Source organism: Piliocolobus tephrosceles, chromosome 9, assembly GCF_002776525.5.
Source record: "Piliocolobus tephrosceles isolate RC106 chromosome 9, ASM277652v3, whole genome shotgun sequence".
NCBI lineage: Eukaryota > Metazoa > Chordata > Mammalia > Primates > Cercopithecidae > Piliocolobus > Piliocolobus tephrosceles.
In genome coordinates, this window is record NC_045442.1 from 59,162,572 (window position 1) to 59,234,240 (window position 71,669).

Sequence of the window (71,669 nt, forward strand, 5' to 3'; positions counted from 1 at the left end):
TACAGGTGTGTGCCACCATGCATGGCTAATTTTTTTTTGTATTTTTAGCAGAGACGGGGTTTCACCATGTTGGCCAGGCTGGTCTCGAACTCCTGACTTCAGGTGATCCACCCACCTCGGCCTCCCAAAGTGCTAGGATTACAGGCGTGAGCCACCTTGCCCAGACACTTTTTTGTATTTTTAGTAGAGACAGGGTTTCCCATGTTGGCCAGGCTGGTCTTGCACTCTTGACCTCAGGTGATCCACCCGCCTCAGCCTCCCAAAGTGCTGGCATTACAGGAATGAGCCACCGCACCCAGCCCAATTATTGATTTAAAAAAAATGAAGTGGGTACAACAAACCGACATGGCACATGTATACCTATGTATCAAACCTGCAAGTTGTGCACATGTACCCTAGAACTTAAAGTATAATTAAAACAAAAAGAAGAAGAAAGAAAAAAAGAAAAAAAAAATGAAGCATGAAGTAAAATTATTAACTGAGAACAGAGGGGATAGAGTTTATCTAAAAACGTTAAAAGGAAAACTTAAGACAAATTAACACAATTTAATTGAGCAAAGAATGATTCTTGAATCAGGCAGACCCCCTGATCCAGAATAAATTCAATAAATTCAGAGAGACTGTACTACTGCTGTGTGGTGGGAGAAAATTTATGGACAGAAAAAGGAAAGTGATGTACAGAAAATAGGAAGGAGGTACAGAAACAGGTGGATTGGTTAAATTTTGGGTGTTTACCTTACTTGAACACAGTTCGAACGGTTGGCTACCTGTGAATGGTTGAAGTATGGCTGCGGTGATTGGCTGAGACTCAGCTCCTTGTTACAAGAGTGGGTTACAGTTTGTTTACACATCCAGTGAGGTTACAGTTCACTACGGAGAAACTTAGGCCAAACTTAAAGTATGTAAGAGGCAGCTTTACACTAAACTTAACAAAAGAAAGCCTCAGAGTGGGAAAGTCAACCTAAGAGAGAAACCATTTATTTTGTGGGTAATGCTGAGTACCCATTTGAGGTATGAAATTATAAATAAGGCAAAAAGTAATGTTGAAGGGAAGTAAAGGTAGTGCCAAGGGAGCAGAGGTTTCTTTTAGATGTTGGGCCACAGAAGACCATGGAGGCAGTGTCATTTTGAGCTGGGCCTCAGGTCTGGTGGAGGTAGGGTTAGTACTAAACTACTACCACCGAGGAGACTCGGGGAGAGTGAATGACAGTTTGTGGGAGACCTATATGTCCAGAATTCACCGACTACGTCTTCTGATTCTTTCAGTGGAGACCTAAAAACCAGACTCTGAGCAGTAGCATAAGCCAAATGTTATCCTAGACCTGCAGTTTGGCCATATCCCACTGTAAGCATTGACATCACCACCTACCTCTCAGACACAGTTAACAGGCCTGAGGTGTGATGAAAAAAGAGGTGAGAAAAATAAAATCCTGAGGCCCCCCAACCAACTGATCAGACTCCCTCTTGGTTAGGACGAATCCTGGGCCCTTAGCCGTGCAGGAACAATGGTGAGCCTCTAGCCCAATCAGGAGTGGCAGTGGGCACCTCACTGGATCAGCAGCACAGTGAACACCCTGCTGGATCTGGAGGGGTGGAAGTCAGCGGCAGGTTTGCCATGGCAGCAAACAGCAGTGATGGACAGCGAGCGAAAGCTCAGCTCAAGCTGTAACAAACATGGACCAGAAGAGTGTGCAGTTGCAAGATTTAATAGAGTGAAAACAAAGCTCTCATACAATGGGAGGGGACCCAAAGGGGGTTGCCACTCCCTGCTCAAATGCCTGGGTTTATATCCCCGATCATTGTCCCTCCCCCTGTGCTCTCAGGCAATATATGATTTGACTATTTCTTTATCTCCTGCTTTAGCCTAATTTGTATTTTAGTGAGCCCTCTTTACTACCTGATTGGTCAGGTGTGAGCTGAGTTACAAGCCCTGTGTTTAAAGGTGGGTACAGTCACCTTCCCCAGCTAGGCTTAGGAATTCTTAGTTGGCCTAGGAAATCCAGCTAGTCCTATCTCTCACTATCTTGTCCACTTGGTTGTTTACTTTTTTAATTTAATTTTTTTATTTTTGGAGACAGAGTCTCTCTGTGTCGCCCAGGCTAGAATGCAGTGGTGTGATTGATCTCAGCTCACTGCAACCTCTGCCTCCCGGGTTCAAGCAATTCTCCTGCCTCAGCCACCCCAGTAGCTGGGATTACAGGCATGCACCACCACATTCTGCTAAATTTTAGTGCTTTTAGTAGAGATGACGTTTCACCATGTTGGCCAGGGTGGTCTTGAAGTCCTGGCCTCAAGTGATCTGCTGTCCTCGACCTCCCAAAGTGCTGGGATTACATGTGTGGGCCAGTGTACCAGGCCACTTGGTTGTTTAAATACAAGATTTGATTCTTCCATTTTCTATATGCTTTACTTCCAGTCCCTCACCAACTCTGCTCAACTTGATGCCCAAAAATATATCTTGAATATATCTACTTCTCTTCCAAAGTTTCTGATACATGGTAGAAACACAATAACTATGTAAAGAGTGGATGCATGACCGAATCTTCCCTACCTCCATTCCAGTCTAAGCTCCCATAATTAGTCAATCAACTAGCTTGTCTTGGTTCTTTTCCCTTAGACCTTCCACAATCTATTCTTCACATTACAGGGAAATTAATTTTTTCAAAACTGTAAATTAAAGCAGATTATTCTCTAGCTTAATATCCTTTACTTATTTCCCAATGCACTTTGAGTAAAATTCAAATGTTTCATTGTGCACTACAAGGCCACCTATATTTTGGAAGTTTTCTATCTCTCTGGTATCTTCTTTTGCCTCTCTCTTACATCCTAACAATGCTGTAGCTCCCCCAGCCCCACCTCCCCGCCTTTAAAGTTGAGGCATAAGACATTTCCTTTGTCGAGAAGTGTCTTTGTTTAACTGGCATTTTAAGGTTTCATCTTAAAGATTACACCCCTAGCCAGGTGCGGTAGCTCATGCCTATAATCCCATCAGTTTGTGAGGTCCAGGAGGGCGGATCATTCGCGTTCACTTGAGCTCAAGAATTCAAGACCAGCATAGGCAACACGGCGAAATCCCATCTCTACAAAAAATAAAAAAATTAACCTGGCCTGGGCACTTGTAGTTCCTAGCTACTTAAGAGGCTGAGGTGGGAGGATCGCCTGGGGCAGGGGGCGGGCAGAGGGAGGTCACAGTGAGTGGAGATTGCATCAGCAAGACCCCTTCTCAAAAAAAAGTCTCACGCCCTCCCCAGAGGCTTTCCTTTACCACCCAACTCCACCTCGGTTACTGTAAAACAGCTCCCTATGTGTTCCCTTTCCAGCATAAATCACAACTATTTGTCAGTGAATTCCATGACAGACTTAGCTTTGGTTTGGCACATACTTGTTAAATGAATCAAGTGTTGTATTTGGCTAGACCAAAATCATTTTCCCTATCAGTTTGTGAGCAACTTGAGGGCAGAACCCTAAATCTTTCAAGCTTGCTGACCTCTAGGGGGGTTAATCCAGTGCATGGTCTGGAATTGCTCCAATCAGCCTTTTGAAAAAGTGAATCCTGTACAAGGATAAAGGTGTGGATGGGAGTACAAGTAAGGGTGTAACGATGAGCAGATTTAAGGAAAAGTCAGTCTAAAAAGAAAAGTGAGAAGCCAATTGCAGAAGACAGCCATTTCAATTCTTACGTGACGTCAGAGTAGACTTTAAGAACATGAACTAACGCTTCTCGTGAGAGGAAAGATTGACTGCTCGCAGGCGTACGCTAGCTGGTGCCCCGCCCTCCCTGGGCCCCACCCACTGCCTGTCCTCACTCCCACCTTGAACCAGCCTTTTGCGCGTGTGACGTCATGGCGCCGTGCGTGGCCGCGGCGGTGGCGCAGGGGGCGGGCCCGCGGCGCGGCGCCGGAGGAGGAAGTGGTGAGGTTGTTGCTCACTCAGCGCCTACCGCTGGCTCTTGGGGCGCAGAGAGGGGCCGCAGTCTCTGCGGCTGCGTCGCGCTCCCCTGCAGTCCCCTCCATGTTCCCCGGCGCCACCACTCCCCTTCCTAAGGCCGCCGCTTACCCCGGGGTCTATGGAAGTAATGGAAGGACCCCTCAACCTGGTGAGTGTCCCACAGAATATAGCGTCCGTCTTGGGTGCCTTTGCCTCAGGAGCCCGGCGCCGGCCCGGGCGAGTCGGCTAGCCCTTGAGGCTGGGAGGTTGGTTTGGCAGGGGTGGTCGCAGAGGCTGTGAGGGGGTGCTAGGCAGGCCCTGGCCCAGCTGCGGCTCCAGGCCAGTCACTTCAGACTTTGCCCTCTTGGGGGATCCCCGGGAAGCTCCTGGCGCCCCCTGCCGCGGGGCCCCGGGCGAGGGGATGCCACCAGCTGGGGCTGCCACCTCCTCTCTGGCTGGGGGAAGTCCTCCTAGCGCCACGTAGCCACCTCCCTACAGCCTGGAGAGGCACTGAAGCCGTCCAAGGCAGAAATGGTGTGTGATACTGGTTTTGAGTTCTAGCAGGAGGGTCTGAGTCTAAGTCGCCACGCTTTGGAGAGATGGAGGAATGAATAGCCTCCTCACCCGCCACTACCCCCTCATTTCTCACATACTTTCACATGCATAAACTGAGTCTACCGTCTTCCAAATATATTAGAGACAGCTGGGAAAAAGACAGCCGTTCCTGTTTTTAGCTCAGATTCATCAATTTAGGCATCATGAAAGTGTAATAGGTGTTTGCTGTTCTCAGGAAAATGGCTGATAGCTTGTTTACTTGTGTTTTAAGGCGTTTCAGGTGTTGCAATAAAAAAAACAACAACAAAACAATCCCACTAACGGGAAACATGAGTTCTTTTCAGACTGGCCATTACATCTTTTAGTTTTCCAGAGAGGTTACCCATTTTGGATGCAAAAGTCAGATTACTTAAGGATGCACGCAGGAAGAACTTCTAAGTCACAGGTTTGCAATTCTTTGCGATGGTGGGATTGAAAAAAAAAAGCACTATAGAGGATTCGTTTCTCACATTAGAACTCTGAGCCCTAGTAGAACAGTAGAGTCTGATGGTTTAAGACTGTGGGTTCTGAAACTTTGCTGCTTGGATTTGAATTCTAACCTTGTCACTTGGTAGCTGTGTTACGTGTTATCTTGGGCAAACTACTTGACTTCACTCTGCTTCAGGTTCGTTGGGAGGATTAAAGGAGTAAATAGATGTAAAGCACTTATAACTGTACTGAGTACATAGTACAGTGCAAGAATTAGCGATTATTACCAGACCATAAGCCCTTACTTTAAAATCTGTTTGTAGAATAAAGGTTTGGACTTGAGCTTTAAAAGCCTAAGATTCTCAGACGAAATCACCGGTAGTAGGTTAACTGTTGAGAGGCGCCCCTCCCAGTTTTAAGTTGGGTCTTGCCCCAGGTGGTAGGTAAGAGTTATTTACACTTAAGACTAATTGGACTACATTTGTGAGTTTTTTTAAACCAGGGAACTGGCCATGTGCGGTGGCTCATGCCTGTAATCCTAGCACTTTGAGAGGCAGAGGCAGGTGAATCACTTGAGCTCAGGAGTTCGAGACCAGCCTGGGCAACATGGCGAAACCCGGTCTCTACCAAAAATACAAAAATAGCCAGGCGTGGTGGCGCCAGCCTGTGGTCCCAGCTACTGGGGAGGCTGAGGTGGCAGGATCGCTTGAGTCCGGGAGGTGGAGGTTGCAGTGAGCTGAGATTGTGCACTCCCACCTGGGCGACAGAGCGCGACTCTGACTCAGCCAGGGAACTGTCTTGCCCTTTTCTTGTTTTTAAGGCGACAAATAGTTTGCAATGAAATATAATGGATGGCTCAGTACTGAAACTTCATAGGAGTATTACTAGAAATAATCAGCTGTTTACAAAGTGCTTCAGAGTTCAGATGTCCTTGCCAAATGACCATTGGTTCAGTTCTAGGTAGCTTCACTTTATTTGGCTGCAGCATAACCCCTGCCAACTGTCCCACAAATGTGTGGTGTTTTATGAGGAGACTGGAACTGGGTGACAATTGCAGATGGAACTGCAGAATCACTACCAGTTTAGGAAAAATTAGTTAAATGGTGACAATACTATTTAAATCCTTCTCTTTATAAAACGGAGTGAATGTCGACAGTCATTTTAAGCAGGCTAGTGTAACTCCATATTCCAGCCATAAAATTTATGTGGGCAAGTGTCAGAAATTTGGCATCTTGAATTCTTTTTTTTTTTTTTCTTGAGACGGAGTCTCTCTCTGTCACCAGACTAGAGTGCAGTGGAGCGGTCTCAGGTCACTGCAACCTCCTATTCCCTGGTTTAAGCGATTCTTCTGCCTCAGCCTTCCGAGTAACTGGTATTTCAGGCACGCACCACTAGTAGATACGGGGTTTCACCATGTTGGCCAGGATGTTCTCGATATCCTGACCTCGTGATCTACCCGCCTTGGCCTCCCAAAGTGCTGGGATTACAGGTGTGAGCCACCATGCCCGGCCAACACCTTGAATTCTTAAACCATTTGAGTCTTGAAAGATTTGATTTCCAGCATAGTTGTTTATTGGAAGGTAACAATAGGACAGACATTGACAGTTACTTGAATCAGTACCAATTACAGGCCTCTGGCACTCAGAATTGTCACTCACAGTTTTATAAGATGGGGTTTTTGAAAATTCTGACATTCCTTTTTTTTTTTTTTTGAGACAGAGTCTCGTTCTTTCGCCCAGGCTGGAGTGCAGTGATGCGATCTGGGTTCACTGCAACCTCCGCCTCCCGGGTTCAAGCACTTGTCTGCCTCAGCCTCCTGAGTAGCTGGGATTACAGGCATGTGCCACCACGCCTGGCTATGAAAATTCTGACATTCTTTTATGTGAGAACACCTAACTTAGTATCTAGTTGACTCAAGATGAGAGATAGTTCTCAATGCTATAATTTGAATGTCTTTGAAAATTCCGCTAGTATTATACAAGCTTTTTCTTTTTCTATACTCAGAGTTAGTAATGCAGTAAGCTGTGTCTAATGACATCATAGTGTCATCCAAATTCATTGTATAAGGACTCATCACAGTACATGGATTTGTAATCATGTGTCCTCAGAACATCCTCGGAACTTAGTAAGATGAGTTTTCCAGTTTTACAGATAAATAAGCCTAAGCTGAGATAATTAGGTAATTACTTAGGTCAGTGACTTAAATACCTTATGAATCACTAGTTATTTTGATATCAAGACTTCTTTCTACCAATGCTGCCATATTGTACTCATCATGTTCATTTCAATGTGGTTCTCATTTATATTGAACTGTAGATTCTGTGTTAGCATTTATTACCTCTGCTCCAGTATTGATTCTTTTATGTTAGGCTTGGCAGTAAGGGCCTTAGAAATTCCTCACAGTGAATTTTTAAGATCTGGAAGAGACTAGTTTGAAATAAATTCATTTTAATATGTATCATAGAGGTAATGGATTCTAATTGTCTGGTTATTGAAGTTTGTCAAAAGAAAAATTGTACTTCCACTAAAAAAAAAACAATAGCTAGTCTTTGAACTCTGAGTAAGTTTGTTTCATCAGGGTTTTTTGGTCAATTTTTCTTTAAGAGACAGAGTCTTATTCTGTTGCTCACACTCAAGGGATCCTCCTGCCTGAGCCCTCCACAGTAGCTGGGACTACAGGTTTGCACCACCATGCCCAGCTAATTTTTTCAAAAACTTTTTGTAGAGTTGGGGTCTTGCTGTGTTGCCCAAGCTGGTCTTGAACTCCTGGCCTCAAGCAATCTTCCTGTCTCAGCCTCCCAAAGTGTTGGGATTGCAGGCGTGTGCCACTGTGCCCAGCCTGTCAGTTTTAAATATGGAAAAATTATAACTTAATAAAATTAGTGTATATTTAGATACTTCTTTCCATACACTTAATTTTGTCAATGTAACTACTGGTAACAAATGTCAAAACTTATGTGAGATAATTTCTAGTTCTTTGGTTTGTTTGCTGCTGATTTGGAAAGTGATGTCAGATCTTTATACATGACTATTGCTCATGTTTTGCTTACCTCCGCTGCAAAGGACAGGGTCCATGTGACTGCCTGGCCACAATCGTTTTCTATGTGTTTAGCCCTTAAGAGTGCTGAGAATGTTTGTTGAGTAACAGCTTCCCTCCAGAGTGGTCAGTTCTCACATCACATGAGGTAGTTAATGAAGCCTCTTACTTTCCAGCTTCTGTAAGAAAAGTTATCAGATATCATGATCCAAGGAATGGCCTTGTGCATACCTGGAGTCCTTATAACTATCCCATTTTAATTATATTGGCCTTAAAATCTTCAAGGTAAAAAGATTTGAATCTCTTCTTTGTACCCTGAAAAATTCCAAGGAAAATTTATTTCTTTGTTACAAGCTGAGCTAGGCATAATGAAAGCACTCTGGAAAAAGGAGGTAGAGAATACTAAGAGATACCCAGCAGTTATTGCTAAGTGGTGGGATTGGCATCGGACATGTTATGTATATATTTTATCTTCTTCTTAGTAGCTAAATATGAGATATTCCCCCCTATTTAAAGATGAAGTGATCATGGTAGGATATGAAAGCAAGATTGGGCTGGGCACAGTGGCTCACCCGTGTAATCCCAGCACTTTGGGAGGCTGAGGTGGGTGGATCACCTAAGGTCAGGAGTTCAAGACCAGCCTGGCCGACAAGGTGAAACCAGGTCTCTACAGAAAATAAAAATTAGCTAGGTGTGGTGGCGGGTGCCTGTAATCCCAGCTACTTGGGAGGCTGAGACAGGAGAATTGCTTGAACCCAGGAGGCAGAGGTTGCAGTGAGCCAAGATCGTGCCCTTGCACTTCAGCCTGGGTGACAGAGTGAAACTCCATATCAAAAAACAAAACAAAACAAAAATTAGCCAGGTGTGGTGGCACATGCCTGTAATCCCAGCTACTTGGGAAGCTGAAACAGGAGAATCACTTGAACTCAGGAGGTGAAGATTGTGGTGAGCTGAGCTCACACCACTGCACTGCACTGCACTGCAGCCTGAGCTACTGAGTGAGACCTTGTCTCGGGGGGAAAAAAAAAGTCTTTTCTGGAATTCTCCAACACTTGAGCTCTTAAGTATAATTGCATTATATTAGACAGTCAATTCAGTGCTTATTGATTTGAGATAACTGTTTGCTACTTGTTTGTAGGAGACACACATTGATTGGGAAAGGGCGAGTGAGTGAGGTTTCTCTTTCAACTGAAGACCCTACCATAAGGTCAGGTGAATATTAGATTTTCCTCTGCTGCCTTTTCAGTACAGTGTTCATATGGTGTTCCTTTTCTTTTTTTCTTTTTCTTTTTCTTTTTTTTTTGAGACAGAGTCTCGCTCTGTTGCCCAGGCTGGAGTGCAATGGCACAATCTCAGCTCACCACAACCTCTGCCTCCCGGGTTCAGGAGATTCTCCTGCTTCAGCCTTCTGCGTAGCTGGGACCAGCGGCGCGTGCCATCATGCCTGGCTAATTTTTGTATTTTTAGTATGGATGGGGTTTCTCCATGTTGGCCAGGCTGGTCTTGAACTCTTGCCCTTGTGATCTCCCCGCCTCAGCCTCCCAAACCAAAGTGCCTGGATTACAGGCGTGAGCCACCACGCCTGGCCTAGTGTTCCTTTTCATCTTTACTTAACAGCTTTCCCCAAGGACACAGAAAAAAATAAATTGAAAGTTATAGAAAGGAATACTGTTTTCTTTTGGGAAAGAAGGTAGTATTGAACATGTATTTTTGGGGCAGTTAGCATGTGGAAGTAAAAGGTACTTTCAGTGATGGCAGTCACTTAGTAACCTAGTTGTTGTAGCTAGGATTTTTGTTGGTTGTAGTTGATGAAAACCCACTTAAAATTAGCTTAAGCCAAAAGAGATAATTTATTGGACTGCAAAGAAGGGTGCAGGAAGGGCAGGGGTATAATGTAGCTTGGTTTATGAACATATGGAGCCTGTCAGACTTAATCAGACTCTCCCTCTCTCTTTTGCCTTTTCAGGCTTGTCTGCTTCACTCCTGCTTTCTGCAAATCTATATTTCTACCTGGCTAGCCTCTGAATGTCACATTAATTAGACTTTCTTGATATTTGCTGCTCCTAAGTTTGAAAATCTGGAGAAGGGATACTTTAGGTATCCAGACGACAAGGTAATACAAGAATGTGGGCCCAGTATGGTAGCTCACACCTGTAATTCTAGCACTTGAGAGGCCAAGGCAGGTGGATCGCTTGAGCCCAGGAGTTCAAGACCAGCCTGGGCAACATAGTGAAACCTGGTCTCTACCAAAAGAAAAAAAAAATAGCTGAGCATGGTGGCACATGCCTGTGGTTCCAGCTACTTGAGAGACTGAGATAGGAGGATCACTTGAGCCCAGGAGGTTGAGGCTGCAGTGAGCCGTTATCATACCACTACATTCCAGCCTCTGGGTGACAGAATGAGACCCCATCTCAAAAAAAAAAGCAAGGGAATCATAAGAGAAAATATATTTACAGTTCTGTCTATAGTTATCAGTACCATAAGTTTATGTCAGCTGTTTACAAAATGAATCATCTGTCAGAAATAATGGGCAACCACAGCTGTAGACCTCAATCTAACGTAACCCATCAAACAATTAAAAAAAAAAAAAGAATGCGAGGAGTCCCACAGAATCCATATGGATTGCCTAGGAAGTACAGAGAGGTGGGACTGTTTTATTGTGAATGTCATAACTTGTTTTGAATTACCAGAGAAACATATTTATGGACTTATTACCCTTTTCTTTTTGAGGTAGTATCTTCCTCTGTCCCACAGACTAGAGTGCAGTGGCGTAATCACGGCTCACTGTAACTTCAACCTCCTGAGCTCCTGATCCTCCTACCAGTCCCTCCTGTAGCTGGGACTACAGGTGCTCACCACCACACCCAGCTAATTTTTCTAATTTTTTGTAGAGATGGGGTCTCACTGTGTTGCCTATGGTGGTCTCAAGCAACCCTCCCACCTCAGCCTCCCAGAGTGCTGGGATTATAGGCATGAGCCACCGTGCCCAGCCTTTTTTTTTTTTTTTTTTTTTTTTGAGATGGAGCCTCACTCTGTTGCCCAGGCTGGAGTGCAGTGGCGCAGTCTTGGCTCACCACAACCTCTGCCTCCCAGGTTCAAGCGATTCTCCTGCCTCAGCCTCCCGAGTAGCTGGGACTACAGGTGGGCGCCACCATGTCTGGCTAATTTTTGTATTTTTTGTTGAGACGGGGTTTCACTATGTTGGCCAGGCTGGTCTCAAACTCCTGACCTCGTTATCTGCCTGCCTCGGCCTCCCAAAGTGCTGGGATTACAAATGTGAGCCACTGCTCCCGGACTCAGCCTATTACTTTTAATGGCTGTGATTCTGCCAAGAACAGTATTTAAAGAGAGACCAGTTTTAATATGTGTAAACTGTAAAAGTTGTTTTAAAAATAACCACCACCAAGATCGGTTTTCTGTAAAATCTTCAGTTTATAAAAAATGCAATTTAGCTGGGCATAGTGGCTCATGCCTATAATTCCAGCACTTTGGGTGAGTGAGGGAGGAAGATTGCTTGAGCCCAGGAGTTTGAAACCAGCCTGGGCAAGATATCAAGACCCCACCTCTACAAAAAATAAAACTTAGCTGGGTGTGGTGCCATGTGACTGTATTCCTAGCTACTCAGGAGGCTGAGGTGGCAGGATTGCTGGAGCCCAGGATATTGAGGCTGCAGTGAGCTATGATTGCACCACTCTGCTCCAGCCTGGGCAACAGAGCATGACCCTGTCTCAAAAATGATTAAGATGAAAATTTTTTTAAAAATGCAATTTAGGCCGGGCGTGGTGGCTCACGCCTGTAATCCCAGCACTTTGGGAGTCCGAGGCGGGCGGATCACGAGGTCAGGAGATCAAGACCATCCTGGCTAACACGGTGAAACCCCGTCTCTACTAAAAATACAAAAAACTAGCCGGGCGAGGTGGTAGGCGCCTGTAGTCCCAGCTACTCGGGAGGCTGAGGCAGGAGAATGGCGTGAACCCCGGGAGGCGGAGCTTGCAGTGAGCCGAGATCGCGCCACTGCACTCCAGCCTGGGCGACAGAGCAAGACTCCATCTCAAAAAAAAAAAAAATGCAATTTAGTCTAGACCCAACTATATTGTCAACTTCTTGATGGCAGGTACTTCCGTCACTTCTATTGTCTTGTAGTACTTAACGAGGGATATATCGAGTATGTACCAGTACCAGGCACCATTCTAAGCACTGTGATGTTTCATCTAGTTTAATTTTCACAAACTCTTTTGTTTTTGGTGCCATCAAATTTACATAAGCAGACAATAACTCTCATTTTAGAGATGAGAAAACTGAGGCAGATAATTGGGAAAGCCAGGCTCCTGTGTCTCATATGTGGTCAAACTGAGATTAGAATGTTGGCAGTTGAGCTCTATCGAGTCTGTGTTTGCTGTGTATCTAGTAAGAACATAGTAGGAACTGTACTTAAAATATGAAATTTGATTGCTCTGGTGCTAAAACACCAGAGGAGATGGTGTGTTTTTGTTGAGCTCAGCAATAATCTGAAACTATAATGAGATTTAACTCCTAAATTGGCAGACTGATTAGAGATTGGACTCTACATGGGGATGTTTTAAGGGAGTTGGGAGAGCCATGAAGACCTGCTCTCACTGTTTGAGAACTTTTTATTTTTTTGGTGTTCAATTAACAGTTTATTCTGTCATCACAGAGTTTGAAGTTTAATTATGGAGCTACGTAAATATCCATAGTATAAGATAGAAAGTGATTGAAGTCATCAGTGACACACAGATAGAAAAAAGGTGTTAGAATGAAGTAACCTGAAATAACATCTCATCCCTGCTTCTTAGAGTGTTATCCATAAGCCAGAAACTTTGACTTTTCCTGGGTGGAGTCTCAAGCCGTGCTCCAAACCTCCTGAATCGGAATCTTTTTTTTTTTTTTTTGAAATGGAGTTTCACTCTTGTTGCCCAGGCTGGAGTGCAGTGGCATGATCTTGGCTCACTGCAACCTCTGCCTCCCTGGTTCCAGCGATTCTCCCTCCTCGTCCTCTCAAAGTGCTGGGATTATAGGTGTGAGCCACCGCGCCTGGCCTTTTAGAATCTGTATTTTAACCAGGTGATTTGTATTTTTGTTAAAACCTAGAGCCTTTTGATTTAATACCACTTGCTTTAATAGTATCAAAACATGTTCATTAGAGAAATTAGGTTAATCATAACTGCTTGTACATACTAGCTTTCTTCATCATGTACATTCTGTTCCCAAAAGATCTGTGTAATTTGTGGGTACTAGAAAATGCTCATGTGTTCAGAATGTATTTTTTGCTCAGTCCGAGTCTCCAGGTTAAAATTCATTCATTTTAAGCCCCGAGTCTTTTTTTTTTTTGAGACTGTCTTGCTCTGTTGCCCAGGCTGGAGTGCAGTGGCATGATCTCAGCTCACTGCAACCTCCGCCTCCCAGGTTGTTCAAGCAATTCTTGTGCCTCAGCCACCTGAGTAGCTGGGATTACAGGCATGTGCCACCACGCCAGGCTAATTTTTGTACTTTTAGTTGAGATGGGGTTTCGCCATATTGGCCCCGCTGGTCTTGAACTCCTGGCCTTGAGTGATCTGCCTGCCTCAGCCTCCCAAAGTGCTAGGATTACAGGTGTGAGCCACTGCGCCCACCCTACCCAGTCATTTCTTGTGACCTATTGTTCCCAGGCATATGTTAAGACTTAGAGGAAAATGTGATTACTACTTAAAGAATAAAAAGTATCTGAAATCCTCTAATTGAAAGGCACCAATCTTGTCTTTAAGATTGTTGCTTGTTTGTTTCTTACAAAAATAGAAGCGGGGGGGGGGGGGGGGGAAGGCAAACAGCAATGCATTTGCTGGAAGTGCTGTTTTCTACTTTTGTCTTCACCGGTATTTTATACTGAGTATGATTTGTAAACATGCCCAGAATATTTATAATCTCAATTGCAAACGTGATTCTGTGAAGTATTTTATGCAGCATCAAAGGGACATGTCTTTTAAAAGCATCCAAGACAAATCATTTTTCAGCTGACAGATTTGTTTTTTTTTTTTACTTTTTTTTTTTTTTTTCTTGAGACCAAGTCTCACTGTTGCCCAAGCTGAAGTGTAATGGTGCGATTTCAGCTCACCGCAACCACTGTCTCCCGGGTTGAAGTGATTCTCCCGCCTCAGCCTCTGGAGTAGCTGGGATTACGGGCACCCACCACCATGCCCGACTAATTTTTGTAGAGACGGAGTTTCACCATGTTAGCCAGGCTGGTCTCAAACTCCTGACCTCAGGTGATCCACCTGCCTTGGCCTCCTCAAGTGCTGGGATTACAGACATGAGCCACTGTGCCCGACCTTTTTTTTTTTTTTTTTTGAGACAGAGTCTTGCTCTGTCACCCAGGCTGGGGCACGGTGGCACGATCTCTGCTCACTGCAAGCTCCGCCTCCCGGGTTCACGTCATTCTCCTGCCTCAGCCTCCCGAGTAGCTGGGACTACCAGCGCCCGCCACCACGCCTGGCTGATTTTTTTTTTTTGTATTTTTAGTAGAGACGGGGTTTCACCGTGTTAGCCAGGATGGTCTTGATCTCCTGACCTCGTGATCCGCCCACCTCGGCCTCCCAAAGTGCTGGGATTACAGGCGTGAGCCACCGCGCCCGGCCCTTTTTTTTTTTTTTTGAGACAGGATCTCACTCTGTTGCCCAGGCTGGAGTGCAGTGGTGCGATCACAGGTCACTGCAGCCTCCATTTCCCAGGCTCAAAGTGATCATCCTACCTCAGCCTCCTGAGTAGCTGGGACGCGAGTGCCACACCCGGCTAATTTTTGTAGTTTTTGTAGAGATGGGTTTTCACCATATTGCCCAGGCTGGTCTCAAACTCTTGAGCTCAAGTGATCTGCCTGCCTTGGCCTCCTAAAGTGCTGGGATTATAGGCAGGAGCCACAGCACCCGGCCACTTTTCACCTTTTTTAAGTGATGTAAAAAACACGTAAAGTTTATTCTCTTAATTATTTTTCAGTGTACAGTTCAGTAGTGTTAAGTATATTCGCATGGTTGTGCAACAAATCTCCAGAATTTTTTCATCTTGCAAAACTGAAACTATGCTGTTTGAATACCTACTCCCCGTTTCCCCCTCCCCCATTCAATGACGATTTTTTCCACCATTCAACTTTCCTATTTTTATGAGTTTGACTACTTTAGATAACCAGTAAGTTGGTTTGTATAGTATTTGTCCTTTTATGACTGGCTTATTTTATTCAGTCTAATGCCCTCACAGTTCATCCATGTTGTAGTATGTGTCAGAAGTACCTTCCTTTTAAAGACAGTACCTTTCCTTTGTGTGTATATACTGCATTTATCCATCTCCATCTGTTGATGGACATCTGTATTGCTTTCATCTTTTGGCTGTTGTGAATAATGCTGTTATGAACATGGGTGTACAATGCTTTTCGCTTTTTTGTGAAGCTGTGAAGCTTTGCTAAATCATGTGTGAGTTTGTTACTGAGGAAAACCGTTACATGAGGTAGAAAACTTTAGCTGATGATCTCTGCCTTTCTCCTTGCTAGTTAAATGTATAATCTTATGTAAATTACACGACCCCCACCAGTCTTTTGGGCCTCCTTATGTAAGAGAGGAAAATGCATTCACAAAGTCATAATTAAAGCAGCTGAAATAATGTATATTAAAGCATTTTTTTTTTTTTTTTTTTTGAGGTAGAGTTTCATTCTCTTCACCCAGGCTGGAGAGCAGTGGCGTGATGTGGCCTCATTGCAACCTCTGCCTCAGCCTTCTCTGTAGCTGGGATTACAGGCGCCCGCCATCACGCCTGGCTAATTTTTGTTTTTGTTTTTGGTTTTGTTTTTTTGAGACGGAGTCTTACTCTGTCGCCCAGGCTGGAGTGCAGTGGCGCGAACTCAGCTCAATGCAAGCTCCGCCTCTGGGGTTCACGCCATTCTCCTGGCTCAGCCTCAGCGCCTGTAGCCTGGGACTACAGGCGCTCGCCACCATGCCCGGCTAATTTTTAATTTTTGTATTTTTAGTAGAGACCGGGTTTCACCCTGTTAGCCAGGATGGTCTTGATCTCCTGACCTCGTGATCCGCCCGCTTCAGCCTCCCAAAGTGCTGGGATTACAGGCGTGAGCCACCGCACCCAGCTAATTTTTGTATTTTTAGTAGAGATGGGGTTTCACCATGTTGGCCAGGCTGGTCAAAGTATTGGGATTACAGGCGTGAGCCACCACGCCCAGCTAATTTTTGTATTTTTAGTAGAGATGGGGTTTCACCATGTTGGCCAGGCTGGTCTTGAACTCCTGACCTCAGATGATCCGCCTGCCTCAGCCTCCCAAAGTGCTGGGATTACAGCCGTGAGCCACTGCACCTGGCCTTGAAGCTCTTTTTGAGATTCTTAAAGTGTAAGGAGGCCAGTGACTGCTTATTTATCAGTTTTCCTTTGCAATTCAAGAGCAGTTACAATATTTGCTGTTAGAACTTCTGATTTTTTTGACTTTGTTCTTTTGATGAGATATCTTTAGAACAATCTTTGTAATATTAGATGTTGGTATCATGAATTCATCAACTGCGCAATGTCCAAATTTTTTATTTTAAAAACATAGTAACTTTAATGTTGAAAGAATGACATGATAGAAGAGAAGCTTGGGTTTTACTACGTGATGAGTGATTTCCTGATTATAGTTTTTAGACTGTACAGATTAGTGAAAGTATCTACAAAATAGCTCTTGTTTTGAAAGGAGCTTGTTAAAAATCAAGAAACTAGACATTTTGAATAACAATCTATGATTGTAACTCTTGGTTAATCTCCAAAGAGTGGAAGAATGTGAGTCAATTAAGGAGTTAAGTGCCTGGTGTTAACCTTGAGAGGGCTTATGGTAGAAGTGAAAGAAGTTGCCAGTTCCTTTCAGATGCTGTAGTTCTAGGCTCTACCCATTACATTTCCCCAGCTACAGATAGAGCTGTAATAGTGATTTGATATGTGGCAACAAACAGTATTATTTATCTTCTTAAAAGGTAGTTGCTTTTTAAGAGAAATCGTGTTTTATTTTATGATCCGGAGCAACTTAGGGATGTTTGTCTTCTAGGCTCATCAACAGAGCAGACGAGCAGATCGTTTATTAGCTGCAGGGAAATACGAAGAGGCTATTTCTTGTCACAAAAAGGCTGCAGGTGAGTGTTATTAAGTACTCTGTAAAACTGAAGAGCAGAAAGTCACAATAGTAATAATGTGTGTTGCTTTTCATATGCAAGACTGATACTGCTGACTCACCAGAATATCAGCTTTGATTATTTTTCAAGTAAGTGTGTTGGATTTCCCAGCTCCTGCTAATCCAATCTTCTTTCTAAACCATGAAGATGGCATAAATGCAGTAAACAATTCCTGGACACAGCCTTCTGAGCCCAAGATCCCTAAAAACAGGAGCTGATTGTAACAAGTCTGCCATTTTATCTTAGTTATTATAAAAAAGGAGTTTGGGTTTCAAGTAATTTACCATTTCAGGTTCTCAAAATAGTAATTCAATTCAGTTCCAACCAATTCATTTTCACTGAGTTTCTGTTTTCTAACATGCTGATAATGCAAAACTTGCTGAAGACTTTTGTTACCTAAAATGTGGGAGATTTTTCCTGTGGTCTTTTTTTAGCTTCCCTTCTGAATATCTCATCTCTACATGCATGCCTATAGTAACATGCTGATGATAGCTTTCATTTCAGAATTGTTGGCTTCTTATCAAAGACCTAATTTTACCCTAGTCAGTCAAGCAACCTAGCATATGTTGAACTCAGAAATAGATCTTGGGGGCCTGTTTTGCTTAGACCAGTTTCTGTTGGCTGAGTAACAAACCGAAAAACTTTGGGTCCTCGTTAGTGTAGTGGTAAGTATAAAAATAGAAATAAAAAAATTTAAAAATCTTTGGGGAAAGGATGTTTTACTCATGCCACATCCAAAATGAGTGCAGGTCATCTTTCTCAGGGCAGACCCTGAAGTCTTCTGCTGGCAGGCACGTTCCTTTCCCTCTGGGCCAGTATGATGATCAGAGCCATATTCTTTCCTGACAGAGGCTGCCCCTTCCTTGATATTTTACTTGTGAAATACAGACTGCAAGGTGGGCAGTAGATTGGATAAGTCTTCTCACTACAGTGTTTTTTGCTTAGAAGTTAGTAATTTTCAGAGAAAATTTTAAGTTTTTTTGTTTGTTTGTTTTTCTTTTTGGAGATGGAGTCTTGCTGTGTTGCCCAGGCTGGAGTGCAGTGGCATGGTCTTGGCTCACTGCAACCTCCGCCTCCTGGGTTTGAGTGGTTCTCCTGCCTCAGCCTCCTGATTAGCTGGGAATACAGGTGTGTGCCACCACACCTGGCTTGTATTTTCAGTAGAGACGGGGTTTCTCCATGTTGGCCAGGCTGGTCTCGAACTTCTGACCTCATGATTGACCCACCTTGGCCTCCCAAAGTGCTGGGATTACGGGCGTCAGCCACTGCGCCAAGCCCTTTTTTTTTTTTAGTTCTGGGGTACGTGTGCAGAACGTGCAAGTTTGTTGCAGAGGTATACGCGTGCCATGGTGGCTTGCTGCACCCATCAACCCCTCGTCTACATTAGGTATTTCTCCTAATGCTATCCGTCCCCCAGCCTCCCACCCCCACTTTTTTAAAAAAAGAAATAGTTTTGCCACTGAAGTGTACTGGAGGTATCTGCTGTAGGTCCGAGCATACAGTAGATATCCCATAAATCTTTGGGTGTTTTTATGGTGAGAGGGCTTTGTACAGTGTTAAAGATGTCAACTAGTGCTCTTTAAATCTTTCCTAAACCATATTTTGTTATGAATCAGATTGTTAAATCTGTAGTCACTACAAAGATGTACCATGTTTAACTATTTAAGAAAACCATGTTTTATATGGATGCCCCAGTGAAACAATACCTTATGTAACCCAAAATGGTCATGGTTACATATATATAACATATGTTAAGTGGAGTGATTCAGCATATGTTATGCACTGAGCTATGGGATGTTACGAATATATAAGAAGAAGGAAGTTTTAGTCGTAACCTAATCCTTGTCTTTGAAGATTTAAAACTGATGTTGGGCTTCAGTTAACCACTTCCCACCCCCAGTCTAAATTCTGTGACATTCTCAGGAGTAGAAAAAGAAGACAATCTGTTAGATCACATTAGCTTAAATTATAGAGATAGAACTTAATGTGATTAGTAAATCCCACTGGGTTGATTGGGGGTTTCAACTTGTGTTTTAGAATGGAGTTGAAAATTGACGTGGTTGAAATGAGCTCACTTTTTGAAATTGACTTGCATCTCTAGGGCTTATAACTGGTCTTGGAAGGTATGGATGTAGGTGTATTCTGTAAGGAAGCAACTTATTTGGAAATCATTTTAGAGATGAGGCAAGAAAAGATCAACATCTAAGAAAGACTAATAGGAAGGAAAGGCTGAAATGAGAGAATTTAAGGGCAAACAGAGGGGGCCTGGGTGTCCAGCTGTCAAAGATCAGAGGAGATTCTGAGACTAAAAACATACCCTGAGATTACCTAGCTAAGGACTTTATAGCCTCTTTGTGGTGTTTGTATTGTAAATGTGCTGAAATAAGAAGTTGCTTGATGTCTCTTTCCTTTTGAGGAAAGGTAGGATCTCTTGAGGTGGACAATGAATGGCCAAATTAAATGAAACTGAGCATGTGAGCATTCATTTGCCAGATAAGCACATCCCTAAGTGAATTTCTCTTCTTTCATACACAACAGAAGAACAAAACCTTAAATAAGTTAATAGCCATTAACAGTGCTTAGAACTCAAAATGAGCATTTCAGAAGATGAGCGGGCCCCAGAGTACACAGTATTTGTATGGATTTGATCAATATTTTGTTTGAAAACAAATCTTGACCTAAGCCTTTTGAAACTGTGATAACATGAAAATGATTCTATCCTTATTCAGAGGCAGTATATTGCTGCACCTTCTATGCTTTGGGACCAGTTTAACAGATTCCTGATAGAAGAGTAATAGATGTTATTATTTTTTGTTTTTTGGCTTTTGTTTGAGACGGAGTCTTGCTCTGTCACCCAGAGTGGAGTGCCATGGCATGATCTTAGCTCACTGCAAGCTCCACCTCCAGGCTCAAGTGATTCTTCTACCTCAGCCTCCTGAGTAGCTGGAACTACAGGCGTACGCCATCACACTCGGCAAATTTTTGTATTTTTTGGTAGAGACAGGGTTTCACCATGTTGGCCAGGCTGATCTCAAACTAACTCCTAACCCAAGTGATCCGCCCACCTCGGCCTCCCAAAGTGTTGGGATTACAGGCGTGAGCCACTGCGCCCGGCCAGATGTTATTATTTTAAGACATTCTTCAGATTTCCTTAGTTCCTTTATTGTATCATTTACTTAATATCTACTTTACATTTTAGGCTCGTATCATAATTAAAGGAAGTAGTTTAACCAGAATTGTTAGCAGTTTTTGAGATAGGTACTCTTTTTCTACTTTTCTGTGTTGCTATACTTTTGTATCTATTGTGAGTCTGTGGAAGAAATCCATAAACATGGAATCAGATTTAAAATAATTTTTCTTCTTTAAAAATAACTTTAAAATGCCCCATTTATAAGATCTAAATGTGGGGAATACTTTAAATGACAGTGTGATTCTTGTTGTATTCTTTGTGCTTTGGGATATCCTTTGGTAGCCTCCTATGTCATACAATTTCAAGGTTCTACAAAGAGGGGAGGCATTTCAGTTGGTTAAAGCTTGGTTTTGTGAAAACTATTCGTTTGTTAAGAAAGTGGATTTAAAGCAAACTGTAGTTCAAACAGGGAGACAAATACACGCAGGCAAGATGGAAGGGATGTCTAAGAAAATTTGTCTACAGTGTATCAGAGCAATAGCAGAGCAGACAGAATGTCTCTGCAGATTTTTGGAGTCTCGCTCCATTACCCAGGCTGGAGTGCAATGGCATGATCTTGGCTCAGTGCAACCTCCACCTCCTGGGTTCAAGCTATTCTCCTGCGTCAGCTTCCCTAGTAGCTGGGATTACAGGCGCCTGCCACCACGCCCAGCTAATTTTTTTTTTTCTTTTCTTTTTTTTTTTTTTTTAGTAGAGCTGGGGTTTCACCATGCTGGCCAGGCTGGTCTTGAACTCCCGACCTCAGGCGATCCACCAGCCTCGGCCTCACTAAGTGCTGGGATTACAGGTGTAAACCACCGCACCCATTCATCTCCACAGATTTAAACATGAACAAAAGGAAAAGAAACTAGTATGCAGCTGTACAGACTTACTACAGGAAAAAAGACAAAGTGTTGTTGGAAGGATGTAATTATGGTAAGCATGGCTGGAGCAAAGACTATATAACCAACTCTGTTTTTTCTTTTAATTCTTTTCAAATTGATACAGGGTCTCGCTATGTTGCCCAGTCTAGTCTGGAACTCCTGGGCTCAGGCAATCCTCCTGTTTGGCCTCCCAAAGTGCTAGCCACTGCACCTGGCCCTGGCTCTCCTTTTTCCTGGAGAGGGAGCATCTAATTCAGCAGTCCCAACCTTTTTGCTGCCAGGGACCAGTTTTGTGGAAGTCAGTTTTCCACAGACCTGAGGTGGGGAAAATGGTTTTAGGATGATTCAAGCACATTACATTTATTGTGCACTTTATATTTTACAATGTAATAATAGAAATAATGAAATAATTATACAACTCTAATGTAGAATCAGTGGGAACCCTGAGCTTGTTTTCCTACAGCTAGACAGTCTCATTTAGGGGTGATGGGAGACAGTGACAGATCATTAGGCATTAGATTATCATAAGGAGAGTGCAGCCTAGATCCCTTGGATGTGCAGTTCACAGTAGGGTTTGTGCTGTGAGAAGCTAATGCCGCTGCTGATCTGATGGGAGGCAGAACTCAGGTGGTAATGCAAGCAGTGGGGAGTGGCTGTAAATACAGATGAAGCTTCACTGGCTTGCGTGCTGCTCACTTCCTGCTGTGTGTGTGGCCCAGGTCCTAACAAGACATAGACCAATACCAGCCTGGGGGGGACCACTGATATAATTGTATCTTAAGGACTACAGTAGAACCTAGCAGGCAGGAACTCTTAAGTTATGACATCAAATCATTAAATTATTTGGATTAAGACTGGACAGAAAGCAATGCCTTGTATCTGCAAAAAGGCAAAAGAGGGACTTAATATAGGTATGAGAGATGCAAGATAAAAATGGAGATTCATTATGGGCAATTCATTGATAATACAGAACTTGTTATTTATACCTAACCTTGTTCCCAAAAGGTTATAAAATGTCTTACCGATGAATGTATAATAAAATATCAAATGTAACTAAAGATACATAGATAAGGACATCCATAGAGAGAGAAAGTGGGAAAGGACTAGTAGTATAGTTCACAAAATGTACCATTAGTTCTTGGATTTTTTTTTTTAAGAACTTGCCAGCAGGGCGCGGTGGCTCAAGCCTGTAATCCCGGCACTTTGGGAGGCCAAGACGGGCAGATCACGAGGTCAGGAGATAGAGACCATCCTGGCTAACACGGTGAAACTCCGTCTCTACTAAAAAAATATAAAAAACTAGCCAGGCGAGGCGGCGGGCGCCTGTAGTCCCAGCTACTCGGGAGGCTGAGGCAGGAGAATGGCGTGAACCCGGGAGGCGGAGCTTGCAGTGAGCTGAGATCCGGCCACTGCACTCCAGCCTGGGCGACAGAGCAAGACTCTGTCTCAAAAAAAAAAAAAAAAAAAAAGAACTTGCCTTAAGTTTTCTAGCAGTCATCCTAAAGAGGAAAGAATAATTTTTACATTGGCTATTAAAATTCAAACAAATAGTCACCAAGGATCTAAGAGAAGTTTTTTGAAGGTCTTCATAAATGACATTATACTGTCCTCAGTAACTTCCTCACAGTAAATATGTCAACAGGTTCTTAGGGCTTTTAACCGTAAGGCTGATAGCTTAACTCAGAGACAGTTCATGAAAAGTGATTCTATATAGGAGTCCAAAATGATAGATTCCAGGTATTCAGATGGATAAAAGGTCTTTGATAATCTCATGATGTTTTTGTGCGTATAATGAGTAATAGGGTGTGGATAGGTTCTTGTTTGATTTTAATCTTCCCTAAACCTATTTTTCCTATTAGGCCATCTTCAGTTTCTGAATTATAAAATCCGTAGGAGTTTTAAATAACAAAACCTTCAAGATAGGGTAGGGAATATTTTCATTTTATTGCCACTGACATCCTTTTGGGGGAAGTTAAGAATTCTTTTTAAAAAATCCCCAGTTGTATCAGAATTATTTGTCAGAACAGTTCTTTTTGTCATAGGATTATTAAAACTCTTCCTTTTACCTGTTAATTACAGAACAGCGACACATATTAACATGCCTGTTTTTTCTTTTAACAGCGTATCTTTCTGAAGCCATGAAGCTAACACAGTCTGAGCAGGTGAGACACGTTCCCAATATTTTCAGCAAGGGTTAGAAAGGTTTTCTTGTAGAGGCTTGAATTGTGTGTATAGCAAAGCATTGTGTCCCTCTCAAAATGCTATAGTCAAAAATACATAAAATGGGCAAGGGAAGAGCACTTCACAACCGAAATTAAACCTAAATGAACTACAGTCGATGCCCCAGACATGGAATGCAGAAACTTCTTTTTTTCTAGTGGTTACTCACAGATCTCAGATTGCCAGCCAGATGTACCTTTTAGAGAGCCTTCTTCGGACCATTCCTGATCATTAGCTCTTATTTGATCATAAGCTCACAGTCAGTAAACAGGCCTGGCCAAGAGGAAACCAGCTGGACTACACTTTGCTTGTCAAAGATAATTTAAATGTGACCCGTCTCCCACTTGTCTTTGCTTGAATTCTTAAGCAGTTCAGGTACTTTTAAATTTGTTTCACCAATTGCTTTAAATTGTCTTCTGTGTTTGGGGAGGCCCTGCCAAGTGTTTCAAGATACATTTATTCATAAGACTGGGCATGGTGGCCTGTGCAATCCCAGCACTTTGGGAGGCCAAGGCAGGGGGATCATACTTGAGCCCAGGAGTTCGAGACCAACCTGGGCAACATAGTGAGACCCCATCTCTACAAAAATTTTAAAAAATTAGCTGTGCATGGTGGCACATGCCTGTAGTTCTAGCTACTTGGGAGGCTGAGGTGGGAGGATCACTTGAACACCTGAGTTCAAGGCTGCAGTGAGCTATGACTGGACCATTGCACTTTAGCCTCAGCAACAGGGACCCTGTTTCTAAAATAAATACATATAAAATATCTTGTTTAAAACTTTTTATTGTAAAAGTATCAGTTAAGGAGATCATTTCTATGAGGTATATCAGTGGCAGGGAAAGCCACTAGTTTCTCAAAGTGAACCAAGGGAACTTTAAAGTTGTGTTCTGTCCCTTTCACTGCCTTTGAAAGTATGGAATCTGCTTGTGATACAGGCATGCTTTGAACTATCCAAACACACTGTTGATAAGGATGACTTTCTTCTTAGCTGTTCGTAGAATTAGTATGTCTACAGAGGAAAGATTTCTAATTTTGAGTACAAATGCCATTACACATGGGGTCAGGCACATTGAGGAAAACATCCAATTTAGTGTATTGATTGGGAATAGGACTTTGAACTTTCTGAATGAATTTACATACTATGAAACATAGTATGTAAATTGTAAGTGTTGGGTTATTCAGAAAGGAGGATTTTGGAGTAGTATATGTTGGACATTACTAAGACACTTAAAATGTTAAAATTCTTCAAATTTTACCTTTCCTTCTATGTAATAGGCTCATCTTTCACTGGAATTGCAAAGGGATAGCCATATGAAACAGCTCCTCCTCGTCCAAGAGAGATGGAAAAGGGCCCAGCGTGAAGAAAGATTGAAAGCCCAGCAGAACACAGATAAGGATGTAGCTGCCCATCTTCAGGCATCTCACAAACCCTCTGCAGAGGATGCAGAGGGCCAGAGCCCCCTTTCTCAGAAGTACAGCCCTTCTATGGAGAAATGCCTGCCTGAGATTCAGGGGATCTTTGACAGGGATCCAGACACACTACTATATTTACTTCAGCAAAAGAATGAGCCAGCAGAGCCATGTATTGGAAGCAAAGCCCCAAAAGATGATAAAACAATTATAGAGGAGCAGGCAACCAAAATTGCAGATTTGAAGAGGCATGTGGAGTTCCTTGTGGCTGAGAATGAAAGATTAAGGAAAGAAAATAAACAACTAAAGGCTGAAAAGGCCAGACTTCTAAAAGGTCCAATAGAAAAGGAGCTGGATGTAGATGCTGATTTTGTAGAAACATCAGAGTTATGGAGCTTGCCACCACATTCAGAAACTGCTACAGCCTCCTCAACCTGGCAGAAGTTCGCAGCAAATACCGGGAAAGCCAAGGACATTCCAATCCCCAATCTTCCTCCCTTGGATTTTCCATCTCCAGAACTTCCCCTTATGGAGCTCTCTGAGGATATTCTGAAAGGATTTATGAGTAATTAAAATGGAAGGCCACAGAAAAGGGGAAAAGAGGAAATAATACAGTAATCATTAATCCAGCAAAAAAAAAAAAATGAAAAGGGAAAACCACATAGAAGGGTCATCCCGGAAATGCTTCATCTGGTGGACTGTGGGAGCAGAGGCATTGCCAGGACTTGGGAAACAGTCACTGTGAAATGCGCCGCATATCTCATTCACTCACTTGAGCTAATGATTCCGACTTGGCAGACACTAAACTCATGGAGGTTCGGTTTCTCCTGATACAAACCAAATGGCTACCTGGAATAATTTCTTTCAAGCAACAGTTATTTTTCTTATCTTCAGGGTTAAAATGTATAAAAGTTATGTGTAATTAATCTGTAATGCCATAAATGATAATGCAAAACCTAAATAATATGGTGGCCAGAGGGGCTGCCTTATATTTGAAACATGCTTTCTATCATGCATTGACTGTATGCATTTTGTTAATGCACATTTTGTTTGTTTAAATAAGGTGTGTAAGATACACACCCTTCTAGATGAAACTATATGTGCCACACTTTGCACTACTCATAATAACCTCAAGACTATCAGAAGAAATATTTAAATTTCCATTTTATGAAGAAAGGAACCAAATTATTATGCTTTTTTAAAACAAATTACCAGTTTACATAATTAATCAGGGTGCATTTTAAGTTCTAACTTTGTTTATTGTATAGTGCATCATTTGAAAATACCAAGGAGGAAATACCCTTTGTTTTTAATGATGCAAGAGTGGAAGTAATGCTAGTTGGCAGTATTTGATTGTAAGAAACCAATAAAGTAATTGTGTTTTATACCTTTGTTGAATGTGGTTGATAGTTAAAAAGCAAGGCACTGAGAGGCTTCTCTCTGCATCGTGAACTTTGAACAGTTGTGGTTAGATGATTACTTTTGTGTGTCAAGGATTTTTTTTTTTTTTTTTCCAGTGTTTGGTAGTCCATTTCCCTTACGACTAGGGTGACAGAGAGTACAGAAGTTCCTGAGGTTTAAATGTGTTGTTTCCAACCTTTTTCTTGACCACCACATGGAAAATGCGCAGGGCTGCCCTAGGCTGGAGGGAGCTGTCCCTTGGGCACCTGCCACCCTGTCAGAGCATAGTGTGAGGAAGTGCTGCTTTGGATTCTCTTTACCAAGCTGGATGATGTTCCATGAGAAAGAAGGGGAAGAGGAGAATATAAGCAGAACATTTGGGTACAAGCTACTGGGCATGTTGAACGCTTGGATTTGCTGTGTGGAATTACAGAAGTGAGAAATACATTGCCTCCTCTGAGGACAATTGGGTTGAGGAAGTTGGGCTAGGCTCACAAATCCAGTGATGAAACTAGTAGAAATAGGGCCAGGTGTGGTAGCTTATACCTGTAATCCCAACACTTTGGGAGGCTGAGATGGGAGGGTCGCTTGAACCCAAGAGTTTGCGACCAGTCTGGGCAACATAGACCCTGTCTGTACCCAAAAAAAACTTTAGCTGGGTGCAGTGATGGCGCGCCTGTAGTTGCAGTTACTCCAGAGGCAGAGGTGGGAGGATGACTCGAGCCTGGGAGGTTGAGGCTGCAGTGAGCTGTCATCACACCACTGCATTCCAACCTGGACACCAGAGTGAGATTCTGTCTCAAAAAAAAACCAGTAGAAGTGACCATGGAGAAATCGTATTTTTTCCTGCCTCATCTTGTTGCAGATGAAACAAAAAATAAACTAGCCTGCTAAATTATTTTGAGCTCTATACTCTCTTAAAAGTTACATTAATTTCCTGGGCACAGTGGCTCATGCTTGTAATCCCAGCACTTTGGGAGACCGAAGCAGGTGGATCACCTGAAGTCTGGAGTTCGAGACCAGCCTGACCAACATGGCAAAACCCTGTCTCTTACTAACAATACAAAGATTAGCCAGGTGTGGTGGCATGTGTCTGTAGTCCCAGCTACTTAGGAGGCTGAGGCAGGAGAATCACTCGAACCAGGGAGGCGGAGGTTGCAGTGAGCCGAGATCACGCTACTGCACTCCAGCCTGAGCAACAGAGCTGGACTCTGTCTCAAAAAAAAAAAAAAAAAAAAAAAAAAAAAAAAGTTAGTTTATCTCAGTGTTTTTTTATTACTATTTTTTCTGTTTGACTATAATTTCTGTTCTGCTGAACATCTCAGTGTTTTAATATCCTAGACTCAGAACATTTTACTCGCCTAACCTTGCTCATAAAACTTGACATTAAAAGCTTATGCCAAAAATAAGTCATGTGTTGCTTAACAAGGATGTGTTCTGAGGAAAATGTTGTTAGGTGATTTTTTCATGTGAGCATCCTAAAGTGGACTTACACAAACCTAGGTGGCAGAGCCTACTCCACACCTAGGCTGTATAGTCTTGCTCCTGGGCTACAAACCTGAACAGCATGGGACTGTACTCACTAGGCAGTTGTAACACAATGGTATTTGTGTATCTAAACAAAGGTATGGTCTTATAATCTGTCATGTGGCCCATCATTGACTGAAATGTTCTATGGCACATGACTCTATTAGCCTAGCCATTTCTCTCTAAAAGATGAGCTCTGTTACATTTAACACAAACACTTTTTTTTTTTTTGAGACAGAGTCTCACTGTTGCCCAGGCTGGAGTGCAAAGGTACGGTCTCTGCTCCCTGCAACCTTTGCCTCCTGGGTTCAAGCGATTCTTCTGCCTCAGCCTCCTGAGTACCTGAGACTACAGGCATGCGTCACCACAACAGGCTAATTTTTGCATTTTTAGTAGAGCTGGGGTTTCACTATGTTGGCCAGGCTGACCTTGAACTCCTGACCTCGTGATCTGCCTGCCTTGGCCTCCCAAAGTGTTGGGATTACAGGCGTGAGCCACTGCGCCCGGCTGTGACATGAACACTTTTCTAACTTACCCCCGTTTTCTACCACTACCACCTCCTTCCAGGGCCCTTCCCTGCCATTACTTTTACCAATTTGATATATATTTTCTAGGGCCCATTTCTTTGCATTTCCACTAATGTATTTATTTGGACTAATTTTACTTTTCTGTTGTCTTTGAAACTTACAGTATTTAATATGCTCGTTTAATCTGGTTCTGAAGTTTTGTGTTAGAATCTGTTACTAGAATTTATGTGCCTTTTGACCAGGAGTATGTGGTACTTCTGCAGCATCCTAGCACCATGTCTTCTATAGAGTAGATACTGAATCAAACCCAGCAAACACCAAAACCCCACTTGTTTCATTCATTCTTAAGACCTAGCCTCTACACTAATTGCCCCTCTCCTGGTTGGGGTTGTTAGGTGGTGGTGTGTCTTTGTCTAGCATAAGGCACCGAAAGGGACGTGTGAATAGCTTACTTCCTCTAAATAGTGCATTCTGCATGTGTAGGAAGTTTAGCGGCCTCTTGTCCATTATTCAGCAGTGGCCTCTTGCTGTTGAATCCAGATAACTGGGCGTTAAAAAGTCCAGAAAGGCCAGGTGTGGTGGTTTGTGCTTATAATCCTAGCAATTTGGGAGGCTGAGATGGGAGGATTGCTTGATCACAGGAGTTCAAGACCAGGATGGACAACGTAGTGAGAACCTGTCTCTACATTAAAAAAAAAAAAAAATGAGGTATGGTGGTACATGCTGATAGTTCTAGCTACTTGGGAGGCTGAGGTGGGAGGATCACTTGAGCCCATGAGTTCAAGGCTGCAGTGAGCCATTACCATGCCACTGCACTCCAGTCTGGGCAACAAAGCAAGACCCTGTCTCAATCAGCCCAGAAAGCCTACCTCCGAGTTCTCATTGTCAGCTTTTCACAGACTAACAACAAAAGAAACATTTCTTTCGTAAATAGTGTGTAGGAACAGTTTTAGCTTAACCACAGGTAATGCATACTACCTAGGAACCATATTTAAGAGAAAGGGGGATAGGAGGAATTACATTTTCAAAATCATCAGTTCCTTCAAAACCGTGTCTATCCCAGGTGTTTTATCAAGGTTATTGGAATAATGAAAATGTTTTGTCTGTAGATAAGCCAATTCAAAATGGTAAGTACATTATCTTTCTGCTTTTATAAGTCTGTGGGTACCTTTTTGTTTTAATATATTTTGGATGTTACAATTTTTAGGGTCTTTAAGCAATGTCATTTTGTATATAAACCACCTGAGGTCCAGAAGCTTATGAGTTCCATGAAGTGATGTACCAGACTGGGAGCAGAGCCCAGAGGAAGGTAAGGCCTGATCACCATTTAGACTGTACTGCGTTTACTGGGCCACACTGGGACTGGGTTGTCTAGTTGTCCTTCTGTGCCAAGGGACCTGATTTTCATGTACACAGTATACCACTGTACCTCTGCTACTTTCTGCTTCCCAAGGAGGCATTGGAGACTATGATATTGTGATTTATAAGAAGAAAGAAATATTTTGCTGTTTGTCTCTGGTTCCTGGCACAGAGCTCCCAAGTCTCCTGTAATTTCCTGGCTGGTAGGAACTTTTGTTCTAATGTTATGCCTCTCCGTGGGCCCCTGGATAGGGACTGGTCACCACAAAGACCAACCCATGATCAGAAGCTTAAAACTTTCAGCCCCACCCCACCCTTTGGAAGGGGAGAGAGGCTGCAGATTGAGTTACAATTGATTATGCCCATATGATTAAGTCTCCATAAAAATCCCTGAACTACATGATTCTTAGAGCGTCCATGTTACTGAACATGTGGAGCTGGTGTGCCCTGAGAGGACACAGAAACCCCATGCCCCTGCCCTATGTCTGTCTCCCATCTAGCTGTTCTGATAAGTACTTTCATAATAAATGGTTAAATGTAAATAAGATGTTTCCCTGAGCCATTCAAGCAAAGGATTCAATCCAAAGGGGTTAGGCAGCAGTGGGGAGTGTTGTGGGACCCTCAGATTTACAGCTGGTTGGTCAGAATAACAGGTCGAACCTGGGACTTGTGGTTGGGTCTGAATTAAGGGTAGTCTTGTGGGACCAAGCCCTTAACCTCCAGGTAGGTAGAGCCAGAGTTGAGTTAAATTTGTAGGATCACCTACCACAGAATTGATGTGTGGGGAAAAAAACTCACATCTGGTGTTAGAAGTGAAGTACTGAGAGTTAGTTGAGAGAAAAAAAGTGTTGGTTTTTCTTTTTTTTTTTTTTAAAGGTCATTTTATTTTTTGAGATGGTCTCACGGTTGCCCAGGTTGAAGTACAGTGGGTCAATCATGGTTCACTGCAGCGTTGATCTCCTGGGCTCAAGGGATCCTCCTACCTCAGCCTCCTGAGTACCAAGGACTACAGGTGTGCCACCACACCTAATTTTTTAATTTTTTGTAGAGTTGGAATTTCACTATGTTGCCCAGGCTGGTCTTGAACTCCTGGCCTGAAGTGATCCTCCTGCCTCAACCTCCAAAAGTGCTGGGATTACAGGCATGAGCTACCACGACTGGCCTGGTTTTTCTTTATTCAGAGACCATCTGGTGAGACTTGAGTTTGTTTTTACACTCAATAGAAAAAAGCTTCATGTCCATTTTTAATGGTAACCCTTCATTTGTGAGCAGTTGTGGTTAGAATCTTATTTGAAAATGATTAAGATGAATACTTGTGTGAGGCAGTCTGCCACAGGGTGTTTATAACCTATTTGAAGCATCAGGGTGTAAACTAATAGTAGCTGTTATTTATTGATTCATTCTAAATCATAGGTTATGTAAAGATCAAAAGTGTTTAATTTTAATATCATTATATTGTGTCATAATCCCAATGTAGTCTAATCAAAGATCTCTGGGAGTGGATGGCGTGGCTGTTTAAAAAAAGCATAAAGGGCATCCTCAGATTATTTGTTGTATCCCAGGTGCAATCTGGTCCTTTTCAGAGCTACTGCTAACCAACACTGCCATCTGGTGGACAGTAAGAAACTTCTGGTTCTTGTTGGGTCCATTAGCCAGGAAGGGTATTATGGTGTCGACTCAAGGCTAGGCCGTGCCAATGACTGACATGGAAGAATGAATCTGTTGAGGTGTTACTTGACTTCCTGTCTAGAATAGATATGGAAAACTAATTCAAAAAGAAAGTGTCTTTAAGAAGCCTGGGCCAGGTTAGTGCAGGCAGGAACTGTAGTCTTGCATACTAGTTTCCTGTCTGATAGGACCTTTCAGGTTTTGCTGCCTGGGTTTAATCTCAAGAAGGTTGACCCTTAGTGGGCCTGGAAGTGCCTGGAGGTTAGGCTGAAAGCTATCATTAGCAAGACTTGGTCTAGCCGGGGAGAAGGGTTTGCTGATCTGGAGAATTTGGCAGCCAAAGCAGGCCTGAACCAATACCAATTTCTTTAGAAAAGAATCAACTTGATGTTTGCTCAGGACCTGGGAAGGAGGTGTGGTGGGCCACAAAGAGTTAATAAAGGCTGGGCACAGTGGCTCCTGCCTGTAATCCCAGCACTTTGGGAGGCTGAGGCAGGTGGATCATTTGAGGTCAGTAGTTCAAAACCAGCCTGGCTAACATGGTGAAACCCCATCTCTACTAGAAATACAAAAATTAGCCGGGTGGTAGTGGTGGGCCCCTGTAATCCCAGCTACTCGGGAGGCTGAGGCAGGAGAATCGCTTCAGCCTGGGAAGCGGAGGTTGCAGTGACCCAAAACCCCACCACGGCACCCAGCCGGGAAGACAGGAGTAGAAAATGTCTCTCAAAAAAAAAAAAAAAAAAAGTCCTTAGTTGGATGCTGGTAAATGTCTCATAGTAAGAGTGGTTTATAAACATCTTGCCTTATGCTACTAAAAATACAAAGTAGCTGGTATACTTCTCACCTCCATTAAAGTGTCTGGGATCAAAGAATGGGGAAATGACTTTCTAGGTATTTCTCTCTCTTTTTTCTTTTTTTAGATGGAGTCTAGCTCTGTTGCCCAGGCTGGAGTGCAGTGGTGCGATCTCGGCTCACCACAACCTCCGCCTGCCCGGTTCAAGTGATTCTCCTGCCTCAGCCTCCCTAGTAGCTGGGACTACAGGCATGCGCCACCACGCCCAGCTAATTTTTGTACTTTTAGTAGAGACAGGGTTTCACTTTGTTGGCCAGGCTGGTCTGGAACTCCTGACCTCATGATCCACCCGCTTGGGCCTCCCGAAGTGCTGGGATTACAGGCGTGAGCCAGTACACCTGGCTGTATTTCTAGAACAGCAGGAACAAAGGCATGGAATTAAGGGAGGTAAGTAATCTTGGTCAGAATCATACAGTAGGACAATATGAGATGAAATTTGAGGGAGGCTCAAGTGGATTAGCTTTTTATTTCCTAAAGATGAAGGGGCCAAGATCAGGTTCCGGACTTGAGGAATGGAAAATATTTGGAATAAGCCCTCAAAGTTAGGGCCAAAAGAATCCAAGTGAAGGCGAGTTTAGTTTTTGTGGTCTTAGCCTGTTTCTCTAATGTGGGCGCACTACATTAGAAAAAAGTGGGAAGGCCCTTTTGACTCTCTGACCAGCCCATGGTGGTTGGCAAGAACAAGCACCTTACGAAAGGTGGCAAAAAGGGAGCCAAGAAGAAAGTGGCTGATCCATTTTCTAAGAAAGATTGGTATGATGTGAAAGCACCTGCTATGTCCAATATAAGAAATATTGGAAAGACATCACCAGGACCCAAGGAACCAAAATTGCATCTGATGGTCTCAAGCGTTGTATGTTTTAAGTGAGTCTTGCTGATTTGCAGAATGATGAAATTGCGTTTAGAAAATTCAAGCTGATTACTGAAGATGTTCAGGACGAAAACTGCCTAACTTCCATGGCGTGGATCTTACCTGTGACAAAATGTATTCCATGGTCAAAAAGTGGCAGACAATGATTGAAGCTCATGTTGATGTCAAGACTACTGATGGTTACTTGCTTCATCTGTTCTGTGTTGGTTTGACTAAAAAACGCAACAATCAGATACGGAAGACCTCTTATGCTCAGTACCAACAGGTCCGCCAAATCCAGAAGAAGATGATGGAAATCATGACCCGAGAGGTGCAGACAAATGACTTGAAAGAAGTGGTCAATAAATTGATTCCAGACAGCACTGGAAAAGACATAGAAAAGGCTTGCCAATCTATTTATCCTCTCCATGGTGTCTTCGTTAGAAAAGTAAAACTGCTGAAGAATCCCAGGTTTGAATTGGGAAAGCTCATGGAGCTTCATGGTGAAGGCAGGAGTTCTGGAAAAGCCACTGGGGACGAGACAGGTGCTAAAGTGGAACGAGCTGATGCATATGAACCACCAGTCCAAGAATCTGTTTAAAGTTCAGACTTCAAATAGTGTCAAATAAAAAGTGCTATTTGTGAAAAAAAGAAAAAAGAAAAAAGTGGGAGGGGTAGTCCAGATATGACAGAAGGATAAAGGGTGAAGGAATCAAGAATACAAATGAGAATGTCTTTAAAATTGCCAAACACAGATTCCAGTATGTACAGGAAGACAAAGGAGACAGGTTAATTAGGGAGTGGGATAGGGCTCAGGGACCAAAGCCTCCTAAGGGATGCGCAAAGGTAGTTTCCAGGAAGGGACTCTTGATTTGGTTGACTGGAAGAACCAAACAACAATTAGCCCTAGGCTTCCTCCAAGGAAATTCCCTAAAGAAAAGTCTTGCTATTCAGAGTGTTATTAAGTCCCAGGGTCTTCGTTGCCACTAATAGATCTTTTGGAGGGCCTGATATCAGATATTTCCCTATTCTTAGGAGGAGATGGCTGTTCAGGGAAGGCCAGATGTTAACAGAAGAAACAGAAGGATATTAAACATTCCATTAAGCTGGTGATTGGACAAGAAAAAAAAAGTTAAACATTGCCACAAAATCCTTTGGTTTCAGTGTTGAAACTAAATAAAACTCTATGGAGGCAGCAAGATGTTAAGTGGGGCAAGAGGGTCATAGACCAGTTTTCATTCTTAGGTAATTTTCATCTATTTGAAATATCCACATTTTGGGCATTGCGGTAAATTCCAGAATGGCACTTGTCTTGGTCTTTAAAGTTGGTTGAATACAGTACTTGAGGTATTGGTTGGATATTTGAAAGGCAGGCTCATTTATTGAAAGGCTGGCAATGACAAATAGGCTCACAATTCACAATGGAGGGATACAGACTTACATTGCTTGCCCATGGTTTTGTGATGATAAATCTGTGTGGGACTATGAAGCTATTAGAAATGTTCAGTTTAAGTGTTTGGCATATTGATATGCTGACAGAAAAAACAGTATGCCAATTTTTATATAATGATCTATGCTCTGTAGATTGGCATACATAGAAAAGATTTGTCAGAAGCAAGCCAATAACCACGATCACCTCTGGGTGGGGGAATTACAGGTGTCCCCCTCCAGGTACCTCCCTTCCCCCCATTCTTTACATTTCTTAGTCCTCATATTATCTTGATAAGTTTGGGGAAAAAAAATAAATAAAATCCCTGAGGTTTTTAAGCATCAGAAATAATTTGAACTCAAATCAATTAGTGGTCACCCCTGTATACCTTTTAAGTAAACCCCTCTCCCTATAGTTGACAGTAGTGGCTTCTGGCTTACTGGATATCACAGAAAACTTCAGCTTAACTTAGTTTAAACAGTAGGAACACAAGACTATGAGAATTTTTCAGTTGACCAAAATTTTTTCAGCTGACTTGAAAAATCCAGCCACCTGCTAAAGGTTGGAAAGGCATGACTGGAATACTTAGGTAGACTCCTAACTCAGGTTGCATACAGGAAAGCAGACTACAGTGGCCCAGGGATAAGCAGCAATTTTCCAGGACTAAGTAATTTCTGGAGCTTGTACATTTGGAACACATTTACAACAATCTGTCATGGGACTCAATCTAAAGGGGCTAAATTGCTACTTTTATTTATCCTCTGGGAGAGAATGTGAGAAATAATGGATCAAGTCACATGATACCAATTCAACAGATATGCCAAATCCTTAATGTTCTAGAATTGGTTTCTGAAATCCTATGGTTTCACTGGTTTTAGAAAGTTTTGATTTGAAGAATCTCTTGGTGTACAAGTCAATTCAGCTGTTAGTTTTGAACATGCAAATTTGTTCCAATATAATATATTATTTGCTCAGGGGGCAATTCATTCTGCAAGAAAATGAACGCAGAAAACTGCACCTCTTGAACCAAGCTGCAGGGAAACACATAAAGCACACACATACACCTCCAATAGATAGTCTTTCACAGTGACATTGAACTACACCCATCCATATTTCCTTTCCCTATGATTCCAGATAGCCCACCTTCCAGATAACCCACCTTCTTTTCCCTCTATTCCAGATAGCCCTTACTTTCACAGGAAGTCAAATCACAAACCGCAACCCTTCTGAGGCCCAGTTCCACAAGCACACTTTGAGTCTTCCTCAAGGTAAAGTGCCATATTTGTTTGTAGTGTTTATTATATTTCTTAAATGTTTATGTGTAAACCCACTGTTTTTAAATGTGTCACTGGTGAAGTTTTAAAGTGCTATGCCCTAATACCATTTTTCATATAAGCCCTGTGGTTTGTATTTGTGGAACTTTTCATGGTGTAGTGATTTTTAGAAACTGAAATGGAATTCATTTTCCTAAAAGGTTGTATAGGCTGGCCTTTTTCCTTTCTATATGAAATGTTTGCTTAATATTTTCTTGTTCAACGTAATTTGTCTCTGCAAAACAGGAGTAAATTCTAGTTATTCAAAAATTTTGGAGATGAGTCCCCACATATGTATTACCCACTCCCAAATAAATTAGGGGATAAAATAAATATATTAGGTTGGCTATACAATCCGTTTTTGTTGTTGTTGTTGTTGTTGTTTTTGAGAGGTGGGGTCTGGCTCTGTCACCCATGCTAGAGTGCAGTGGTGTGATCTTAGCTCACTGCAACCTCTGTCTCTTGGGTTCAAGCTATTTTGTCTTAGACTCCAAAGTAGCTGGGATTACAGGCATGTACAACTACACCCAGCTAATTTTTGTATTTTTAGTAGAGATGGGGTTTCAACATGTTGGCCAGCCTGGTCTCAAACTCCTGACCTCAAGTAATCTGCGGGCCTCAGCCTCTCAAAGTGCTAGGATTATGGGCATGAACCACCACACCCGGCCTAAATTCACTGATAAGAAAAGCGCCTCAGGCTATCACGGTATCTTCTAGATGTTGAATGTGAAAATAATGTGATTATATTTTATCTATAGAATGGGAGAGATGAGACTACATTGACTTGCCTATGACATCCTGGTAGTTGTTTACTAGACAACTATGATAGGAATTTGTCTAATTGACATTCACCTCTTATAATGGCTAGTCCAAGATGCAGCTCCTTCCCTGCTGCCCTTCTAGAACAAGAAATTAAGAGTGAATGACTTTCTAAATCACTCTTGAAAAGTGTATAGAAGTCTCAGTGAATGTGTTTATGCAAAAATGCCGGAGATCTAATATATACACATTTGCTCTGTCCTTTTTGTTACTTGAAGGGTTGTGCAAATACTACCTTTCCGAAGACTTCCCTAACCCCAGGCAAAATTTATTACACCTTTTCCAAATACTTTGTATATACCTATTATATACTATTTAGCATAGATAGGCCAGTCCTCAGCATCTTTTTTTTTTAAATCATCATATCACCAGTGCCTGCCTAGCACTTTTGAGTAAGTTGTAAATACAAGGTGTTTTTTTGTTTGTTTTGAGACAAAGTCTTGCTCTGTTTCCTAGGCTGGAGTGCAATGGCACGATCTCGACTCACTGCAACCTCTGCCTCCCGGGTTCAAGCAATTCTTCTGCCTAAGCCTTCTGAGTAGCTGGGATTACACGCCTGTACCACCACACCCAGCTAATTTTTGTATTTTTAGTAGAGATGGGGTTTCACCATGTTGGTCAGGCTGGTCTCAAACTCCTGACCTCAGGTGATCAACCGCCTCAGCCTCCCAAAGTGCTGGGATTATAGCCGTGGGCCACCACACCTGGCCCAAGATAGTTCTATCTTACACTTATGTAGGGCATTGCATGTGCCGCTGGGAACAGTGATCCCTGTCTTTGTCATGAACTTCTTCCACTTACTAAAGCAAACCTGTATCACCTACCTTGAACCGTTGTTTCCATATTCCACAGTAGCCCCACCTGTCAGTTACCATCCTTACGATGCTGCCAGAGGACCACACTGGCTCTTCTTGGAAAAGCAGTCAGTTCGCATCTGATCTTACACTTCCTTCTCATTTTTTCTTTTTCTTTTCTTTTTTGAGAAAGTCTTGCTCTGTCGCCCAGGCTTGAGTGCAGTGGCACGGTCTCGGCTCACTCACTGCAACCTCTGCCTCCCAGACTCAAGCAATTCTTGTGCCTCGGTCTAGACAGTAGCTGGGACTACAGGCCTGTGCCACCAGGCCCAGCTAATTTTTATATTTTTAGTAGAGGAGTTTCACCATGTTGGCCAGGCTGGTCTCAAACTTCTGGCCTCGTGATTTACCCACCTTGGTCTCCCAAAGTGTATTTGTTTACTCATCCAGCTCTCCACATCTTTGGGTCAAAGACTAAGGGATGGTGAGGCAGTGTTGGCCTCTGTACTCATAATGCCCTTTCTCTCAAAGTGGAGTCCATTTAACCCATCCGTACAATGTATGTCCTTGGTATACCCTCCACTGGCCCTAGGGCTGAGGTCTTTTTCACAGACAAGACACAGAAAGGACAATCCTGTTTTAGCTACAGCCAGTTGTGAAAACCTCCCCAGCCAAGAAAGGGAACTTACAAGGCATGCAGCCAGTGACCTGGAGCCTGCCAACATTTCATTGTTATTTAAAAGTCAATTACTTTTCATTAAAAGAACCAGGACGATTACTGTGGGAGCCAAAGTACTTCGCATACTACTAACATTTGCTACATTTTTATATGGTTTCAAAACATATCTATGTAGGTTTATATAATAATTGCATAACCAGGCCATGTCATAACTTTTGCAGTTGGAAATGTCTGAGTCTGCATCCTGGTGACAGGACTGGCAGCATACATAACCTTGTGTCTTGGCCAACTTGTTATCCCAATTCATACTGAATACTGTATTGAATACAGAATGATAACTAGCTGTGCACAGTGGCTCACACTTGTAATCCCAGCACTGTGGATGGCCAAGTGGGCGGATCACCTGAGGTGAGGAGTTCAAGAACAGCCTTGGCCAACATGGTGAAACCCTATTCCTACTAAAACCACAAAAATTAGCTGGGCATGGTGGCGTGGGCCTGTAATTGCAGCTACTTGGGAGGCTGAGGTAGGAGAATCCCTTGAACCCGGGAGACGGAGGTTGCAGTAAGCCGAGATCATGCCACTGCACTTCAGCCTGGATGACAACAGCAAACTCCATCTCAAAAAAACGAAACAAAACAAAACAAAACCCATTATATAGAATAACTAAATCACTTTTTCCTCTCCCATGGCTGACTGCTGATCTCATTTGTGAGCATCTGTGATAAGATGGCATCTAGAAATAGAACACGTTGAATCTATTGATCTGTAGTATATATGCACAGAGCAAAGTAAAGGTGTAACAGCACTTTTCTGAAGCTTATTAATTTTACCCGGATGTTATTAAATCCATAACCTATCTACCAAAAAGGGAAGTGACAGAAAACCAGACACTGATTTTTCTGGGTATTACAGTCCCCAGACACGTGGCCGAGGAGAAATGCATTTGAATGCATGTATTGATTATTCATGAAAAGAAATCCATATTCCAGTAAAAACATTATCAATTAGGGCCAGGTGTGGTGGCTTACACTTGTAATTCCAGCACTTTGGGAGGCTGAGGTGGGAAGATCACTTGAGCTCAGGAGATAGAGACCAGCCTTGGTAACATAAAACCTCATCTCTACTAAAAAAAAAAATACATGCATAAGAAAATAATAAAATAAAAAATTTAAAAATCACACCTGTAATTCCAGCACTTTGGGAGGCTGAGGCGAGTGGATCATCAGGTCAGGAGTGAGTTCGAGACCAGCCTGGCCAACACAGAGAACCCCATCTCTATGAAAAATACAAAAATTAGCCAGGTGTGGTGGCACACGCCTGTAGTCCCAGCTACTCGGGAGGCTGAGGCTGGAGAATCACTTGAACCCGGGAGTTGGAGGTCGCATTGAGCCGAGATCACGCCATTGCACTCCAGCCTGGGTGACAGAGTGAAACTCAGTCTCAAAAAATTAGCTGAGCACAGTGATGTGTGCCTGTAGTCCCAGCTACTCGGGAGGCTGAGGCAGGAGGATCACCTAAGCCCAGAAGTTCAAGGCTACAGTGAGCTATGATTGCACCACGGTACTCCTGCCTGGGCAACAGAGCGAGACTGTCTCAAAAAACCATTATACACTAGAATGGGAAAGAACTAAAGTACTCACCACGACTTTCCTTTTATAAAGGCTTTGTTGTTTCTCAAATTATTCTACACATTTAAGGTAACACCATACCACTGTCTGGAGGGAGCTGACATACTCAAGACATAATCCTGAGGAGCATCAGACCCAACCAAAAGGATGGAGAGAAAAAGGCCAGAGGAATTGCTCCAGTAATTAGGGAGTAATCAGTAATCAACTCTCCAGCTTTCCAAAAAGCCTACAAATGTCGTTAAGGATGTAAGCATTAAGGTCCTCTCCCTTCACCCCAGGTTTACAAGGAATTAGGTCAGTAGCATGGAATTCAGACTATGGATAGAATATTCTTTCGACTATGGATAGAATACTCTCATTAAGGTGGGTCTGCATTGAAAGAAGCCACATTGCCTGGCTTTATCTTCGTTAGCTTCAGCTATTCAGAATAAGTTGTAAATGTGGTTAAAAGGTGGCTCATGCAAGAGCAAGAGGCAAAAGCTTTTGAGGAAAAACAATTGCCACAGACTGTGGGATCCTGGCAGGCTTTAGGGGACCAGCAGGTGGTGCTCTACTCCAAAATTAACACCTTGGCTTTCACTTAATATCAAAATTAAATCAGATGGAACATATGAAAGCATTAGGCAAAAGAAGCCACTTTATCAGCGGAGGCACATATGGAAAAATGGTATTTAAGAAAGTCAAAAGCTCACCAAAGGTGGTTCACAAAATCATTTGAAATATTCCTCAGGCCAATTTTTCTTTCTAGCCAAGTAGTCATTATCCATCCCATGATGAGTGTAGGTAATTAATGTGAAATGCCACATGTAGGTAATCCACGTGAAATGTAATTGCTCACATTCCTGGCTGAACCTTGCCTGAAGTGGAGGGTGGCATAACAGATTACATGGAGCTAAACGATGGTGACACAGGGAAAAACAGTATAAGCAACTTGCAAGGTGTTACAACTTGGACTCCCACTTTCTTCTTTTAAGCTAAATGCTTTCAGATTAGAAGGAAAGGCTATCCTCTCAATATCCTGCAGGTGTCAGTGGAGACCTACATCTTTCCAACAACTTAAAGAGTTACGAATACGTAAGCCTCAAGCAACCAACTGACAATAGCAGCCAGCTATTAAAACCAAGACTTCAAATTAAAACTTGCTAAGGTCATACAGTAAGTGGCAGAACTCATATTTATACCCAGGATGACTGACTTCGGGCTCTTCTCTGCCCCCAGTGGTATGCTTGTCAACAGAGGGAGAACTCTGGAAAAAGTCAATTTTTGATAAAGTCCTTTTAATGGAAAATGTAAAACCCCTTTCAACTTTAATGTACAAAGCCATATGTAACACTTGCACTTTAACAAAAGCAAGCCAATGTTTTAAAAAAATACATCATTAAATGTATATATGTATATATTTACATAGCATATTAAGTTTAATATTTAGCTTTAAAAGTTCACATAAATTTTACCAAAATGAGACAATTTTAAATAAATTACACCTTTTGAAAATGTTTAATTGTACAGTCAATAGCTTCAACAAAATATTGAAATGTCTGTATTTAGTATCTACTTTATATACTTTATACTTTACAAATTTTACAATTATTTGGCAGTAATTTTCTGATTATGACATGACTGCTGTGCGATTCAGCAATTTCCCAGATGCAGGCAATAGCTGGTGTTTGTGTCCTATTCTCACAGTAACTGTCTCAATGTAGTGAAAAATATCAGTAATTTTAGTAAACTGTACAAGGTCACATTTACACTTGATCAACAATATAGCATAGAATTTTTTATTTTTTACCAAAAATAAATACATCATTTTAAATCTGGCATTTTCACAAACATCATATACACTATAATACAAAACAGCTATATAGTGCTGCTTTTAAAATTCTGTTTGTTTTATAGCTAACATTGAATCACAGGAGCTGTGACATAGGCTATACTGCTGCAGTGTCAGTAACAAGTAATTACTACAAAGAGAATTTCTTGGCACTGATGGTTTTATGAAGCGTAAGTCAGTGTGCATACATATCATCATTCAAGGTTAAGTAATCCCAGTTCAATGATCTAAACATATCAAACTGGATCACACTTAATTTTCTTCCATATCCTCTACTTCATCCTCATGTATCTTCAAGGCTCTCACCATTTCTTTGACGGCATGATACAAAATATTTTTAACCTGAAAGAGATGTTGATATTTCTAATCACTTCAGTTGGATAGAAATTAAAAAATGACAACTTCCAGATTTTACAAAAAAAAACTATTTTAATAGGGGCTTAGGAGAGCCAAATATAAGAAAAATGTTAAGCCAAAAGGGACACTATAAATCACACAATTAAATACACGTTGGTGTTAATCTTTGTCACCCTAATGTGACCCAACTAGGCAATGACTGCCTGAGCTGTTCTACATGTATCATATTTCTGAATATAAAAAGCCTGCAGAACAGGACCTAGAACACCCAACTCTTACCTGTAGTTTATCATCATAATTGATTTCTTCCTTCAAAAGTCTCAGTTCCTGTGTTAAATGAAATGACTCCACAAGATGTTCTGGAGACACAAAATCTTCAGTTACCTGAATACAGCTGTGAAAATTCTGAACCTATCCCCAAAAGAAAAACAGTGAAATACAAGTTTTAGGAGGTGGAGCAAAGAAAAGCCGAGTTATTTAAAACCAATAAACACAAGAGACAATTCTGCTGGAGAATTTACGTTCTCCAAAACATCAAATGGATTTTAAAGCAGAAGACCACATTTTATGAGAAAGTTATGTCACTGAAAAGCTTCATGTAAAGTGACTTTGTAAATGGAATATTTTTAAATGATAAAAAGAAAATAACTTTTCCAGGAATCCTTTGGAGAGGCTGATAACCAGATATTAAATTATTAATTTTGCCAAGTGGACTTTTAAAAAATGTGTTACTTTTAAAAACTAACTTGAAAGAATTTATGAGGCAATCTATCTGAGTATGTTTATTGTTGCTCCATTGGTTTTCAGGATTTTGGTCATTTCACTGTTAACTCTTACATCAGAGAATAAAGAAAAGGAAATGAAACTTTTGTTAGGAACTGGGATGGAAAATGTAGTTCCAGACAGATCTAATGACCTCGAGTGAGTTTCAGAAATATCCCAGGATTTTGGTTATTCGTGCCTTTCTTTTGTGACTTTCTTTCAAATTAGCCAATTAAAGATACCCCTTCAATCACCGGTGACATCAGCACAACAGTTTTTCAACAGTGTTCTTTCTCCTGACTAAACAGTTTTCCCAAGAAGCCAGTCAATAGTCTTATCTGTTATTTGCTCAGCATTTACAAACTGACTTTGCACTTGACTATTAGAGCTGCTTTCTATTAATGCCAGTAAAACAAGAAAGGAAGGCCCAAGCTGATCCAATCTGGGATTTCTAGATTGTCTTCTCTTGATATTAAAAAATGTCACAAAAATTCCTGGGAAAGGAGAAATAATTGAAAAACTAAGCATTTAAAGTTATTCTAATTTTAAGTATGCAAAATAAATTTAATTGGGAGTGAGATGAAGGAGATAGTAAGTGGGAAATGGAGACTGGGGGAAAAAAAATCTAATTGATGATAGGGTGATGGAATTCCAGAGGGGCTAGAATTCCTCCTCTGGGCATAATGACCACCTGAACAGCTGCTGAAGTCTGCAGAGTTCTTTAACTCAAGCACTGTGCCTCTATTGATAACTTGGTAGCATAGTAAAGTAAACATTCTCTTTCTTTAATCATTAGGCTGTTGGTTCCTCTGGAGGATGAACATAGTGGATGCCTCATATTTTCAGCATTTCTGTACAGTCTCACTGGCTCTTCATAATGTGTCTGTAGAACAGATGCTCTATTTCACAGAGCAGGAAACTATGGATGAGATGTTCAGCGCCTGTCCCAAGACAAATCAGCCAATAAATGGCAAGTCAACAGGAGCCCAACTCCTGCGGTGTCTTGTCTAACAGATGCTTTACAGTTCTGCTTATTAACTCTCTTACCAGCATACACAGTCTCCAAATGCCCTCTCTCCTTATATCTTTCATTTATCTGAACTTAAGGAGAGTAAGTCTTTCCAAAGTTTTAGCATGAAAGAACCTTTTGGTGTATCTAGCTCTAGCATGTCCTAAAATCATTTGTAGCTCCAAAATGTATACTTGGTTCTTTTTAAATACAATTTCTCTGTATTGATATTCTCACTTTGTTCATCCATCATCTTCCTGGTTTCTGTTAGCTCTTTGAGCATATTTAAGGCAGTTGTCTAGTAAGTCCAATGTCTGGGCTTCCCGGGGAAGGTTTTCGCCAATTTATTTTCTCCCTTTGAATGGGCCATACTTTCCTCTTTCTGTGTATGCCTTGTACCTTTTTATTGAAAACTGGGCATCTGAACATTACAATGTGTAATCATAATCTCTCCCTGCCTCAGTTTGCTGTTGTTGATTCCTGAGGGCTGCAGTCATCCACTTGTTTAGTGACTTTCCAAACTGTTTTTGCAAAGGCAGTATTCCTTGTTGGGTGTGGTCACTGAAGTCTCTGTTCCACTATCTCATTGGTCAGCCAGTGCCCTAACAAGAGATTTCCTTAAATGCCAAAAATCAGCTGCCCTTTTCTTCATTAAGCAGTCTCTTGGTTGCTGTGTAAGTTTTCGATTAGATTCCAGAGTTCTGAAAAAGTTCATTCTGTCAGTCTTTGCCAGCTTATGGTTGTTTTAAAATGACTTTTAGAACAGTAACCTTTATTAGTGCTTACAAGATGCTATTAGGTTTCCTAATGACCCCTACCTGATATATTTTGCATAAAGGCTTGAGGGTTACTTTGAAGAGCCCAGGTTCAGTTTTAAAGCAGAACACAACTCAACTTCTCATTTTGATTATCCCTTTTCTTTGTCACATTTGAGTCATTTATATTTCACTTCCTTGACATTGTCTTATTCATACTTGCCTAAAAGCATCAGTTATAAATAGGTAATGTTAAGAAAATATAATTTGTATTCACAGTAGGATTATTGACACTGTGATTGCTATTCACTCAGTTATTTGTGAGAACTTAGTGTGGAAAGATTTTGCCAAGAAGTCCTTTTGGTCATAAGAATACAGAGAATTACAACTTTAAAATTTTCTAAACTCATGATAAATAACCAAACACAATCAATTAAACTCAGTATTTTTGGGCAAAGTTTACTAAAGATTATGTGTTAACTTAAAAAAACAAAAAACAAAAAACGGTTGCTGTTTTTAAGTAAAGGCCACTCTAAACCTCAGAATACTACAGAATCCTGGAGGTCAGTGTCATTGCTCTGTGGAGGGATGTACAAGAGTTTCACAGACTGAGTCCCAGTTACTAAGAGAAGATTTGTAAGTCTCCTATTCTAGAATAGTTCTTAGCATATAAACAGGACTGTGGCTATGCTGCTTTCCCTCAGCTTGCTAAGATTATACCCCTCAGCTTCCTTGAACAGACAGCCCACTCTTCTCTCAATTTGGCTCTGGCAATGGTCATTGTTGACAGGCCAAAGAACAGAATCTTGTTTCTTCCCTATCACTGTTGGCCCCTGTCATGCAGAATCACTTGGTTGAAAATTTTTTGATAGTTGCCTTGGGTTTGCATGAGATTCCTATTTGTGTGGTTTCCAAAGTGTGGTCCCTGGACAATAAAATCAGCATTTCCTGGAAACTTGTTACAAATCTACAGTTTCAGGTCCCTCCCCAGACCCACTGAAATCAGAAACTCTGGTGGTGGGGTACAGCAATCTGCTTTATCAAGCCCTCCATGAAATTCTAACTGATGCTAAAGTGTCAGAACACTGATTTAGAGTCTGATTATTCTGAGGGCCACCTATAGCCTACTGGAAGTGAAGTCATGAACAGTTTTCAGAACTTCTAAGACCTAAACAGGCTGTAAGTAATAATGCATCTCAAACACAGGTTAATATTGTAAACACTTATTACTTATTTTCTCTTAAAATTGCATTGCCACCAATTATGAATTATGGACAACATCCTTTCAACAGAGTATAAAAAGCTGTGTTGTTGTCATTACACACATAGGAGAGGAAAGGTGGCAATTCCCTTTTGTATAGCTGGCAATTTCTGTGCCAAAATATGTAGCAAAGAGATTAGATCTTGTTTTGGATCACTCAGCAATTTAGTGGCAGAGCTCAGAATATAATTTGTCAGTCTAGGTAATATATGCTGCCTTGGTGTATTTAGATATAACATTTTTTATAGATGAAATCATATTTCTATAATCTATGTGAATTTTCTATCTATCTCAAAGAAAATGTGTATAGTCATAAAGTGAGTTCCAACCTAAGTAAACTTTTGGAAGTAGCCAGAGAAAGCACATATAGGAAGAAGTAAACATTTACATGTTTTACAAAAAGCCCAATATATATAAATTATAGAAAGCCATAAATTTGTTTTCATCTACCCTTGTGCAAAAACATGTTGTTATTGAGAACATATTTTCAGGCCTTCAGAATAGAGATTTATTAATAATACAAACATTAAATGCATTATTCTAGGCATGGGAAGAGAGCAATGGAAAAGATAAATCTCTTACTTCATCATGCTTACATTCTAGTGGGGGTTAAAAGACAATGAGCAAAGTGAGTAAATTATAAAGCATATTTTAAGGTGACAACTCAAATGGAGGAAAATAAAGCAGGAAAAGATGACAGAAAGTTGGGGGACACAATTTACAGCTTTAAACTAGACCTCACCAAGAAGGTGAAATTTAAATGAAGTCTAAAAAATTGTGAAGAAGTAAGTCTTACAGATACCTGAGAGACAAACGATTCCAAGTAAAAAAGCTTAACAAGCACAAAAGCCCTGGAGAGGAAACATACTTGGTGTGTGTGGAAGTAGCAAAGAGGATAGGATGGCTAGCGAGGAACTAGGAGAGCCATATGAGATGAAGGCAGTCAGATGGAGGGGGAAGTGGATATGTAAACTAACCTAACTTTTAATAAGGTCACTTTGAGCCTACTAAAAGACCATTCTTCCCAAAAAAGTAGCAGCAGGGAGACAAATATAAGCATGAAATCTCTTTGGCGTAACAATGATTGCATCTGGATAAAAGGAAATGGGGGAAAATGTGAGATACTGAATTTTCACTGTGAACTTTTTATACTTTTGAATTTTTCTATTTATGTATTATATTTTCAAAAGAAAAACATTAAAAAGTAGTATTTTCAACAAATAGTACTGGAACAGCCAAATCCCCATATGCAAAAAATTGAACCTCAATCCATACTATACACTACATACAAAGATGAACTAAATTGCATACCCAAATATAAGACCTCAAACTACAATGGTTCTAGAAGAAAATGAAGAGAAAATCTTAGTGATCTTGGGCTAGGCAACAATTTTGTAGATGCTATGAAAATATCATCCATAAAAGAGAAATTGATCAACTGGACCTCATCAAAATGAAAAAACCAGCCAGGTGGGTTGGCTCATGCCTATAATCCCAAAACTTTGGGAAGCCAAGGCAGGAGGATTGCCTGAGCCTAGGAGTTTGAGACCAGCCTGAGCAACATAGCAAGACCCCATCTCCGTAAAAAATTTTAAAAATCAGCTGGGCATGGTGGTGTGCATCTACAGTACCAGCTACTCGGGAGGCTGTGGTGGAAGGATCACTTGAACCCAGGAGTTTGGGATTACAGTGAGCTATGACTGTGCCACTGCACTCTAATCTAGGCAACAAAGCAAGATACTGTCCTTTAAAAAAATGGAAAAATAAAAAAAAACATGCTCTTTGAAAAGAGAAGCTACAGGAAAATGTATTTGTAAAATACATTATCAGATAAAAGACTTATCAGAAATTGGCAAGAAACACTCAATTCTCAGAAAAAAAGCAGCTAAACATACAAAATATTTGAGCACATATTTAACCAAAGCAGATATACAGATGGCAAATTAAGATATAAAAAGATGCCCAATGTTTAGTCATTAAGAAAGTGCAAAGTAAAACCACCATGAGACACCACTGTACACTTATTAGAATGGTCTAAAAACAAAACTGACAGTAACAAGCACTAGTGAGGAAGCAGAGGAAATGAAACTCACATAACCTCGCACTGGGAAATGAAAATGCAACAACCGATTTAGAGAACAGTCTGGCAGTTTCTTAAATTTAATCATACATTATAGTATCACCAGGCAATCCCACCATTCAGTATTCACTTAATAGAAATAAAAATCTATGTTCACATAAAACTATGTATATGAATGTTTATGATAGCTTTATCTATGACTGCCCCAAAGTGGAAACAACCCAAATGTACTTCAGCCAGTGAATGTACAGATTTAAAAATTGAAAAAAATATTCATACAACTACCCAGCAATAAAAAAAAATAAACTGATAAACACAACAATAGGGATGAATCTCAAATACACTAAGAAAAGCCAGACTTAAGGGGTACATATTGTGTGATTCCAAATGTATGGCATACTCATAAAAGAAGAACTATAGGGACAAAAAAGCAAGTTAGTTGCAGGAACTTTGGGTGGGAAGAGGTTGACTATAAAAGTGCAAGAGGAGGCCGGGCATGGTGGCTCACGCCTGCAATCCCAGCACTTTGGGAGGCTGAGGCAAGCAGATCACCTGAGGTCTGGAGTTTGAGACCAGCCTGACCAACATGGAAAAACCCCATCTCTACTAAAAATACAAAATTAGCCAGGCGTGGTGGTGCATGCCTGTAATCGCAGCTACTCAGGAGGCTGAGGCAGGAGAATTGCTTGAACCCAGAAAGCAGAAGTTGCAGTGAGCCAAGATCGCACCACTGCACTCCAGCCTGAGCAACAAGAGCAAGACTCTGTTTCAAAAAAAAAAAAAAGTGCAAGAGGGAATTTTTTCAGAGTGATGGAATTGTTCTATATTTTGATTATGCTGTTACCTAACTATGCATTTGTTGAAACTCACAGAATTATACATTAAATAAGGTAAATTTTACTATATACAAATTATGTCTCAATTTATAAAAATGACTACCTAGGTTAACTTTATAAAAACTGACATTGGATAAACTGAGTATGTGGATAAAGATCTTCAAGGGAATCTACTTTGTATTATCAAAGGATTATTCCTATGTACCAAAAGATTTATAATACTAGTCTCTTAAATAGGCTCTTCTTTTGAGGGCATTTACATTTGAATACAGATTAGCTGTTTTCTGCTAAGAGGCTAGAAGTCAAAGAAATGGTGTATAGGGTGTACAGGTTAAACATGAATCATAAATAATAAGACATCTCTGAAATAATCATAAGTCCATGGGAAAATATAATCACCCAACGTAAATACATTTTTTTTTCCAGGAAGTTATCATAGAGAAAAAGGTACATTTATTATGACATTTGTTTTTTACTACTGTATCATAAATACCATTTGAGATCTAATAATGATAAATCTGACCCTGAATCATCCTAAAAGCTAAGCAACTATTATCATCTAAGTAGTATTTGTATGGAATAGTGTCATAAATGCTAAACAGTCAATGACTATACTTATATAAAATGTGAGAAAATTTCCTTGGTAAACTAATATACATCAGCTACATCTCAATTACTTAGCAGTGGAAAAGGTGGAGAACCAACTCTTGAGGAAAAGCAGTTTTTTGAGTTTTTTCTGGTTTCCCTGGTACACCTTGTTAATATTAAGGGCTAACCTGGGCAGTAGTAGCCCCATTCCACCTATAGGAATCCACTGTGTACTTTTAATCCCATCCTCCATAACCACCCCATCTATTCTATGCCATTTTTCCTGGTGTTGGAAAAATTAGGTATTTTAAATTAGGTATTTATTTTAGTTTTTATATTTTGTGGATTAAGTTACATAAATTACATACCATCTTTCTTTAGACAGGCCCCTGCTATGCTATCATGCTGAAGAGAGGCAGGAGGTACGCTTAAAGCCTGATAAAAAGTCTGTATACTGTGTCCCCCAATGCTTTTAAGCCTCACTATTCAGAGGTATATATGTCAGTAGGAGGGCGTACAAATCAGATTTCAATCTATTAAATCAGAGACAGTATACAAACAGAAATCTGGCTCATGTTAAAACAATTTAAAATCTTAAGGTAATTATGTCAGATTTCTACAAGTACTGGGATGTCATTTTAATAAGGCAGACTGGTGCAGGTAATTCTCTTATTTGTGTCTTCTATTTATATCTATACTAAGAGCAATTTTTTTTTTTCCAAAACTAGTTCTTTCAGTCAGTAAAAGATATACTAGAAATAAGTTTGTATATACCTGATGAAGTGCTCCTGCTGGCAAAACAATAGCATCACCAAGGAACTGAATAAGAGTACAGGTTCTGACTCCATATTCTTCAAGCAGCCTTTGACGGAGCTTTTTATTCACATACCAACTTTGGTCACGTATTGGATCATGTTCTGGTAGAACTTCAAGGCCTTGTTCTTTTGAAATCTGAAATATGAATTAAAATAGACACCCCAATTTAAGTAAGGAAATGGTAAATCCTGTTCAGTTAAATTTCAATTTTATTTGTAATAACAAGTCTTTTGTTCTCAGAATCAATGGAACAAGTGAATGAGCTTCTTCGGTTAAAGAATAACATTCTGCAATAATTTGGAAAGCCAAAGAATATAAAACAATACAGCAACACTGAAATGCTGTTAATAGTTTACTACTTCCTGCCTCCTTCCACTGTGAAGTTTCCATCTATCTGGTTTCCTTCCTTACAATTGTTTCAAAAGTATAGCACATAGATGAGGAACAGGGTGGTTGTTTATTTTACCAAAAGTCAAACCATTCATATATATGGATTTCATAAACATTTACAGATCCTTTTTTAAGGTAAGTATAAATACCTTTACATGGCTAACCTTCTAGTGCTTGAAAAATCAATTTCAAGGGACTGTTTAATCCGTTAAATAATCTGCTTTAGAAGGCACAAATTATCATACTTCAGATTAAAATACAGGTAAATATTCAGGGATAAGATGGAACAAACAAGGCTATAACTCTTTTACTTCACATTGATCACAGACAGAACTTATATCCTTTCAGAAAGATGATGTATCAGCACTGAAGATTTCTTAAAAGAAATCTCCATAATTACGAAGTTTAAAAAGTACCTGAGCAAAGGGTTTGAACCAATTATTTCAGGTTGATATATACATTTCTTTCAGAGTATATGACAACTATAGGCAAAGTATGATTACTCAAAATTTGAGTCTACTCAATAAGTATTATAGTATCAGATGTGATAGAGTAGAATCATTCCCTAGGTCAGCAGCCAAAAATATCTATCAGATTCAAAGAAAATAAAGATCCTACCTTCTTTAGATGTTTCCATGAAATATTTATTTTTACATCCTGCAACTCCAGATAGCTACTTTTCGCCACCCAACTAATATCTGCTCATCAACAGATTAGTCTTCTATTAACAGGGAATGGAGGAACACTACCAACTGGGAACATATCATTCAAAACCCCCCAAATGAAACAGGCTTTCAAAGAGGAACAAGAGAAAGAGGGCTTTGATTTTCAACAAAAAAACTCCATCTACTTTGAAGTAAAAATTATGTAATGATCTTATATTGCTGAATGCCAAGTGAAGGTACGCTAACAATGAATAGGTCCTTGCTCGAGCGGAAGAGATATTATTTGCAAACTAACTTATACCTTTTGAAGAAATTCCCTTATCTTGTCAACATCTTTCCCAGCATAAATATGCCACAGAGCACCAGGTATTTCACTTGAGTCCTTCAATCTTTTCCTTAAAATGTCATCCAAATCTTCTTCCTCAAATTTCTTGAGAATTCCTGAAGCAAAGGAACATATTTTCAAACTGTTGGCAGAGACTACCAGAAAGCCAAGTCTTCTCAAGTTGATCTGTCAGAGCAGCAGAGTGTCAGTGCTTTTTTTTTTTTGTTCACCCAGGCTGGAGTGCAGTGGCTTGATCCTGGCTCACTGCAGCTTCCGCTTCCCAGGTTCAAGCAATTCTCCTGCCTCGGCCTCTCACGTAGCTGGGACTACAGGTGCACGCCGTCACACCCGCCTAATGTTTTGTATTTTAGTAGAGGCAGGGTTTCACCGTGTTGCCCAGCTGGTCTTGAATTCGTGAGCTCAGGCAATCCACCTGCTTCGGTCTCCTAAAGTGCTAGGATTGCAGGCATGAGACAACTGTGCCTGGCCAGATCAGTACTCTTAAAAAGGAGTCAAACACAGTTACATGTTCATAACTTTTAGGACTACAAGAATAGATAAGTGGGTACAAAGCAATAGTGATTTTCCCAGTTTGTTTTCTGCGAACCAAAAAGCAGGAGATAGAAAACCTAAGAGCTACTATGTAAAATTTAACCACCCTCCTTCCCTGTCCAAAGGGGTGGTCCTAACAATGACTTGTAGTCATAGCATTTCCTAACTTACAAAGTTCTCTTACTGTCACTATTTATTAGTTGGCCCCTATGCCTACTTAAGAATAAGGGATAACCTCTATTTTATACCTGAGTAAAAGGGTTCCAGGAGGTGAAAGGTTTTACTCATTACCATTACTAATGAATGGCAGGGCAAAATGTATTCTGATTAATTTCGAGGGGCTCTCATATTTGATAATGGTTAATCTATAATCAAATGCAAATGTTTCATGAATAAAGTTGTGGTTTTGCGGAAAATCAAGCCATCCTTCTAAAATGTTGACAAACTAAAATCCCTACAGAAAAACTTCAGAAGTATATAAACAGAAATAGTAACTGGTTGTAAGTGTAGGATCACAGGAAGGTCCTTTTTAAAAAACTGAGTTCATGACAGTGAACATTTAAATAAATATTCTTTTTAGAAATTTTGTATAAATTTAAGGGGCACAACTGCAATTTCTGTTACATGGATATATTGCCTAGTGGTGATGTCTTGGTTTTTAGTTATCATCACCTGAATAATGTACATTGTATCTACTAAGTAATTTCTTATCACCCACCCCTCTTAACCACCCCTCCTCTGAGTCTCCAATGTCTATCAGGATAAGGAATCAACCTAAGTGTCCATCCACGGATGACTGGATAAAGAAAATGTGTGGCCGGGCGTGGTAGCTCACACCTGTAATCCCAGCACTTTAGGAGGCTGAGGCAGGTGGATCACCTGAGGTCAGGAGTTCGAGACTAGCCTGATCAACATGAAGAAACCCCCATCTCTACTAAAAATACAAAATTAGCTGGGTGTGGTGGCGCATGCCTGTAATCCCAGCTACTCGTGAGGTAGAGGAAAGAGAATCGCTTGAACCCGGGAGGTGGAGGTTGCGGTGAGCCAAGATCATGCCACTGCACTCCAGCCTGGGCAACAAGAGCAAAACTCCAAAGAAAGAAAGAAAGAAAGAAAGAAAGAAAGAAAGAAAGAAAGAAAGAAAGAAAGAAAGAAAGAGAAAAAAAGAAAATGTGATGTATATACACAGTGGTATACTATTTAGCCATAAAAATGAAATCATTGCTGGGTAGGTGGCTCACATTTGTAATTTGTAACTCCAGCACTTTGGGAGGTCGAGGTGAGTGGATCACTTGAGCCCAGGAGTCTGAGACCAGCCTGAGCAACATAGTAAAACCCGTCTTTACAAAAAAATAAAAAAATTAGCCGGGCATGGTGGCACCTGCCTGTAGTCCCAGCTACTCTGGTGGCTGAGGTGGGAGGATCTTTTGAGTCCAGGAGGTTGAAGCTGCAGTGAGCTGAGACTGTGCCACTGTACTCCAGCCTGGACAACAGAGCAAGGAGACCCTGTCTTTAAAAAGGAAAAAGAAAAATCATGTCTTTTGCAACAACATGGATGGAACTAGAAGCCATTATCTTGAGCAAAACAACTCAGTCAAAACCACGTTATCACTTGCATAAAACTTTTTAAAGAAAGCTGTTACCTGCTACAAAGTATATATCAGATGTTTCCTAATTTTTGTGACAGTAATGTCTTTTTCACATTCAAACTTAACTGCAAGTTTTTTTTTTTTTTTTTTTTTTTTGAGACAGAATCTCACTCTGTCGCCCAGGCTGGAGTGCCGGGGCGCAGTGGCACGATCTCAGCTCACTGCAACCTCCGCCTCCTGGGTTCAAGCGATTCTCCTGCCTCAGCTTCCCAAGTAGCTGGGACTATAGGCATGCTCCACCATGCCCAGATAATTTTTGTATTTTTTTACTATAGATGGGGTTTCACTATATGTTGGTCAGGCTGGTCTTGAACTCCTGACCTCAGGTGATCCACCCACCTCGGCCTCCCGAAGTGCTCGGATTACAGGTGTGAGCCACTGCACCTGGCCAGCTGCAAGCACTTCTTAATTGAAACATTTAGTAAGTGTTTACTATGTGCCAGGCACTGTCCTAGGAAGTTGGGGATTACAATTAAGAAAGATCCATTCAAGAGCTCATGGAGTTAAAGAGGGTCCTAATAAATCTAGACAAATAAACATCACATTGTGGTAAGGGCAATCGTATCAGTACAAAGGGTACAGAGAGAGGTTAATTCCTCCAGTGTTATCTGTGACAAAGTTTTTTCCCAGTCATGGTAAAAAAAAAAAAAAAAAAATTAAGGGCAATGTAAAAAGTTGATCATAAAAAAATCATCCTTTACTCTGATTTCTTTCTCTTTTTTGTTTTTTTGAGATGGAGTTTTGCTGTGTCATCTAGGCTGGAGTGGAATGGCACAATCTTGGCTCACTGCCACTTCCACCTTCCAGGTTCAAGCAATTCTCCTGCCTCAGCCTCCCAAGTAACTAGGATTACAGGCATACACCACCACGCCCAGCTAATTTTTGTATTTTTAGTAGAGACTGAGTTTCACCATGTTGGCTAGCTGGTCTCAAACTCCTAACCTCAAGTGATTCACCCGCCTCGGCCTCCCAAAGTGCTGGGATTACAGGCATGAGCCACTGAGCCTGGTGTATCTTTCTTGTAGAGAGAGTTTAAAATGTTCTCTTTAAAAAATGACAGTTGATGTTTTTAAAATCTGTTTTCTTAACAAAATTAAAAGCTGGAAACTTTGAATTGGTTTTCTGACTTTCTTCCTTTAAATTTTACTGCTCTAAAAATTAAAAGTACATGAGGCGGGGGAGGCATCATAAGAAAGAGAACGATTGGCTAGAGTAGAGTAAGTTTACTTTCTTTAATGAAGACTTCTAGGGTGAATGATAATCTGAGTTACATTTGAAAGAATGAATTATAGGAATTTGCCAGGAAGACATGGAGGAAAGAGACACATGACAGATGGAGGAAAAAAGCATTATCTTTTAAGTATTTTTCAATGTGTTTCAAACATTATTATAACGCTAAAACGTTGTTTGTGACCACCTATAAAAAGTGACAAAAACTTTTTAGATAAAGAGAGCCAAAGGATTATTTAAAATGTTGACATTCTCCTGAAATTTTTTCAAAAGAAATATGCTAGAAACAGACACTGGGGGATATGCATAAACCAAGATGAGGAAGAAAGTTCTAGCTTTTAAGGACATGAATGAATAGTAATGGAGGAAAGCAGGTTAACTTCTATATTGTAATTTCTAAGTGCTACAGGGAAAGATCTGAACAAACTATAATGAGATACAAAGGATACAACTCCATGGCATCACAGGATTAGAAAGGATAAATAAGCTGAACCACAGGTCACATTTCTGTGGCAGCGCTCAGACTATAACTCAAGTGTACCCACTGACTGTCAAATCTCTGGGGGATGGGAGTGGTAACCTATTATAGTCAATAGTGTCAGTTAAAAAGCTGAGTAGCATAATGTAAAAATGAGTTTCTACAGTTTTGATGTATTTTAGGTTGGGTATTATAAAATTGTCAAATGTACACAAAAGTAGAGTGAATACTATAATGAATCCCATGTCCCCAGCACCTAGCCATTAAGCTATAGATCCACTCTGGGATCCAGATATAAAATTGATGATCTATTTCATGGCTGGACGTCATCCACAGAATTTCACAGAAAGTACATGTGAAGTAGAAAAGGTAGAGAATGTCTGAAACCCCAAAGAAGTCTCCAACTCCATAAGGTGTCAGAATCAGAAGTGGCATCACAGAAGCAGAAGACTATATTCAAAGAGGTTGTGATTAATGGTGCCATTTTTATAGACAAGGGTGAGTAATACATGAACCAGAAAGATACACTGAATTATCCAAGTATGTGTGAGTGACAGCAGTAGCAATAGTAATTTCAGACCAGTATGGGATAAGACTGCAATGAACTGAAATGTAAAAGGAAAGTGACAGAGATGGTAAAATATTTCTTACGAGGGTAGAAGCAATAGGATGAAAAGGTTTAAAGGAGGCTTTCTTTCGAGAAAGAAAAAATAATCTTAGACTTTGCTTTTATTGTACAGAAAAAAAGCCAATGGAGAAGAAAATGTTAAGGGCCTAAGATTGTATCTATGTCTTTATAAAGAAGGGAATAACTGACAGAGCATGGTTTCAAAAAGAAATTCAGGGGACAGAAATGAAAACCTATGTACTGGATAGAAAGAGGTTACTTCCACTTAAAAGACTCCCTTCTTCCTCTTTTTACTGGAGGGGAAAAAAGAATGAGCCACAAACCATATTTTAATCATCTTTAGAACCCTAGGACTTAGTTTCTATGCTTCAATAAATGTTTTCTTGTTGGTTTGTTTTTTGGTTTTTTGGAGATAGAGTTTTGCTTTTGTTGCCCAGGCTGGAGTGCAATGGCACGATCTCAGCTCACAGCCACCTCCGCCTCCTGGGTTCAAGCGGTTCTCCTGCTTCAGCCTCCCGAGCAGCTGAGATTACAGGCATGCACCACCACACCCAGCTAATTTTGTATTTTTAGTAGAGACGGGCTTTCAGCATGTTGGTCAGGCTGGTCTCGAACTCCCGACCTCCAGTGATTCACTCGCCTCGGCCTCCCAAAGTACTGGGATTACAGGCATGAGACACTGCGCCTGTCCTCAATAAATGTTTACAAGTGAGCTTAACAGTGTATTTTCATCAACACAATACTTAATGATAGAAAAGAAATTAAAATATTCACTTTTAAAATTAAAATTTCACTTAGATTAAAAAAAAAAAAGGAAAATTACTCAATCTTCAAGTAATAAGGGCTAAAATGCCCCTACATCCATTGCAATTCTTTTTGAAATCTTCACTGTTAACTCAGAAGCTGATATTCTGGACGATACTAGTGAATGTGATTATTCAACTGTTATTTCAAAGACTACTTATTCTTTAAGTTACCTGCTTTTGAGAGAATGCCATTTCCTTTTGCTATGCCAACATAGACTAGAATATTTACAACATCAGAAACTTCAACATGGAGATTTGTTGTTCCTATATCATGATCTTTAGCAGCAACTACACCTGTGTATAAAACAAGATTTTACTTGACAAAATACTTTATATATATAATAGTATAACCAGATATCCCTCCAATTTAGCTCTATCTGCATAATTTAACTATAATTTGAATTTTAATTTCCTTATTACAAAAACCTGTTCCAAAAGCCACAATCTATAAAACACTCTATTATTTCAATAATTACATTTCTATTATAATAAAATGTACTATGGTTAAAAATCAAATTAATAAAAAAATCAATTAGCAGGTACTTAACTATATTTTGGCTGTTAATTCCTAAAATGCTACTTAATATAAAAAAGGATGGATTAAAATAACAGATTTAGTAGAAACTAAAAATCATCAGACAATTTGTACAAACAGAAATTCTTTTTTTGAGAAGGAGTCTCGCTCTGTTGCCAGGCTGGAGTACAATGCAGTGCAGTGGCACGATCTCAACTCACTGCAACCTCCGCCTCCCAAGTTTAAGCAATTCTCCTGCCTCAGCCTCCCGAGTAGCTGGGACTACAGGTGCACACCACCACACCCAGCTAATTTTTCTATTTTTAGTAGAGACGGGGTTTCACCATGTTGGCCCGGTCTCAATCTCTTGACCTCATGATCCACCCGCCCTGACCTCCCAAAGTGCTGGGATTTACAGGCATGAGACACCACGCCCATCCTTGAACAGAAATTTTTTTTTTTTTTTGAGACGGAGTCTTGCTCTGTCGTCTAGGCTGGAGTGCAGTAGCGCAATCTCAACTCACTGCAACCTTCATGCCTCCTGGGTTCAAACAATTCTCCTGCCTCAGCCTCCTGAGTAGCTGGGACTATAGGCGCACGCCACCATGCCTGGTTAATTTTTGTATTTTTATTAGAGACAGGGTTTCACCATGTTGACCAGGATGGTCTCGAGCTCCTGACCTCGTGATTCACCCGCCTTAGCCTCCCAAAGTGCTGGGATTACAGGCGTGAGCCACTGTGCCTGGCCTGAACAAAAATTTTTAAAAATCCAATATAATTCCTACATAGGAGAAATGTGAATATGTACCTACCATAAGCACTGCACAACCTGGGTCCTAGATCAGGACGTACAAAAAATCCTGGCAAATGAGAGGCCAAATTGAATTTTCCTTCTGGATTACAATATTCCGGCAATGGCAGACTTTTTAAAAGATCTTCGTATCTGAAGAATAACAACATTGCCTTCTTATAAAGATCTGCATTGATAAGTCTTTTCACATATATAATTTTCAAGTTGTTCAAAACACCAGAAGGTCCATAAGACAGGTAACAATTTTCCTTGACTCAAGTGATACTGACTAAAATAGCAATTCTGCTTCTCTAACCATTAAAAGCTGTAATAGAAGGGAGGTCCTAAACAGAGTCCTGTGTTCTTTTTTTTTTTTTTTTTTTGAGACAGAGTTTCACTCTTGTTGCCCACCTTGGCCTCCCAAAGTGTTGGGATTACAGGCGTGAGCCACTGTGCCCAGCCTCTTTAATATGAACATTCTTTCCTTCACTGCCCTAACATAAAGACTTCCCCACTGCTGAGGCTACCAACTCAGTTTTGCTATCAATCAATCAATCAAATGCTGAGGCTACCAACTCAGTTTTGCTATCAATCAATCAGTCAGACAGGGTCTCACTCTGTCACCTAGGCTGGAGTTCAGTGGCATGATCTCAGCTCACTGCAGCCCCCACCTCCGCGGCTCAAGTGATCCTCTCACCTAAGCCTCACGAGTAGCTGGGACTACAGACGCCTGCCACCATGCTTGGCTAATTTTTGTATTTTTCCCTAGAGATGAGGTTTTGTCATGTTGGCCAGACTGGTCTCCAAGTCTTGGACTCAAGCGATCCTCTCGCCTTGGCCTCCCAAAGAGCTGGGATTACAGGCGTGAGCCACTATATGACACTCAGCCTCAAGTTATTTATTTTTAATTGAGGAAGAAAAAGTCTACAGGTCACATTTACAATTACTTATTCTATCTCTGGGGATAGTTTTATCTTGATCAAAAAGTCGAGTCAAAATGAAAAGTTTCAAACCTTGCTGGCATCATAGTCTTGAAGTCTTCTCCTGAAGGCCAATCTTTCAATTTTAAAACAACTGTTTCTCCACTTTTGTTTTTCTGTCGTTCTATAAAGAATGCAGTTAATTACTAAAAGGGTAATTTCTGCCTTTTTATCTTTATTAACATTTGGAGAGAAAGAAATGTAAATGAATGAATGATGTGATTGTTGCACATTACATGCTTAATGAATGCTTGCTTACTGACTTATTACTTATGTAGTATTAAAACCTTTGTTCCTTTTTTACATAAACAGAATTCATTAAATTACCCACTTGTAATATCTCAAAAATTGTTTTTAAAAATCTTGGTAACATTACAATCTTACATTTACACTTTTAATTTTCAAAGAGTTTTACATAAATAATTCAATTTTCACAAGCTTATGGAACTGTCAAACATTTCTCCGTAAGTAAAACAGTTTAAACGGCATCTTTAAGGTCAAAGGAAATTAGTGCTAGAGACAGGTATTGGGACCCAGTATTTTGTTTCCAATTACTTGTTTCTTTTTGTTAGACAACAACGTAAAACAGATGTTTCAAAGACTTAAAATCTGTTAAGTTACATTTGGAATTTATCATTTTGAAGGAGTATGATGGAGAAAATAGTAAAATAAAAACCAACATACTTGAAACTTCTTCAAAACCATCCCAGAATTCCTTAACATTGGCATTTGAAATGATGCTATCTTTGCAGTTCAGGAGATCAGCTTGGTGGTCTCCAAAATCAAGACTAATTGATTCCGCCTTCCATAGGCTAATGTTCATTTTCTTATGCACACCAGAAACCACTGCAGGCTTATAAATAAATAGATAAATAAATAACAGTTAAAAGATACATAGACTTTTTTTTTTTTTTTTTTGAGACAGAGTCTTGCTCTCCTATCCAGGTTGGAGAGCAGCGGCCTCATCACACCTGACTGTAACCCTTTGGGCTCAAGCAATCCTTCCACCTCGGCCTGTTCAGTAGCTGACACTATTAAATTTCAAGCCTAATGAGTGATTCTCTGAAAGTGAGTGTCTCCTTTGAAATTATATAAATTCAAATTCCCTCAAAGCTTTCTTATACTTGGTGGCGGGGGGTACATGTCCTTTCCACCCAAATTCCCTAACAGCTTTCTAATAATGCAGAAACCAGTAATGGAAGATTTGCAGCTTCTAAAAAGACAATAAATGATATATAAAAACATATCTAAGAACATCTGATGTATTATTCTCAGGTTTTAAACAAATTCCTGTATTCTAATGAAGCAGAATTCTGGAATACAGAGAACACAGTAAGCTATGACTTAAAAGTCTCTGAAAAATGGTATTTACTAGGCTGGGTGTGGCAGTGCATTCTTGTAGTCCCAGCTCCCAAGGCTGAGGTGGGAGGATTGCTTGAGCCGGAGTTTGTGTCCTGCTGAGCGACACAGTAAAACCCTGTCTCCAGAAACAAACAAAAAATCTAAGTGATTATTAGTATTCTTAAACTAATTAAGATAATTAAATAATAATTATAAGATAATTAAAATTTAGGAACCACAAAAGCAGAATAATCTCTAGCTAGATTTTTTTTTTTTAAATACAAAAGACATCTTAAAAAAGAAAAAAATCCTAAAGTCTGGTTTACTACATGGTTGAATGTTCCATTAAACATTTTTTCAATGAGCCGATAATATATACGACTTTAAAAAGAGGTCCAGGTATTAGCTAACTCTTGCTGGCAATTCATGTATTAATTCCTAGTGCCTAGTACCTATCCAATAATATTCCTGCTATTATGGTAATCAGCAGCTTGTTGAAAGTAAAATTTTTAAAACAAGGTAAGGGTTAAGCTAATTAGTATATCAAAATAATTCAAAGCAGAATTCTTAGGCTATCATCATGATCTTATTTTTTTGGGAGACAGGGTTTCACTTTGTTGCCCAGGCTGGAGCACAGTGCACGTGATCATGGCTCATGGCAGCCTGGACTTATTGGGCTAAAGCAATCTTACTGCCTCAGCCTCCCAAAATAGCTGGGACTACAGGTGTTAACCACCACATCTGGCTAATTAAAATTTTTCGGTAGAAACAGGGTCTTGGCCGGGCACGGTGGCTCAAGCCTGTAATCCCAGCACTTTGGGAGGCCGAGACAGGTGGATCACGAGGTCAGGAGATCGAGACCATCCTGGCTAACATGGTGAAACCCCGTCTCTACTAAAAAAAATACACAAAAAACTAGCCGGGCGAGGTGGTGGGCGCCTGTAGTCCCAGCTACTCGGTAGGCTGAGGCAGGAGAATGGCATAAACCCGGGAGGCGGAGCTTGCAGTGAGCTGAGATCCGGCCACTGCACTCCAGCCCGGGCAACAGAGCGAGACTCCGTCTCAAAAAAAAAAAAAGAAACAAACAGGGTCTCACTATGTTCCAGGCTGGTCTCCAACTCCTGGGCTGCAGCAATCAATCTTCCCGCCTTGGCCTCCCAAAAAGTTGGGATTATAGGCATGAGCCACAGCACCAGGCCTGTAAAGCTTTCTGATTAGACTCCTTGCCAATGGTATTATTCTCTTCTAACTCAACTTCTAATCTGTCTTGCTGTCAGTTATTATAAAATGTCAATTTGATTATACAGATTCCACAATTAAAACTAGCACCTACAGTATAATGTTAAAACTCTTTAGTATGATATATAAGGGCATTTCATCATTCCTCTAGCCATCTCCTTACATCACTCTCCCCCATGAACCATCATCTATGTTGCAGATAATCACACCTACTCAGAAAGTTCCCTGAACACCTGTTCTTGTGTATGTCCAGCCTCTTGTCCATCTAGCAAAAAACTTCACTTAACCTCTAAGGAATCAATTTAGACTACCTTTTTGAGCTAGTATCCTAGCTTTGACATTTCCTTTTCTGGGTTCTCATAGCACCTTGAACAAAGTTCTTAAAACACTTAACATAATTATGAAAACAATTATTTGTGTGACTCTTTTCTACCTCAAAAGCGCACACAAATTAAATAAAATTTCAGCCCAGTAATGTCATCAGGGCTTCAAGGAGACCAAGGCAAAAAAGACATGCTAAATCTTGTGTATATGCAACGCGCAAGTGTGCATTTCTTTTTTGGGGGTGAAAGATTCGCTTTCATCAGATTTCGAAAGGGATTAGTTACCTAAAAAGATCAAGAAGCATTGCACTAAAAATAGTTCTTACTCATTTTTACATAGCTTACTCATTTTTATATTCTTACTGCCTATGACAGAGACTAGATCTCTTATTAGATGCTCAGTAACGGTTGAATGAACAAAGTAAACATTTTCCAGAGAACAAGAAATAAATTTACCAGAATAATACTGTCATACAAATACTTAATTTCTTCATAATTTTTGCATTAATGTAGTAAACTGCCATCTGAAATGTATATCAAACATTATCAAAACTTTTGTCCAACAGAAAATCATTTATATTAGAGGAGAAAGAACAATATAGTTTGTCATTCAAGATTCGATGAACTAATTCGTAAGGGAACGTTCTATGTATAAATACTACAGACAAGAACATCTACATAGGTTCATGAAAAATGCTGTTAATATTAACATTTTAATAGTGGACATGGATCTACTAACTGGACTAAAATATCAATCTAAAAAAGAGGAGAAAGGAACTGCGTTTTGTAAATTCAAGGCGCTATTACATGTCTGTTCTGACAGATCAAAAACTAACATAAAATAATCAATGCTTCCCTGTTAATTCATATTAAATCTGGCCAAAAAACAGGAATTGAGAAATAAGCATTCTGACAATCTTTTCAGTACTTTTATATCTTATTGTCCCCCAAATGTGTTAAGTACTATTTCCCCCCTCTATTTCTATCCCTAAGGAGGGAACCATTCTATTTAATAAGCTTCAGTTCTACCAAGTGTTTTTAATAAGCCTAAAATACACACCTGTCCTTGTTTCCAACATTCTTTGAAAAGCTTCCAATTATTGCTATTCTTATAATCCTTAAGCCATAAAATATGTTTCTCACAGATCCAAGAATGTGGTATATCACTGTATAATTTATTATTTTCATCCACTGCAGATATTATGCTTTCTTCAGGCTCTTCTTTAAGCTCTGGTTTTACATTTATCTTGGAGGTTTTACTTGGTGGAATTTTGTTTTCAACAACTGAAGCAATTATGTCATCAAGAATGTTAGGCATAGTCCGTCCACTTTTGCTACTCTATTAAGGAAAAAACAAAACAAAAAAAACCTGTTTTTGAGAGAAATCATATACATTTTCCTCCCACAGACTTATTTTTTTTTAAACAATATCCCTACACTCCAGAATATATGCACTTAGATTTGAGTTCCTATATTCCTGACAAAATGCAAACCAGAAATCCGGTTGTGTGAGAACTGCCAGGTCTGAAGAACTTGGAAGTACAGCCTTCCTGTCTATTACGTCGTTATAGGCCTGGGACAGAGAATACAGGTAGGTGGCATCCCTCATATACATTTTAAAAATATTTTTAGTATTTTATTTTATAAGAAATAGAGATGGGGGTCTTGCTATGTTGCTCAGTCTGGTTTCAAACTCCTGGCCTCAAGCAATCCTCCAACTCAGCCTCCCAAAGTGCTAGGATTATAGGCATGATTGACCCCCCAGCTCACTACAACCTCCACCTCCCAGGTTCAAGTGATTTTCCTGCCTCAGACTCCCAAGTAGTTGAGATTACAAGCATGCACCACCATGCCTGGCTAATTTCTGTATTTTTAGTAGAGCTGGGGTTACACCATGTTGTTGGCCAGGCTGGTCCCTAACCCCTGACCTCAGGTGATCTGCTTACCTCAGCCTCCCAAAGTGCTAGGATTATAGGCGTGAGCCACCACACCCGGCCCCCATATACTTTTATTTTTTTTTTGAGATGGAGTCTTGCTCTGTCACCCAGGCTGGAGTGTAGTGGCACACAGCACACTGCAACCTCCTCAGCCTCCCAGGTTTAAGCAATTCTCTGCCTCAGCCTCCCAAGTAGCTGGGATTACAGACACATGCCACCACACCTGGCTAACTTTTGTATTTTTAGTAGAGACAAAGTTTCACCGTCTTGGCCAGGCTGGTCTTGAACTCCTGACCTCATGATCCAGCTGCCTCAGTCTCCCAAAGTGCTAGAATTATAGGTGTGAGCCACCGCACTCGGCGCCCCCATATAGTTTTAAAATAAATTATATTGCTCTTCTTTTTTCCTGGTAAATAATTAAAGCAAAATTTGACTTCTGATTATTTTAAGTAACATTCAACATTCACTTTCATGTGGGTTTTTGCCTTCACTAGACAAATAGTTTCCAAATTCTAAAGGGGTATCTTAGGGATCTTCTGGAATCGAAGAGCCTCCCCTCCACCTTTCACCTTGGAAAAAAAGATGGAAAATGCCAGCTTTCAAGGTACAGTTATAATGCAAATACCAACATGCCTAGCAATTTGGTACACTTGATTTCATCTGCATATTGGGTAGTTCAGAGCCAAAAACCAAGTCTCCAAATCATCTCTGTTTAAGGCCCACATTAAAACCAAAAATCTGGCATCACACTCACTGGGGCTCCCATTGAATATACTGGGGCAAAGGCAATGCCAGCATCTGTAGACCCCACACGTAGCTTTCCAGCTGTTGTAGTCAGCAAATCCCGTAAGGTTGAGCCTTGTTCATTATTCTGGGACACAAGAGGTGATGTTCTGCCATTTGGAGATTCAGAGTTGTCTTGTTCTCTTTCTTCTTTAATTTGTTTTTCAAGGGTAAGTTCTTTGTTTTCTGAAATAGAAAATTTCACAGATTTTGTTTCGTTTTTTGTTTTGAGACGGAGTCTCCCTCTGTCACCCAGGCTGGAGTGCAGTGGCGTGACCTCGGCTCACTGCAACCTCTGCTTCCCAGGTTCAAGTGATTCTCCTGTCTTAGCTTCCTGAGTAACTGAGACTACAGGCATGCGCCACCATGCCCAGCTAATTTTTCTGTATTTTTAGTAGAGACGGGGTTTCACCACGTTGGTCAGGCTGATCTTGAACTCCTGACCTCAAATGATCTGCCCACCTTGGCCTCCCAAAGTGCTGGGATTACAGGCATGAGTCACTGTGCCCAGCCCTTACAAATTTTCATTCTATTAAGCATGGTGCTAAAGTACAGATAAAACTGGCCCCAGCATTTTCTAGTGGGAGATAAAAACTGAAAGAAGCATTAGTGATTTATTCACCTAAACACAAACCTGAGGATGAGTGAGGTTTGAGACCAGCCTGGCCAAATGGATTCAAATAATCTAAATGTAAAAAGGCGTACCTCAACATTTAAGACATGTTTACACCTGTTACAAATGAAAAACACTATAGCAAACACAGGTAGAAAATACAGGTAAGCTGGCCGGGCGTGGTGGCTCACAACTGTAATCCCAGCACTTTGGGAGGCTGAGGCAGGTGGATCACTTGAGGTCAGGAGTTCAAGACCAACCTGGCCAACATGCGGAAACCCCATCTCTACTAAAAATATAAAAATTAGCTGGGCATTGTGGCACGTGCCTGTAATCCCAGCTACTCAGGAGGCTGAGGCACGAGAATCGCTGGAACCTGGGTGTCAGAGGTTGCAGTGAGCTGAGATCATGCCATTACACTCCAGCCCGGACAATAGAGTGAGACTCAGTCTTAAAAAAAAAAAAAAAAAGCCCGAAAAAGAAAATATAGGTAAGTTACACATCTAGTGCTCTGGTGGCTTTCTCAATATGCTCATCCACAAACAATTCTGTAACTAACTTTGGTATGTAGTTAAAGGAAGGCTAAGGCTGGGTATTTTGGCTCACGTCTGTAATCCCAGCACTCTGGGAAGATGAGGTAGACTGCTTGAGCCCAGGAGCTCAAGAACAGTCTGGGCAACATGGCGAAACCTCAAGTCTACAAAAACGAAAAAAAAAAAAAAATTGGCCAGTCGTGGTGGTTCACGCCTGTAATCCCAGCACTTTGGGAGGCCGAGGCAGATGGATTACCTGAGGTCAGGAGTTTGAGACCAGCCTGGCCAACACGGTGAAGCCCTGTCTCTACTAAAAATATAAAATGAGCTGGGTGTGGTGATGCATGCCTTTAATCCCAGCTACTAGGGAGGCTGAGGCAGGACAATGACTTAAACCTGAGAGGCAGAGGTTGCAGCGAGCCGAGATTATGCCATTGCACTCCAGACTGAGAAACAAGAGCAAAACTCTGTGCTCCCCCACCTCCCAAAAGAAAATTAGGCATTGTAGTACATGCCTGTTACTATCAGCTATTTGGGAGGCTGAACTGGGAGGATCACCTGGGCCTGAGAGGTCAAGGCTGCAGTGAGCACCAATTGTGCCACTGCACTCCAGCCTGGGTGATAGTCTCAAAAAAAAAAAAAAACCCACCCTAAAAACAACAACAGGCTAGTTCCTAATAAGCGAAGACAAAATGTTTTACATTGAACCTAACCCATAATTCAAGCAAAAGACCAAAGTAAATTGTTTACCTCGATATTAACAGTACTTTATTGTACAATGGTACATGGTTGGTTAGTTATACTATACTCCTCTCACACATACCTAGATAATCAATTATGTTTACCTTTTTTTTCCTCTCTGGCTTTTTGCTCTGCAAGATCTGCTAACCAGTGCAGTGGTGACTGGGATTCTGGAGGAGTTAACTTGTTATCTGTGCCTACATCACTCTCTGGGCTGCTGCCACCATTTTTCTCAGACTTCTGAGGAGTATTTTGCTGCTGAGACTCAGGCATGCACAGAGAAATTTTATTACTGTGATTCAGAACATTCTGTAAAACCTACAAAGGTAGAACAATTACATCTTTAAACACTTTCTTCAATTATTCAATTAGTAGTATAGATATAAGAAATTTACACAGAAATACAGCAAACATTAATTCATACATAAGTCCTATATCAAATTTCAAATAAATATCAAAGTTGACTAACCACAGATTTTATTTGAGTAACCAGAGAGTTTTACTCACTTGAGATACACCATTCATTGTAGGAAAATTTCCAACTTGTAAATTCTGTTTGTTAGTACAATGACAATGGGATTTAATACCGTATTTTTCTCTAAGAGTGTGCATGGCATCTAGAAGATCTGTCAAAACTACAAAATAAAATGGTAGTTAATAAAAAGATTACCACTAGTTGTTAATGCTGTAAAATTTTTTTCTTACAATATTTTATAATTGGGAATAATGGAGGTTTTCTTGTGCCCTTTAAATTTCTTCCATTTTTCTCCATTCTCTTCCATCTATTACAGATTTGATTACTCAACCAAATTTATATTCTTTATTCTTTTATCACTACTAAAAATCAGATATGCTCAAAAATTATAAAAAGCTTTCATTAAAAATCCAATAGGGCTTTTCTTTTTTTTTTTTGAAATGGAGTCTCGCTCTGTCACCCAGGCTGGAGTGCAGTGGCCGGATCTCAGCTCACTGCAAGCCCCGCCTCCTGTGTTTACGCCATTCTCCTGCCTCAGCCTCCCGAGTAGCTGGGACTACAGGCGCCCGCCACCTCACCCGGCTCATTTTTTGTATTTCTTAGTAGAGATGGGGTTTCACTGTGTTAGCCAGGATGGTCTCGATCTCCTGACCTCGTGATCCGCCCGTCTCGGCCTCCCAAAGTGCTGGGATTACAGGCTTGAGCCACTGCGCCCGGCCCCAATAGGCCTTTTCATTACACTCTAACTTTCTCCTTCTAATGGTGAACTTTCTTCATCACTGAGGCTTGGACTTATCTTCTAAGCTTTATTACATAGAGGATTTCCAATAACTGAGCAACACAATTCAAAACTAGTTAAATCTTCTGTCTCTACCTTGTTATACTTCCAGATACTCCTTTAAGCGCTCCCTTAATCTGGAGCAACCAAGAGCAGTTATATTACATGAAGAAGGTATACTTACCAGAACCAGGTATAATTTGGGTTGGCATTAAATGTTTGTGATCATGAGGCTGTCCCTTCACACACTTCATCCAAGCATATAGTTCTTTATCTGTAAGATAATATACCTTGTGGTATATCACGCTCATGGTTTCACAATTATAAATTGATGGTTTAAAGAACTTAACGATTATATATAATGTCTCATTGTCTAGAGTCATAGCCAATGAAAAAATAAAAAAATAAAAATAATGAAATAAAATGTCAATGATATGCTTTAGATGTTTGGTTCTGAAACAAGTCAGGAAAAACAGTTCCACCATTTCCCGAATTATATAACAACAGTGACACAAAATGGATATAATGATACCCTTTTAAAAAATTTCCAGTCATTATTGTTATTAGTCACCTCTATCTTCTCTGTAGCTAATCTCCTTCTCTTAGCTGTTTTTTGTGCCAAACAGAATTTATGCCTGATCCTAGTACATCAGACTGACACAGTTTGAGATGACTGTTAAATCATTTTCCTCTTATGCTTCAAAGACATGTAGAGGAACATGAGACATGTAAAAAAGCTGGTACCATACAGTTATTATTAATTGCTACCGCTGACTTCAAATAAGCTTTCATCCCTGAAGTTGTAAACAATTAAGGCATACCACAGGGCATAACATAAAGAATAATGTTATGTTTATTTGATATCTTGATCTCAAGAACTTTCTCTATAAATTTAGTGACACAGTTACTTACGATGTAGCTATAAGAGCTTCAGTGTCACAAAGCTCAATAAACTCAGCATTAAAAAAATTGAGAACTAGGCCAGGCACAGTGGTTTACACCTGTAATCCCAGCATTTTGGGAGGCCAAGGCCACAGATCATTTGAGGTCAGGACTTCAAGACCAGCCTGGCCAACATGGTGAAATCCCATCTCCACTAAAAATAAAAAATCAGCCAGGTGTGGTGATGCATGCCTGTAGTCTCAGCTACTTGGGAGGCTGAGGCAGGAGAATCACTTGAACCCAGGAGATGGAGGTTGCAGCAAGCCGAGATCGCACCATTGCACTCCAGCCTGGGTAACACAGCAAGACTCCATCTCAAAAAAAAAAAAAAAAAAAAAAAGAAAAAGAAAAAAAAAATCTAGAACTATTGCTTCATAAAAATATACATTCAATAAAATTCAAACCCAATCTAAAACTAGTCACCTTTAAAAGCTTTGACTTTCCTCTGCAAAACCTACATAGTAACTTGCAAATGTTTTATATATTGCTTATATTTTAGACACTTATGTTGATTACCACTACATGAAGCTATATATTAAACCTACTCAATCTCGGTTTTATTATAATATTTAACAGTAAAATGGATATTTAGATAGTACGGACAACAACCCAAGGCATAAGTTACACTTAAAAGAATGATATGGTAACTAACAAGACTATACTTTCAAAATTAATACTACTATGAAAATCAGCAGGCTGGGCATGGTGGCTCAGGCTTGTAATCCCAGCACTTTGGGAGGCTGAGGTGGGTGGATCAGCTGAGGTCAGGAGTTTGAGACCAGCCTGGCCAACTTGGTAAAACCCCATCTCTACTAACAATACAAAATTAGGCATGGTGGCCCATGCCTGTAATTCCCAGCTACTCAGGAGGCTGAGGCAGGAGAATTACTTGAATCCAGGAGGCCAAGATTGCGCCACTGCACTCCAGCCTGGGCAATAAGAGTGAAACTCCGTCTCAATGACAACATCCAAAAAAAAAAAAAGAAGAAAAAGAAAATCAGCAGTAATACATCAATTTAGTTTTAATACTCTTTATCTTATTCAAAGAAAGAATTTATGGTAGCTTACATATATATACATACATACAACACAGCAAAACAGAGTAAATTAAAATTAACTTTTTTAATTTGGCAAAGGAAAACCAAAAGTAATATGAAACAAGGAAAAAGGAATTTGAAATACACATCATGTCATCAAGTTTTATAAGAATTAATTGTCAAAATACATGTATTATGGTTTCACATTTTACTCATATTAACATATCTATTGCATATCCCAGAAACACTTAGCTGTAGATGTTCAGCTATGCTTTCACATTTGCTCAGGTTTCTTTGGTAACAAAGGGTAAGAGACTTTGGTAATCCTATCAGTAGAAAATACTGATGGTTAAATCATGGTTCATCTACCTGATATACTACTCTGTAAAAAGAGCTGCCTGAAATGAAAATGACATTCATTACTTTGAGACAATCTATACTAAATTACTTCTAACGTTTCCACAATTCTAATTCTCTTATTTCATCAGAACTCTACTCCTAACAAAAAATTCAATACCAGTTTTAGGTAGTCACTTCCAAAATTGCCTTGGATAATCTTTCTAAAACACTTTTGATTCATTTAATTACTTCCTTTTTGAGACAGGGTATCACTGCGTCACTCAGGCTGGAGGGCAATGGGGCAATCACAATTCACTGCAGCCTCCATCTCCTGGGTTCAGGTGATCCTCCCACCTCAGCATCCCAAGTAACTGGGACTACAGGCACACACCACCATGCGCAGCTGAGTTTTTGTATTTTTTTTGTAGAGACAGGGTTTTGCCATGTTGCCCAGGCTGGTCTTGAACACCTGGGTACAAGCAATCTTTGGAAGCCAGCCTTGGCCTCCCAAAGTGCTGAGATTACAGGCACGAGCCACCATGCCCAGCCTACTTCCTTTTTTAAACTTTACATTATCTCTAGCTGTATTAATAAACAGAACACTGTTTTTGTGCCATTTGTTTACCTAGAAATTAGAAATAATTGAAAGGCTGTTTCCAAATTATCAAGATTTCTTTTTTATTCTCTAAGAATTGGAGTCAGCTTGGGCAACATGATGAAACTCTCTCTCTATGAAAAATACAACAAAATTAGTGAGGTATGGTAGTGTGTGCCTGTAGTTCCAGCTGTTCAGGAGGCTGAGGTGGGAGGATCACTTGAGCCCAGGAGTATGAGGCTGCAGTGAGCTGAGACTGACCACAGTATTCCAGCCTGGGTGACAAAGTGAGACGCTGTCTCCAAACAAAACAGAAAAATGGGGATAAATGGGGTGGTGGCCACATATTCCTCAACATTTGTATTTGTACTCTAAAGACCAATATTTAGGAAAATCAATTTACATTTATACTAGTAAGTATTCAACTGTGACTTATAAAGTATGACTGTGTAATTCATAGGTCCTAGAGGACTTCAGGTTTCTACACATTGCAGTCTTTTAAAAAATTTTTCAATAGAGACAGGGTCTCGCTCTGTCCCCTAGACTGGAGTGCAGTGGCACAATCAAAGCTCAGTGTAACCTTGAACCCCTGAGCTCAAGTGATCCTCCTGCCTAAGCCTCCCAAAGCACAGGGATAATAGGCATGAGTCACAGTGCCTGGCCCACACATTGGAATCTTAAAGCAACAAAGCCTAACCTAAATTTGGGCTACATTAAGGAACTATCTGACTGAAATGAGAAGACGGATACACTCATGAGGCTGATGGGTGTAGCTGCAATTTAATTCTAGAAAATACAGCCATTAATAAACTGTGTTTACTTCTCCTCTTAAAAACAAACTGAAAAAAATTCCTTAATACATTAATAAGGAAGGTAGGAATAAAAAAACACATCTGATGCTCTAGAAGAGTGATCCTAAAGAAAATATTATAAAAACTTCAATTTATGTAAACTTATATACCCACCTCTAGAACTCTTCCTTTCCT

At 40.6% G+C, this 71,669-nt stretch overlaps 2 protein-coding genes and 1 pseudogene across 9 annotated transcripts in view; 2 read left to right on the plus strand and 1 right to left on the minus strand.

Moving 5' to 3' along the window:
- The first annotated feature begins 3,842 nt into the window (after window positions 1-3,842).
- NRBF2 (nuclear receptor binding factor 2) lies at window positions 3,843-26,242 on the plus strand. 2 transcript variants are annotated; one of them, XM_023205132.1, is made up of 4 exons: window positions 3,843-4,096; window positions 17,049-17,133; window positions 23,347-23,387; window positions 24,721-26,242. In XM_023205132.1, the coding sequence occupies exons 1-4, from the start codon at window positions 4,067-4,069 to the stop codon at window positions 25,426-25,428; spliced, it is 864 nt and encodes a 287-aa protein (XP_023060900.1). In that variant the 5' UTR covers window positions 3,843-4,066; the 3' UTR covers window positions 25,429-26,242. The 2 variants fall into 2 exon arrangements, with proteins under 2 accessions (XP_023060900.1, XP_023060901.1); XM_023205133.1 differs by lacking the exon at window positions 17,049-17,133 and having other exon boundaries at window positions 3,849-4,096.
- Window positions 26,243-32,407: 6,165 nt separating this feature from the next.
- Window positions 32,408-34,169, plus strand: LOC111537957 (annotated as a pseudogene). The gene has a single exon (XR_002730162.1). The product of XR_002730162.1 is annotated as a 40S ribosomal protein S3a pseudogene (transcript).
- A 6,794-nt stretch (window positions 34,170-40,963) lies between these two features.
- Window positions 40,964-71,669, minus strand: part of JMJD1C (jumonji domain containing 1C) — a 367,699-nt gene continuing 336,993 nt past the window's right edge. For 3 of the 6 annotated variants that reach the window (XM_023205122.3, XM_031936177.1, XM_023205124.3), the window contains 14 exons: window positions 71,649-71,669; window positions 67,955-68,044; window positions 67,025-67,152; window positions 66,622-66,835; window positions 64,602-64,816; window positions 62,971-63,249; window positions 59,692-59,860; window positions 59,041-59,131; window positions 58,050-58,180; window positions 56,895-57,017; window positions 51,357-51,496; window positions 49,959-50,135; window positions 42,173-42,304; window positions 41,470-41,878 (listed from right to left, as the gene is read on the minus strand). The exon at window positions 71,649-71,669 is cut by the window's right edge and continues 132 nt beyond it. In XM_023205122.3, the coding sequence (XP_023060890.1) occupies window positions 41,789-41,878; window positions 42,173-42,304; window positions 49,959-50,135; window positions 51,357-51,496; window positions 56,895-57,017; window positions 58,050-58,180; window positions 59,041-59,131; window positions 59,692-59,860; window positions 62,971-63,249; window positions 64,602-64,816; window positions 66,622-66,835; window positions 67,025-67,152; window positions 67,955-68,044; window positions 71,649-71,669 (2,000 nt within the window). In that variant the 3' untranslated portion in view covers window positions 41,470-41,788. Of the gene's footprint in view, window positions 41,879-42,172; window positions 42,305-49,958; window positions 50,136-51,356; window positions 51,497-56,894; window positions 57,018-58,049; window positions 58,181-59,040; window positions 59,132-59,691; window positions 59,861-62,970; window positions 63,250-64,601; window positions 64,817-66,621; window positions 66,836-67,024; window positions 67,153-67,954; window positions 68,045-71,648 lie in introns of all 6 variants that reach the window. The other 3 variants (XM_023205127.2, XM_023205126.3, XM_023205123.2) reach the window with 2 other exon arrangements.

Bases quoted from the DNA above. Each gene is read 5' to 3' on its own strand.
- NRBF2 (XM_023205132.1), top strand. From the start codon at position 4,067: ATGGAAGTAATGGAAGGACCCCTCAACCTG. The intron at 4,097-17,048 runs GTGAGTGTCCCA...TTTGTCTTCTAG, and splicing joins TGGAAGGACCCCTCAACCTG to GCTCATCAACAGAGCAGACG. The intron at 17,134-23,346 runs GTGAGTGTTATT...TTCTTTTAACAG, and splicing joins TTGTCACAAAAAGGCTGCAG to CGTATCTTTCTGAAGCCATG.